Source organism: Embiotoca jacksoni, unplaced genomic scaffold (assembly GCF_022577435.1).
Source record: "Embiotoca jacksoni isolate LCO1_2020_lvr unplaced genomic scaffold, fEmbJac1.0.p SCAF_28, whole genome shotgun sequence".
Taxonomy (NCBI): domain Eukaryota; kingdom Metazoa; phylum Chordata; class Actinopteri; family Embiotocidae; genus Embiotoca; species Embiotoca jacksoni.
The window spans coordinates 1,790,258-1,861,800 of NW_027185379.1; the positions used below are offsets into that span (position 1 = coordinate 1,790,258).

The window sequence follows — 71,543 nt, forward strand, 5'->3', positions numbered from 1 at the left end:
ATGGTCAGTGATTAAAATTCCTCAGAGTAACTCTACTGCCATCTACTGTTGGCTCTTGTTTGCCACTATGGTATACACCGGTATATTTACTGAACTATGGATAAACGTTGAGTATATTTGAGAGCATACAGGCCCTCCAGGAAGGGTTTTCTTCCTTCCTCACTAATTCAACCGACTGTGATTTTCAATGATCCAACCACAAATTTCATAAACTATTGGAAATCCTTCTCATTTTTTTGATGAGGATGACCATAACCTTTATTGAAACTTGATGTTTGTATGGTTTATTTTGGTATATTCTTTGTTTTCCAATTCATTTATTAATCCTCTTCCACTAGGGGAGACAACATTTTATCTTTTTGTTATCTTGTTCAGATCAACACTGCTTTCAGTGTTCTAATCACTGAACTTGGACTACCCAACTAAACATTACCTTAATTCATCACCATCCTGGGCTGAATCCAAAACAACTTGGCCATCTACTCCAGAGAATTGGCCACAGGGGTACTCAGGTGTGCCAACAACCTTGATCATAACACAAACAAGACTGTGGAGAATAGATTGACTTCCACAGGAACCCAGATGCTCGTCTCCCCCTGGTAATCACCAATATCTTGTACACACAGGAGAGTCAATTATATATATCAAAACTGCCGATAGGACGAGAACAGTCTGACGTGCAGGAAGATCTTACTGTCCCAAAATAGACAGCTCAACATGTCACCATTTCCAGTCTGAATTCCTGTCAGTAAAAACTTGCCCATCATTGCTTGGTTTTGCTGGGCAGCCAGTCATTTCTGTTTCTGCTGGCTGCCCTCCACCAAAGAGCTGCAGGATTTTAAAGTAAGTAAGGGTGCGATGAAAACAGGGTGTTGCTGACTTTGCCCATCTGGGAATCCACCTATTTGAGATACTTGTACTGTGCATGTGTGGCTGCGCCAGCTACCAATGTCACCAATTTAACCCAATTACAATTACACTTTCAATAAAATACACGCAAGACTGTCTGACCGCAAGACTGAACACACATTAATCTGTGCAGGGCTGCTGATTATTAGGTTAATAATGCTATTAGTCAATGCCAGCTACATATTGCCACTTTTTTTCGTGCTTCACTGCATTCTCAAGTTGACCCTTTTCTGTTTGAGACATTTAGGATTACAATAACATCTGGACATGGATGTCAAGACTGCTCAACTTTAATTTGTTGTCATGCACCTGCTTTGTCCATTTTTTGCTGTCTTACTTTCTTGTATGTTACATAACAGTCATTGTGTGCAACAGAAAATCTCATTATTTGTGGGTGAAGTTCAGCATTAAAATGTATTATTTCGACATGCACCTTTTGCACAAACACATTTATGGCATAAAGAATAGTTTGATTTCATTTTTTTGAATATGAGAAACAACTTTCATACAGTGTGTGCTTGTACAAATACGCACACACACACACACACTCACACACGTAAGGGCTCTTTCTGTTGAATACATGTTGCTTTCTGATGGACTCTCTTTCCACTCTGAAAGCGGTGGTTGAGATGGTTGGTGAGGGACTTGACTTTCCATTGTATCAAACACAATGGCATGGGTAGTGTTTGTCACCACGGAAACCATCAGTTTCTTGGCAACATCCACATCAGCTTGACTGTAAGATAGATACTAACGATGGGATTCCAGCAGTCGACTGAAATAAGAATTTTATGTCAGCTGGCGAAGGCTGTGGCGTTGTTGAAAAACCACGCAGGTAAGAAGGGAAATAATGAGGTACGGAAAGCTTTTTCTTTTAAGGTCTCAAACCGAAGAGTGTGCACAGACGAGCAGCTGCTGACAGGTGTTTTGTGAAGACAGAAACCAGACATTTAGGAATGAGTCCTGCCGTCTGTAATGTTCTCAAATGATAAACGTGAATCACCATCATCATAAATGTCAACCTGCTCAAGTAAAATAACGTTCCTGGCACGCAGCAGGAGTCGAGCCACAAGTTGTTTATCCGTAAGAGTAATTCACCCACTCGGACTGACCTCCGCACCTCCCTGCCTTTTTTAATTAGTCATTTATGAGTGTTCAGCCTAAAGACATGCAGAGTGAGCGTCCCAACTACTAGATGTTTGGAGGCAAACCTTTACAGTTAAAGATTCATATTGACTTCATTGTTACGATTATTTTTGTTTCAAATCCCTGTTTTTATATATCGTGTTACAGAAAGGTCTCCTCAGATACATTTGCCTGCTTATTTTTCTCTGTAGCGCCATCACATTCCCTAAGGGTAAACCAATTTACATTCTTGTTTTGCTCTTCAGATCCATGCCAGTTTCCATGACAACATAGTTTCACTTTCCCATCCTCTCTGTCTCACTCTCTCTGCCCCCACCCCACTTTCTCCTGTTCTCTCATTTCCCACTGCTCCTTTATGTGCTCTTGACCTTCCTCAAATGTTTCATTTTTCTTTCTGTCCAAATTCCTTTTTTCATTTGACACCTAATTGAGCTAATTTATCCGCTTGTTGCATACCTGCAAGAAATAATGGACCCGAACGCAGTACTCTCTGTCTGCAGGCTGTTTTATTCACTCTTAAATACCTCCAGGCTGGTCCGTTGGGCAGACCTTGATGTCCGGTGCTCAAAAATATTGAATCAAAAACTATGTGCAGCAGGGTATTCTTTCCCTTGATTAAAAAAAAAACATACACTTGTTTGGCAATTAGTGTGTCTACACAGCAGCATAGAGCACTTAAAAAGAACAAAGAGCAAGGAGAACAAGATGAAGAAACATATTGCCTCGTCTCTGGGCGTATTTCTATTCCAATTTGGTACTGAATATCAGAATGATGTGGAGGTACACATCTCTACCAAATGGTCATAATTTAAAAAAAACTCAAGCTTTTTAATCATCCGCAGTGATTTAAAATGTCTGCAGCCAACAGGTGTGATGGTGCTTCTTCAGCTCATAAATGCCAGCCCTCTTTATTTTGTCTGGAAGAAGAAGGTCAAGCAGAATGGCGGCTGGTCAGGCAGTCGCCGCAACTCATGTTTTTTTTTTTTTTTAGTATGAGATTATTTTCACAGCTCTACCTTGACCCTGATCCACTGCAGGTTTGTGTTTTATCGCTCTCCTCTCTAGAATAAATCACTGCTACGTCTTCCTCAAGGATTACATTGCATGTTTCCTTCTTTAATATTCAACTCGTTGTCCCATTAAAAAAAACACAAAAAAAAAAACATGGTAGTTTCATTCTTCTTCAAAACACAGTCAGTGGACCAAGAAACCAACAACCTGGTGAGAGGCAATTCCTGCAGGTGCATGTAGGCTAAGTATGAATCATGTATTTGCTTTTGATAGCAGCAGTTACTTTGAGTGGTTTTAGCAGCAGCCAGCACCAGGGAGGTGTCCCGTAAATGTCTTCCGCTGCTCCGAGGTATTGCGAGGGCTTTCTCCCGACACCAGGAATTGACAGTATTGTGCCATATCTGGCTTTCCAAGGTAAAACTTCATGTAGAGTCTTTGTTCATTTTAAAATACCTATAAGGCAATAAATGCCTTCACTTGAGGGGATGTCACCGAGGCTTATTTCTGCTACCCACACCACTAGAGGGAGCATTCATCTTAAAAACAAAAGCAGGTTTAACGAGTGCAACAACTGGATCCTCACTGAGGAACTTTGTAATGGTTCCCCTTCAGCATAAAGTGCCCGAGCCGAGTTCTCATGTGCTTCTACTGTCGATGATTGATTGAAATCATTCGTTTACTGCAAGATTGAGTCAATTAGAAACGCGATCTGGGATGGAAATGATGACTTGATAAATAGAAATAAAAAAATAAAAAAATAAATAAAAAAAATGGATTGATTGGTTGACTGATTCTCCAAGTTAAAGGGGAGGCAGGGTGCATTTTAGGTCTGCAAAGCGAAATTTAATTTCCGAGCGCTGACATCACTATCATCTGAATATAATGAATCATTTTAAGGGTTGTGGAAACTATCCGACCCTCAGACAGCTCAGAAGTCCAGTAGTCCGGTATGACATATCAGCACAGTGACATACGGATGCCCGTGTGGCCACTCTAATTATTGTCAGCGGCTGGGAGTGATATGGACTCGCAGAGAAATGCAACGTCCTGCCCTTCTCCATCTCGAATAGTGGGAGTCATGAACCGCTGCAAGGTGACGCGTCCTCTGATTTCAGCCGAAACTTCAACCTAAGACAAGCCGTGTTATTTATTTATTTTTTAATTTTTTTTTTTTTTATTATTATTCTCATCACCTGGACCTTCCGTCAAAGCTGCACCAGCTCTTTCCCCCTCCTGCTTTATCAAACAACGGCATCGGGACCGTCTTGCGCAGTGCTACGAGGGACGGAGCAAGCGGTGGCGGCGACGGCGGCGGCGGCGGCGGCCACTCCGGGGAATGTCGACCGGCCGTCAGCGCTGACATCGGCCCTCTTCTGGTCTCAGACAGCCGAGCGGGGGTAGAGTATCTCCGCGCACCGTCCCCCCCCCCCTCCAAGCCAGCCGAAAGCCTGCTAGCTGTTCGCACGTTTCCGAGCTCGTCTTCTTTTACGCGCGGACCCCCTCTCCTTCCTTCCTTCCTTCCTTCCTTCCCTCCCTCCCTCCTTCCTTCTCTTCCTTCCCACCGCTTTAACTTTTCTTTTTTAATGGGGAAGTCTTTTTCGGGGTCGTAACAAAAGTTCAAACCCCGGTGAATCCAGCGGCGTCGGTTTCGCCCGCAGATGTTCGCTGCGCTGCGGCGACGTCAGCTCGCCAGCGAGTAGCCTAGCGGAGACATGAATTAGCATGCTAAGTTAGCCCGTGGAGCTGGCTGGCGCAGCAAGTCTCTCCACTCGTGGAGCACCGGGGTTCACGCCGGGGGGGGGCACGCCGTCCTCCAGCTCTCCTCACGGGAACGCGGCGCTCGCTCAAAACTTCAGGCTCAACCGCACCTCGGGCTGTCGATCAAACCTTTTTTAGTCCAGATGTGTAAATTACCAATATTAGCTCGTCGGCTAGCTCATCTGGAAAGCCCCAAAAGCAGCTTTGGGATGATTTTTTTTTTTAATTTTTTTTTTAATTTGGGTGCTAAAACAGCTAAACGGTGTTCAGTGGGTGACACACACACACACACACACACACACACACTGCGTGGGCATGTGGAGACCTCCACCCCGTTAATAGTTAACTATCACCGTCTGCCACTTCCCCACATTGACGTGGAGAAAACCGGATCTGTGTTCTTTGAGAAGACTTTATTTTTGACAGCCTGCCCTGCTGCCACTCACTTTCACACGTGAAAGATGAATTGACATGTCGGCCCACCACTTTTACAGTCCTAGTTATTGTAATTTTAGAGTTAATTGCTGCCACGCAGCTTGTAAAAAAAAAAGTGGTGTATCATAATTGTTAAGAGCACAAACACGCGTTTTCCTGCCTAGTGTGTGTGTGTGTGTGTGTGTGTGTGTGTGAGTGTGTGTGTGTGTGTGTGTGTGTGTGTGTGTTGTGTGAGCCTAGTAAACTTAAGACATCCCATGACCGTGCCACTTCAGCCTGTTGAATATGGTTAAACAACGCTGCACTTTAACTGATTCACACACACAGAGAGAGAGCTACTACAGCTATTCTCTTATGGTAAACAACCTCTGTGTGTGTGTGTGTGTGCACTCTCTCTCTGCTGGCTGTGTGTGTGTGTGTGTGTGTCTACAATATCCTGGTGAGCTATATATAGCGCCTAACAGAGTTTGCAACTTGATCCGAATTGTCTTTCAGGGCTACAGTGCGCCGTGTGTTTCTTTCCACTGGAAGTGAATTATCTCTCTTGGCTCGGATCGTCTTTTTCTGTTTTAAGAAGGACCCTCCTCTCCTACCTGTAGGCTTTCGTTCGAACCCGTTTTGTGCCGTGCCGTTTGTTTTTAAATGTGTTTTGTCCCGAGGGGGCCCTGTAAATAAGGCTGCAGTGCGTAGTGACGGAAAGTTGTGCAGGACAATTAATCCGGTAGGTCAGGGATTAACAGACCAAATGTTGTTATTATTATTGTTATTATTTTCCATTTAATGCTCAGTCCCCGACAAACTAAAGTAACTAAAACAAGTTGAGAAGGCCCATGTATCCACGATTGTATAGCACAGGAAATTGTAAGCATGCATGTTTGGTTGACATATTCGAGGCATAAATAAAGAAAGGAGGTTTTGTCCAGAGTTGATTTGCATGAGCCGCTGCATGTCCACACAAACTGCTTCTGTGCAAGCGGACAGATTTGGTGAGCTGCTGACAAAGTGTTTCTTATCTGGTTAGGTGATCTGAGAACTTTGGGGTGAGTTACAGGGTGCACCTTTAAGGTGAGCTATGAAAGAATAATGTGATATTGAGAACGTTTCCACACGACATAATCTACTCCTATGCCTTAGCGCTGGACTCTGTAGGCCTCGGCCTAATCCCTAAAGAGAGAGCATTTGGGTTAAGCTTCTTTTTTTTATTATTTTTTATGACACTTGGTGATGCCCCAGCACTGTTGTGTATCTCTGCCTATCTGCGTGCTAATCTTTTTGCATGTTTTGCATGGAGTCCTGACGGTGCAAAGTAGTCTTGTCTGCCGGCTCTCAAAACTCTCAAATGACCTCAATGCGTTCAGTCACAGCAGCTGTACTGAGAGCCGTGTATTCAGGCTCTTAAACTGTACTTAATGATGCCATTTGAACTCTGCACCACATAACCACAGGGAGCTCTGTGACACGGGGAGCGTGCAGGTCTATGTCCAAGCACTACAGGTAGTCACTATTGTGAAACATCAGTTGACGATAAAATGGCATACAACTGATTGCAATTCATGATTTAACTGTCTTTTTCTCTTCATTTTATGCGACCGTTAAAGCAAGCCTGATAATTTAATAATACATATACACGCAATGAAGAAGATGAACCATTTATGGTACTGAACATGGGAACATATAAACAGCACCTCTGACCGCCACCTTTTTCGTTCAATACTTAGATTCTGTACACAGTATCATAGGTGCACAAAAAAGGGGATGTAAACATCAAATGTTTGCATAGTTTTTTGTTGTTGTTGTTGTTGTTGTTGTTTCAGCTACAGTTTTAGATCATGTAACAAGCTCATTGGATGCTTGTATTAAGATATTTCACAATGTCTTACCAAATGATGTGAAACCAAGAACATGTGAAATCTAATGAGCACAATCAGGTGTCACAGGAAGATAATTTTGATATTTTTGTATGTAATTTTAGTACAATTCAATAAGTTATCATCTGTTGGACTTTTGTTTGCAGGAAATTTGCCCGTGTTAAACCAGCTGACTCAAAGAGGAAAATAGATCAAAGTAAAGTTTCCAGACACAAAACCAACTGTTGGTGTGATCACAGGCTCAATGATTAGTGAACACACGTTCCTCCTTTACCACCAGCTCTGAACTCCAGTCCCATCTAACAAATTATTATAAATTAGCCGGCAAAGGTCAAACATGTACAAACACTCGGCCGACCGACAGGTAATTTCACACCTTGATTCCAGTAATTCCAAGTATACTAGTTTAATCCAGGTGAATTCTCCTCCTGGCTTTCTTTCATCTCTCTTTCATCCTGGGTTCCTGTCACCTTGCATCACTGCTTCATCCCAGCTGTAAATCCCAAGTAATGTCATTCTGGACGTTTCTCTCATTGTAGTCCTGCTGTACCCCAGTTTGCTTGTGTTTAGCTCAGGGTGTGTTTACACTACAGTTGGGGATACTGTTTATAGTTGGTTTAATGTTATTTTGGGAAGAAGAGGCTGTGTACATCCCTTAATATTCCCCAGAGGGACAACAGTTTGTTTTAGATCAAAAAGTCACGCAATCTGAAAAACAGTCACATGCAAAAAAACATTTGTGGAGTCTAATGCATTCTCCAACTCAGTTTTAATGGTGATGACCTTTGACCTGCAGGAAAACATTGTGCCTGGTTGCGTAGACTGGGAGATGGGTGTTCAGCGTGACACTGAATGGCTTCTGTCCATCAGTCTTCTGTTTTCCGGCTGCTTCTGTGCCCTAATGCTTTCCTTCTGTCAGTACTGATGCTGCAGTTCAGTCCTTTTTTTTTTTTTTTTTTGCTCCAGTTGGCTTCTTCTCAGAATGTGCTGGAAAGGATACAACCCTTGACCCTCTGTACAAAATGAGCCCAGTTACTTGACCGTTTCCCCAAGCTGAGGAAAACCTCAGCCAGCAGGCTTCTTACCACTTCATTTCCAATCTAAGGGGTCTTTATCACGGTTTGTTTGGAATAACCAACAGATCACTGCTCACATGTCCATGCTCAGATAGAAATCCGCCTGTCCAGCCAGTTCAGGCCATCAATTTAACGACTCAAGCAGGTGCAACATCCACCCCGACTATGGCACGTACAAACCAGAGGTGGTCGTAGCTTCACTCAATCAGTTAAACGGTTAGAAAAAAACAAAAAAAAACACATAATGGTCACATGATATTTGTATTTACTCTGAAAGTACTCACCAAAAAAACCTCGTGTGTAAAGACCTTTATTATGAAAGCATTCCTTTATCTCTGCAGTCAAATCTGAGGGAGAATAAATATTGAATTCTCCTTGAGAAATTAACTAATAACAAATGGGCAGGACTGATGTGAATTATTGGTACGTATTTCTTTTTATAAATTTTTGTTTGTATGTATATGAAAAAAAGCGGGGGGAAGATTATTATTTTGAATTTTTTTTTTAAAGGTCTTCAAAAAGGTATTTTTCTCTCTGTGGCCTCTCCTCGGTTGCAGACACTTTTCTCCTACTGATTAGCCTATATTTACTCATACCTGTGACATGGGGTGTTGCCATAGCAACGTGGCTGTCACCTGTATGTCCCACAGTGCACTGCAGTTTACCTCCAACTTGTACTATGAACAGACTAAGGATTGTCAGGCAGCTATGCAGATCACAGACCACGGAGTCAGTGGATTCCATTTTCCCAAATGTAAATGTACTATATCTTTTTTTAATTTATTTTTTTTATCTAAGTTTAAACATGATACTGTAGTGCTCTGGATTAATTTAATACTTTCTCATTTGGTTTGTTACCTGCTAGAAAGCCTTGCTGTGCCCATAGACCAATGGCCATACGTTATGTATGGAACTGTATTACTGTACAGTTGAATGTGGTCAATAATCCATGAACAGGGTTTTCCCGCCCGTTACAAATATAGTCTTCTCTCCACTTCAAAGACGAGGTTTGAATCTACTGCCCGTGTGCAAAGAGCATTCACATTGGCTGCATCCAAACTAAATAATTTCTCCAACATCAGTTGCTTTATTATCAGATGTGGGTGGTTAGTACTTTCCAATTAGATGACCTTAGTTGTCTATGGGGGAATTATATATGCATATATTTTAGTTTGTTTTGCAGGATTGCAACAGAAGCACTCAAATGTTGAATCTCCTCTGGAGCAAGTCTAAAGACTAATTTAGTGGATGCTGACACCAATAATCACTGAATATGTCCTGATGGCTGTCACTTGGAAGCAGTTTCACATTACTGGTCTCGCTTTGTTTTCCCTGAGTGAAAGTTGGCAGCGACTTGATGGCTGATTCAACAGCTTTAACCCTAGCAGAGCTCGCTTGTCATCATCCTTGTAGATTTTTCCAAAGTTGCATCGCTCGCAAATCAATCCCACTCCTACAATCGAATGGTCGCTGACGGGGCCATTTTGTGTTCGCCTTAAACTTTTAACTTTGCATTTTGTCTCTATAAAAACGCAGTGCAGGGATTTTAAGCCAGTGAAGAACGGCTCTCTGGAGATTTCAAATCTGGAGGATCAGTCAGGTTGTATTAGTATATTTGTTCAGGCTATTCTCACTGTGTTGTTGTTTTTTTTTCAAGTAGTGGAGTTTTTGTGTCAGAAGTAGTGGGATTTGAACCACAGGAGAGAGCGTGGCAGGACTCTCCTGTATTCTCTGCCCACAGGCCCTAAACTCAACTTCTCACACCACCAACTGGCCAGTTTTAGCCTTGTTATCTGTGTTGCTGCAGAAAAACCGAGAGTCCTCTCCTAAATTTAAGTTGTGTTCTTGAGCTGGCAATTGTCTGAGGGGGTTGTTAGCTGTATATGATCCGTGACTGTGGGTTCAGATGTTGTTATGTGTTCAGATGCACTAAAATTGCAGTTCTAGTCGTTTCGAAAGTAAGACACCGCCAGCCAAAACCAATGACTTAGAACTTTCTTCTATGTTGAACAGTTTGGAGAGATTGGACCATACATTGCTTTTTTTTTTCTCCTCTGATCATTTCCTCTATATTTTACATAAACCCAGTGCATCTCAATCAAACGATCAAATTTGTCCGAACCCCACAGATGGACTCGCCAGCAGAAACTCAAGTAAATATACTGCATCTCTAACAAGTGGAAAGCAGTCAGTGGTGATAAGGGTGACAATGTTGGTCTTGTCTGAAACCTTTCTTGTGTGTGCATGAAAGGAGTCGTTACACCAGCCACATAACCCATATCTGTAACATGGGTTTAACATAGAAGCAGGCCAGCAAGACCCCATCAGAGGTGTGTGAGAGGTTTTTGTTTTTCATTTCTTTTATATATATATATATATATATATATATATATATATATATATATATTCCTCATTTGAACTGGTTATGAGCTGTATGTTTGTGTTTTACATGTTCAGGAGCAAAGGTGTAGCGTGGTAACAGTTAGGAGTAGATGTCATTGGACTCATTTAGAAATCATTTAGGTCAGGTTACTGGAAAGGAGCTAGAAGATAAAGAAAGACAAGTGTGTGTATATGCTAATTGTCTCTCGTTTGTCATTACCTCGCCTGCCCTACACAGAAATCCCTGTGATATTCGTCCAGTAGTTCCCACAGTGTCATTAACATCATCCAATATCCACAGTCTGCAGCCTTCCAGCTGACAACCTCCACTGACATCGACGTTCGACATCCTGTTTTTCAGAATCAAAGTTAAACATCAAACAGCCTGAACCACCAGCTGAGACCTAATAAATGAGCCCGACATGGATGTTTGATGTGGCTGAGCCAATCGATCTACATTATTGGGGGGGACATTATTTTTTTTAAGAATAACCAGGTATACCATGCAAGGAAAGGTTTTGACTTGGTCCTTTAGAGGATTTGTTTTGTTAATGGTCATACATGTTGTATTAGCCATATTGGCCAAGTCCATTTTACAAATTTTCCTTCCCTCAGGCTAGATTTCGACTGGCGCCAAGTGCAAATCAAGTTTGTGAACCAGCTGATGTCAAAAACATCTTGACTTTGTATCAGTGTGGAACTATATGTGCTCCTGCGGCACTTGAATTCTTCATTCGTTAGTACAGTTAAAGACTTTGGCCTCTGTTTACTCGTGTTCATCCACAGCGCAGCACTGTGGCAGCTGGGTCTCCGACTTGGCTTCATATTTTGTTCTCTCCGTTGGCCCTGACTTCCCAGGGCCCTCTGCATCTATTAATACCAGCTCTGTGTGACCCACTGGGACTAAATAGGAGCTCAACCTCTCCTCTCGCACACACGCACAGAGCAGTTATAAAATACCGACCTGTAGTTGCCGTATTGTTGCCAGTAGGGGTTTCACACTAAAACCCTTGACAATCCAATCACTCAAAAGTTTTTCGCAAAATACACCAAACGACAACCCTGTAATACCAGCTGGAAAAAAAAACCAAATATAACATCAGTATTTTCCGTGCTCAAAAGCAAATTAATTTAAATCTTCTATTAGACCACGTCTTTACAGTACTGTTTGTTTCCGTTGATGCTGAAGGAATGTGGGGGCACATGCTTGTGTGTGTTGGCCTCCGTCATGTGTACTCATCATCATGGCCATAAATGAACAGGCTTTATACGTCAAGATCGTGTTGTGGACTCATTGAATTATTACCATAATTTGTTTGGAACAGTGACTGGATCCAAATGTTAAATTGAATTTGTTTCGCAGAGAACTGCAAATGTCAAAGCAGGAGTGGGAAATGAAGAACATTTTCTTCCATCCTACATCTGTTGACGAGGATAAGACCTATATAAATGTGTGACGCGCTGACATCTGCTTCGAGAGCAGCAGCAACCTCTTTCATCAAACTTGTGTCAATAAGACAGTGAAACAATGAATATGCAGACATGACCACAGCAATGTCAGCCCTCTTTTTCTTTTCTTTTTTTTGGCTTTCCTGAATTTACTTTACTGATTTGTTTGTGAGTGCATGAAAATAAATGGTAGCGAAACCAACAATTAGAACTATTTACAAAAGCTTTTGTAACTCAGACTCTGCAGAGAGCAATGCCAGTCATGGACAACATGTTGATTTGTCCACAAGACAGACAAACCTTTATGAGCAGCAACATTCTGTCGAGCAGATTTCGCAAATTGGGCATGACTGAGCATCTGCTGGGTCAATGGAGAGCTTAGAGAGCCAACAGTGTGTTGTTGGATGTGCCCATACTCCAAAAGCATTCAAACACATGTAGAGTGACTGGAGACCTGAAGATTTTGGATTATTGTGTTACTCACTATCAAAGTGTTAATGACCATAATCAACATCTGGATTATCTTAAATAGATCATTTATGTATATTTTAATGATTTCAGTGGGTACCATGAATCATTGAAAGTTATACATTTTCATAGGTTTTGGCTGGCATGCATGACTGTTAACTGTACACGCCTTCATTTACATTGTGTAACACAATAACTTTTTTTTGTTGCAGCCAAAGGCACCACCCTATAAGATATGTCTTGGTCCAGTCAAGCAGTGATGATCTCTTCTGTCTCAGTTGGAGACATCTTAGTTCAGAATTGGCTCCACTTTGATGCCCCCCCCCCCCCCCCCCCCCCCCACACACACACACACACACACACACACACAGACACACCTATAGAGTTAGTTACAACGAAGTCAGCAGGCTTCAATGGAGTGTTGGGGTCTGGTAATACCTGGGTACTCAAACATGGGAGCTGTTTAGAATATTTTATCCACCCTATTTACTTCGGTGAAAATATTAGAAACACCCCATTATGCGGCATAATTCAACAGCAATATAAATCACAGCCTACAAAATGACCTTCAACTTGAATCAACTTGCTCCTTAAAACAGTTTTAACAAAACCGGACATATTAACCTTCATGAAGGATTCATTCATTCTAAGCAGATCTAAATCACCTGGATAATTTGGCATTACGTATTAAACCTAACATTTTTGATTGTATGTACAAAATAGCACCTCGCCCTTGAGTTACTGTAATAATTTGTGCCATCGTTAAATGTATTTTCATTATCTGAGATGAATACAATTACGTTTGCCAGCATGGACTCCTGGGTAAACGTGTCCCTGTGTACATTGCAGCTGAAAAACCATAAACACGGTTGATCGTGGGCCGTCTGAACAGGTTTTACAGTTTTATGTGAATTTGGACCAAGATACAAAGACATTCATTGATTGCAAGCCGTACAATCAACTTACGCCATTTTTAACATCTTTTTATCGTGCATTATACATGACAGCAGATTGTTTCTGGTAATTAATGCACACAAGTTATTGATATGACAGTGCAGATTACGAAGACTTTCTTACAAATTTTACCCCCATTGGGCTCCATGTTGCTCCAATAAAAACCAAGAGCAGCTCTATTTTCTGTAGTTTATGTGCCAAATTTGATGGGATCTGGGTTTTACTAGGTCCTCCAGACAGCTCTGTGTAATGTATCTCTGTGCTGTATTGTTTTTTTTCTTGGCATCTGCACGTGCAGACCATCACTACAATGGACTGATAATCGGCTCTGGAGTCCTCTGTGACATTAAGCAGGCTTTCACCACACGTTTCTTCTGTTCTGATTTTATTTCGTCCCTGGAGGACTGTGGAGTTGGTTCAGCATCATTTAGCATCTCATCCACAAATTTGTCTGAGATCAAATACAGATTTTTACATCTTGTATCCGCCAGTGTTATTAGCTATAAGTTGCAGGACTCTTTAAGAGGCTGAACGTTTATAACCTTCATAGAGAAGTGTTGATAAATGCAGTTTTAATTTGGGTATTTATTAGCGCAGCAAACCTTCCAAAAATGACTTTCAATGGTATATCTATCAATTGTGATCGCTTAATCTGACGATAAAAAAAAAAAAATCGAATTATTTTCTCACTTATTGCAATGAGCCACTGATGTATTCTAGTCCTGCACTGATGTGGCCACACCTTGTCATAAATTATGTTCATTTTCTTTATCACCTGTGCACCTGCAGTTTAGAATCTCATCATTTAGAAAGCAGTGCATGTTTGAATAAATGGAAAAGTCAAAACACCACAGTAATTTAGCTGCAATTATTTTCCAGGCGTTTCAGAAATTATTCATACTCGTTCTTGATTATGTGTTTTCTGAGTAATTGGTCGGCTGCTCCTCAGTATGGGGGGGCCTTAATAAGTCAATGTCTGTATAAAGCAGAAATGTGTTACTAGTAGTTGCGAGTTAGGAGAATAACCAGCTAAACCAGCAAGCTGAAAAGTGCTTTTGTCCTGTAATGCCTTCAAAGACACTGATATTAATATTTAATTTACTCCATTTGTCTCCATCCCCTTGACACCCCTGTTGTTCTGTTCAGCTCTAAATGTTCAGTCATGATTTGGCAGCGTAGACTTCTGGGTGAGTGCATCCATTTGTGTATTGCAGCTCAGAAACAGTAAGTATTGTCAAGTCATGGACAGTCTCAACAACTCCCGGTCTCTGCATCCTTTTTTGCGCAGTTAAGCTCGGATCTTACGTTTCATTGTACTTTCCATTATCTGTTCTCACTTGCGGGAGGTTGAAGTTTATCCCAGTTTCTTTGAAAACGTTCACCTCTCGTGTCAGATGTCATTTTACTTCTATTCCTATCTATGTTATTGGTGAAAGAGCTTAAATGTAATTAGCATTTTCAACTTGCAGACACAAAAATACGAGAGCAACATCTTTTCTTGCCACTGAGAAAGTAGTTTAATCTGCCAGAAGAGAACTGCAGGAGACCCTGTTTGATAAGGAAAGCTGCAGTCTATGAGGCCAGATGGAGATTGCCAACCATAGCAACATGGACAGAAAAGCTAGACTGAAAATGAGTGTACAAACCTGCTTTGGCAGCAACTGGATAAGACATGAAGGAAAGGGAGATCGCCACCCTTAAGGGATATTAACTTTGATTTTACAGCCGTGATTTTATTAATTGGATAGCGGCCAGGTTGATTTGATTTAATGCATCATTCAAATGTCACCATAATTAGGTACTAATAATTTTTCAAGCATAGCTGCTAAATGTCTTGTTATGTTCGTGCGTTGGGGTCAGGATGTAATGAATGCAGATGACACCAATTAAGTTTCTGCCGGTACTCCAGGTGTGTCTAATTAGATGATGCCATGAACAAAAATCAGAGGTGATACAGATTCAGAATTGTCTTTCTCTTTTCTGTCTTACTGTGGAATATGCACCAATAAAAATGCTTTGCAGCATTGAATCATAGTGGATGTATTTTAGCTTTTCTCCTTAGTGCTGATCAAGAGAGGACATTTTATTGTAAAAGTGAGCAAATAATTACAAATTGATCTACATTTAGTACAAATATAGAGTCTACAGTAAAATACATGTGCTGACTGACCAAAGTCATCGGTGCATAATAAGTTAGAAACCAAAAATCTGTGTAATCAAGCTCTGACAGGTGAATTTAGGATTATTATTGGCTACCCTTTACCTTTTTAAATTACTTTGTTTGTACACTACATATTTTATACTCTTAAATGATAATTGATAACCAGGTTTTCTAAGTCACAGCACACATTATTGTTTATAGTTTTTGGTTGGGTTCTCTTGTCTGTAACGCAGTGAAGCACTTTGCAGTTGAGACTCTTTCAAAATCAAAAAAGCCAAATTGAGACTTGCTTTTTTTGGACTTGTGGCCGTAGAACAGTTCAGTTAAACATTAATGTGCCATCTAAAAATTGTTTAGTCATACCAGCGTTTTGTCTAAGTGTTATTCCAGAAGGTTAAGGACTAACATTTTGACGTACTTCAATTATTATATGAAGGGCAAACAGTTGTAAATTTCATCTACTGATATTTTGCTATTTAACAGAACCTAAAATCCACACAAATAAAAGCTCATCCACTCTAAGAAAGCTTAACTCGCTGTAAAGCTCCTTGTGACTTGATTGTTTAAATATAGACTCCATGCATTTGGCAAGGAGTGGAGATAATGGTTGCTGAGGCCAAACTCCATGTTTACAAAATGTTCAAGTGAGACACAAGATTCGCTTCAATGGCCATAGACTTTTTTTGGTGCCTGCTGCAACAAACCCCTTTTTCCATCTAAACTGGACCTGCTTATGACTTGTTATCTTGATTCCCTTGTCATCATGTCAGCTGTAGTAGAAATGGCTGTGTCTCCTTGACGTGCACTGGACTGGTATTCATTTCAGATAGGCCTATTTTTTTCATGAGAGAGAACTCAAAGGTCAGCGGTTCTCCATATGATTAGTTTCTCTCCCCTTTGTGTGGCACGAAGTAAGTGAGTCACACTTTGTCAACAGGAGCGACGTCTGACTGTCCCTGTTTGAGTTAATGAGTGATAAAGTCCTCAGCCGGTGAACAAAGCGGCTCTCTGTGCAGACTTTAGCTGGTGTTAGTTAATGACTAATTACAGCGGTGTGTTTACCAATACCTGTTAAGGTGAGCGAGTTGTACAGATGGTTCTTTTAGAGTGCAACAGCTGACCTCACTACGCCGTGTGCAGCGGTGGGATTGTGTCATCGTCCAAAAATGGAAAGTCAGGGAAATGTCTCCACAAGATCTGCTCTGTGTCAGCCAAATATCTGGGCTGGATGCTTATTTTAAACAGGCTCTGATGACTGTTTTGACCAACTATTGTGCACCAGCAACAGATGTGGAAGGGTCTTGTTGAGACTTGCAAACAGAAGAACTGTTTAATGCTTTGTGCAGCAGCAGCTTTTATGGATCGATTCCAAGAAAACTTGTGTACAGCTGGTTTGTGGACTCCTTGTAGACTTGTAGAAACACACCACAGTGGACACAGGCAGTTGGTGGTGTCAAAAGGACCTCAGTGTGCAACTATAGATTTTACCTCAGAATAAAGCTCCCTATATTGGAAAGTGTCACCCATTCATAATGCTGAGCTGGAATCCTGGTCAGTATAATTTTTGTTTTATTATTAACTTTTCTGGTAAAGCTGGGGGGGGGGTGGTGATGAGTTTTGGCCTGTTTTGTGCATCGAAACAGAGAATAAGTCTCTCTGAGTGAGGGAGAGGGAGACAGGCTTCGCTACAGACAAGTGTTGTGGAGTTTTTGCGGTTTGCAAAGTGTTTGGTAGGGGAGGGACCTTCGACACTGCTGATCTACTTCTGAGTTTCAGCTCCCTCCCCCAGCTCAAACTCAGTTTTGCTGGCGTTCCCTTAAAGGGACAGTTACCTCACAGTGTGTCTTCGGCCTTTCTCACTTATCAATCTTTTGGCTGCTTCTCTGTTTTTTCCATCTTTGCTCATGAAGTCATGTTGACCCACATACACTGAGATGGCACTGACTGTATAGAGTTGCTATCTGCCTCTGCTGATGACATTACTTTCATATTGTCCACCAGGTCATGTGTGGTCAGTGAAGCATCCTGGAAAGCAGCATGGCAGTGTTTCAACTGAGCATCTAGGTGAGATGAGGTGAGTGAACAGACAAAAAGATTGTTTTTAAAGAACTATTGCTGAAGCAGAGTGTGTTGCCGCTGCATGTGCATTGGTAAGATCTGTGTTGCTCACAGATCTTCTCTCGTTGGGAAATTGAATAAGCTTTTTTCAACATTAGGGCCCAAAGTAGAATTTTCCCCTGATAATCATTATTTTACTTTTCTCCATCAGTGTCGCCTGTAAGCAATGTGAGCCAACCTGACTTACAGGCACAGCAATCCTCCATATCAGACCTTCACCTCAATCACCAGCCATTCAAATGCACACTGACAATAAACTGGCCAATCATGGCAAGCAGATCACCAGTGACAGCCGATCCCAAATACCCAGTGTGAACCAGCAGGCTCAGCAGCAGCAGCAGGGAGCTGCTGCCCACCTGGGTTCAAAGGGCATTGGTGCCAGCAGCTATGGAGTCAAAACCAACCAGATTTCCCTCAGCAACCCTGGACTGAAGGCTGTCAGCCAATCGATGAGCAGCGTCGGAGGGATGCTGAAAACCAAATCCAAGCGGGAGCGGAGCGTCTCCATCGACTCTGGTGAATCAAGAAATGCCATTCCTCCAGTCCTGGAGACAGATGCCAAAGGAGGTAAGGCATTAATGTACAAATCAGTTCCCTCGGCATCTGGGACATATAAACAGTGTGAGTCTGTTCTAATTATGCAGAAGTTCACTTCCTTTATCTTTCTATCAGTCAAATCTTCACCCGAAATACCAGATTACGCGCATTCACCTCCTCCACAGCAGGAAGTGACTGTAAGGACTGAGAGGACAGAAGAACTTGTTTTCTCTCTTGCTGAAATGCCCTGACCTTTCACTGACATATGCTGTTGGATAGTTTGACGTGTTTTAGATTCAAAAAACATGTTGGTTTTCTGTAATGTTCAGAGGGAAAGACAGGTCACGAGGTTGTGAAAATTTAGTAACCTGAGCGAGGTTGTTATTAAAGCAGGATGTAATGAGCTTTTGTCAGCATCTCTGTAAATATTTGTGGTTCAGTATAGAGGGCTTGATTTCCATTCGTTGCTTATTTAAGTGTTCAGCTGCAGATGACAATATGTTTTGTGAAACTCATCTGGGCTTCCTGTACATGCCTTGAACCTCGTCTTTAAGCACCCATACACGCACTTGTGTTTCTATCACTTCTGGGGACATTACATTGACTTTTATGCATTACCTGGACGCTTACCCAAACCATCATTATTACTTGCCAAGCCCTAACCTTAGTCTATAACCTCATAACAAAGGTTCACCTTAACAGTTAATGATTAACATTGTGGGGACTTGCTTTTAGTTCCCAAATGGGAGGCACGTCCCCACAATGTGATTGTGTTAACATTTATGTCCTCACAACATGTTTGAAACACAAACACACAGAGTAAAACACTTACATGGAGAGGTGTGGTTTCAACACAAAGAGCAACCCGCTGGAAGAGGTAGAGAACGAAAGATAGGCTGGATCATTTGAAAGGAAAGCTCTTCTTGCTCCATTTAACCTCCCCCGTACACACACACACACACACACACACACACACACACACACACACACACACACACACACACACACACACACACACACACACACAACATGCTCCCTCCTGTCTGTCTCTTTTTCTCTGTAATTCCCCGTGATTATTTCTGTGCTGAAAAACAAAATTCCTCCTCTTTATTGGAAATCATTCCACCACCAAACCTTTACACCCCTGAAGAGAGTTGGTGAAAACTGGTCGTTGACATGGCTCAATTGCTGGCTTTCTTTCATAAACCTGTAACTACTGCTCACAAAAACAAGAGGTCAGCTCTTTCACACTGCCTCTCTGTGACAAGGCTGCTGTCCTCTCTCTGTGTTTTCATAGCAACTTTCTTCCTTACTGTACATTCACACACAGGCTTTGAGGTCTGTGGTTACTCAAGCTCATCTGATGTGTTAACTCACAAAGTCAGTTGATTAATAAACCTGAGAAAGCATTACTGATTTGTGATGTTGTCAGTGTACTCTTCTTTGCGGTCACCATTTACACTTTAAATCCATTAAGAAGTTAGAAGTCTGCTGTCATCATCTAGTTACCTTGTGGAAATGTGAAGGCCGCCACATATTTCTTGCAGCTGTTTAAACTCACTGAAACACAGCAGCAGTAGGCACACGCAAAATCATAATTGTGCCTTATGAGATAACAAAACATTTATTATGCAATGGGATTCCTATGCATGGCTATTTGTTACATACAGTACACTATAGCAGTACCTAGATGAGCAGAACAGCAAGTGATTTATTTTTTTTATATGAAGCCATTGTATCATTTTCCACCACCACTTATCCAGAACTGGCTCGTGCAGGCCCAGGTGCCCCAATCTCTTGCCACTTCCTCCCACTCTTCCAGGGGGATCTCGAGGCGTCCGTAGGCCAGAGGAGATACCTAATCCCTCTAGTATAGTGTTGGGTCTGCCCTGTGGTCTCCTCTGAGTTGGACCTGCCTGGTATACCTCCCTTGGGAGGTGTCCAGGTGGCATTCTGGTCAGACCCCCCAACTGCCTCAGCGGGCTCCATTATTAAAGTCCATTCATGGTGTTTATTTGAGTGTTTACTCATGTTTTGTTTTCTGCCCAGGCAAAGAGATACCCTCACTCCTCATTTAGAGGCTTCTATGACCATTTTTCCATATCGGTATAAGAATGAGTGCACAAACTACATGTGTACTTTCTGATCACAACAGCAAGAGCATTTCTGCGGAGATGATTCAAGCATGTGTGCGTGAACCCGTGTTTCACCTTTAAAGGCTTGCAGTGTTTAATAAAAAAAATGGTGTGTGGAAGTTGTTATCCAAACGTTTATGTGTGTGTGTGTGTGTGTGTGTGTGTGTGTGTGTGTGTGTGTGTGTGTATTCTTCTCTAGAGGGTGCTATGCGCAGTAAGCGGCGCTGTGTTCTGGAGAAGAAACAGCCATATAGTGGAGATGAATGGTGCTCCGGACCTGACACGGAGGAAGATGAAGACAAGCCGCACACTGCAGCCCACAGTGAGTCGTTCCTCCTGGACTCTCGAAGTAGGCCGATCCTCACTCACAATAGTGTTATTGTGACCACAACAGTGAAGGCAACATGAATTCTACATAAAGATCCCCTGCAGTGTCTCAGTCTTTCTCTGAATGCGACAGGTTAAAGCAGTAAATTATCAATTGCTGTGTCTGATCCTTCTCGCACACACTGAAAGGTAGATGTCATCCTGGAATGCCATCCCTTCTCACTGATATGACTTTACATGTGTTTTAGCTCCATCTAGTGTTTAGATGTCGGAGCCAAATGGATGCATTGCTATAACAAATTAATCAACGCTTCTACTTTGGAGAAATAAACCACCGTGCTGCTGATTGTTCTCAGGAGAGCGAGGGCTGGCAGGTCCTATCCAGGGACTGTCTGAACGCCTGTCTGCAGGACCCATGTCTGAACCTGGGGGTCCAGTAATGGGGTGTGGAGTGGGACCAGGGCTGAAAGCAGAACCACCTCCGCCTTCACAGCAAGTGGTATATGTTTTCACAACCAGCCTAGCCAACAGGTGAGAAATAATTACCAGCTCGACACGCAGGTGACAACTCACATCAGAAGTAGAGATGATATACATTATGAACAAGTTGATTTCTTTTTAGATTAGCTTCTTGGCTTGTCACTGCAGTGACCCATGAATCTGTATCTGTGCTCTATTTTTTTGACAGTGCTGCAGAGGCAGTCATGAAAGGGCAGACCGATTCCATCCTTCTCTTTCACCAGCAAAATGTTCCACACTCCAAGTTGGACCAGGTCAGACATTAAAATGAAAGAAAATGTCAGATTTTTGTTAAACCTGTGAAAACCACAGGGGAGTGAAAGTGTTTTTCCACAGTAAAGACCACAGGTGCAAACTACGTGGAAGGGATGATTTGTTTCGCTATTTTTGATCTCGCATACCTCTTTGTTCCTGTTTCTATTTGTCACATGTTAAGACCTCTATATATAGTATTGAAAAAGTGAAGTTCAGTATATGTTGTTTGGCAATTAGACATACTATATAATATGAGAACAAATACAAACAACTTATCCTACTAAAAATAATGATGAAGTGAATGACCCGTTGTCTAGTTGTGGTAGTAATAGCATTTTTAATAGCTTTTTCTCCTTTTGTCTGCCACAGGCCCACCCATCAGGAAAGCTTCCTAACCTGTCCGACAAGGTGAACTCCAGCAGCTCTCCACCCAGAGGCACCCCCAAATCCCAAAGTGGAACTCCACGGCCAGCTTCTGCAGGAGTTGGAGGTCCATTGCATTCTGCAGGGACGCCGTCATCAGCAGGACACTCTGACAATGAATCCTCTCAGACCAGACCTGTCAGATCTTCCAGCAGTAACTGCATTGTCACCCATCGGTCAGAGGGAGGCGGCACAGCCACACCTGCAGGCCCAGACAATGGAACTGGAGATGGGGATGTCACAGGGGGTATGGCTCTTCCTGTTGCTACGGTCTCTCCATCAGGAAGTCCCTCCATTTTATCTGCCCACCTACAGGGTGACACAGTCCAGAGGAGTGGCCCAGGGAAAACAGATGGTCTTTCCAAAGAGCAGCTGGAACACAGGGAGCGCTCTCTGCAGACACTGAGAGACATAGAGAGGCTGCTTCTACGCAGTGCAGCAGGGGGAGGCTCTGGAGACCCGGGAGGTTCCAACAACAATGCTCCTAATAACTCATCCAACCTGAACAATAACAACAATACTGACAGGAGTGGTATTCTCGAGGACAGTGACAATAGTACTAACAACTCTGGAAACTGCAGTACTGGTAATATGTTGTCGTCAGCCTTGGCTCCAATGGGAGGGATGAAGAAATATGAAGAACCCCTCCAGTCCATAATTTCTCAAACACAGTCTCTCGGTGGACCTGCTCTTGACAGTCCTCAAATGGACTCGCACCATAACCTACCACAACATCACCATCACCAGCTGTCTTCACCTGGGGATGACATGGGTCCATTACTTGGACCAGATGGGCTGACCCCAGAGCAAATGGCCTGGAGAAAACTTCAAGAAGAATACTACCAAGAGAAGAGACGACAACAGGACATACAACCTCCCACACATCCCCAGCACTTTAGAATGATGACTGAGATGGGCATGCAAGGTGGTCCTATGATGATGAGAGGACCTCCTCCTCCCTACCACAGCAAGCCTGGAGACCAGCAGTGGGGTCCTGCCAATATGATGGGAGGAGGAATGGGTGGAAATGAACGAATTATAGACATGCACCAAGAGGGGCCCCGTGGCCCACGGTTTCTCGGACAGATGCAGAGAAGGCCGCCGGGAGGAGGGGGTTTCCCTGGAAGTCCAGGGGGGGTTTTATCAATGGAGGGTCAAGGACCCCAAAGGCCCACCCGCCCGGGGATGATTTGGCTAGAAGATATGCCCAACAACATCAGTGGTGGAGGTCCCTTTCATGGCTGCTACCCTGGTGGGCCTCCTCAACACTTTCAAGGTGACCCAGAGCATCTGTTAACACGTGAGGAAATGTTTCGCATCATGGAGAAGCGGCATATGCAGGGTATTTCCAGGTTTGAACTTGAAAGATTAGCTAAACAACAGCAACAGGGCAACCTGGGCTCAAGAATTATGGATAATCTTGGGGGCCCAGACTTTCCCAATTTGGGAATGGGCCGGGGTCCACCCTCCGGTCGAGGTGATCCTATGGACTTTCCTGGTTCTCGGGAGATTATGGGTTCACCTGGAGGGGGTCCTCAGATGAGAGACTTGGTGGATTCTCCTATGGGGAGCAACCTCGCAATGAACATGAACCCACAAATGAATATTCAGCCACAACAGCAGATGATGCTATCTCAGAAGCTCAGAGGAGGTAATGTAGGAGGGGGGCCTTTAGGGGAGATGTTTTGCACTGGAGAGATTTCACGAATCAGGCCTTCACAGAATGGAAGAGGAGGAAATAAGGTAATGATCCCTGGACCTGATGGCCCCTTCCAGTTTCCCAATCAAGGTCCCTTCTCTGGAGGACAGGTGGAAGGACCCTATCATCAACAACTTGGCCCGGAGATGTTTGGGCCTGACCACCAAGGTCCTAATCAAATGGGAGGTACATCGCGGCTTAGTCATATGCCAATGACTGCAGGCCTCAGGGGGGCAGACCTTGGTCCTAGGCACGCTACTGACCTGTCAATCAATGTTCACCCCCTGAGCTCTCCTTCAGTGCCTCCTCCTCATCAGCTCAAATCTCCATCCTTGAACCAGGCGACATCTCCTCTTCTCCCCTCCCCTTCTGCTCCAGGACTGAAGTCACCATCACAGATATCCTCTGCTGGGCATCACCCCACTCTTCCCCCTGCATCTGGTGCTGGGACTCCTTCCTCTTCTTCTATGAAGTCACCCCAAATAATGGGGTCTTCCAACCTTGGGTTACACTCTCCATCTGCCTCTCCTGGAAGACTCAAGTCCCCAGCCATGGCTGTGGGCTCGCCAGGGTGGACGTCTCCTAAAACAGCAAATCCAAGTCCAGGTGGTCCAAACGGTGGGAAAGTAGTGGGCAATGGAGGAAGTAGTTCTACTGACACAGGTACACTCCAATCCAATATCAAAACAGACATCAGAGACCCCAGAATTGACACTTGATGATCAATAATTCTGTTTTCTGTATTGCTGTGACATTAATGATGTTTTATTGTTCTTTGCAGGCCAATCTCTTCCTCCTCGGAGTTCCAACTCTACCCCCCTTAGCCAGCCAGGATCCATGAATCCTAGTATGCCATTTACTTCCTCTCCTGATGCCCAACAATCTCAGAATCCCATATCTCTTATCATGTCTCAGATGTCCAAGTATGCCATGCCCAGTTCTACTCCCCTCTACCATGACGCAATCAAAACAATCGCCACCTCTGACGATGAGATGCTACCAGATCGACCTCTTCTATCTGGTGTCAGCATGGGAGGTATGAAAACAAGCACATATTGTGACACAGACAGAAAACACTGACACTACAGTTGTTCAGTATATAAAGAGAAAGCAGTTGAATGACATTGGTTCAGCGTGTCTTTTACAGATATTGCCATGCCTTCAGAGAAAGAATAATAGATGAAGTGTATTTCAACCCTGTCTATAAAAACTCTGCGTCAGCCTAAACCTTTTTATTGCAATAGTGTTTTTGAAAATATGATTAGAACCCCAATTAATATTTCCTGAATTGAGAAAAAAGTCATTTTATTTTTTCCAAATGTTCATAGTATGATTTTTCACTTGTCCTTGTTTTATCACCAGGAAACATGGGGAATCCCCAGGCATCACAGATACTGGTCTCCCAGGGCTCCATTGGTCCCCACAGTGATCCACAAAGCCCAATGGGTATTGTAAGCCAAGGTCAGCACCTGTCTCACGACGCCTCAGGACCTGTGCTTTCTTCCACAAACCAAATGGGCATGCCTGCCATGAATTCTGCCATGATGGGAGGGGCACCTGATGGAATGGGGCCCTGCAATGTTTCACCTATGTCTCAGAACCAGATGGCAGGTTTTCCTCGGATGCAGCCACCATCACATGGGCCCATGCACTCACCAATTGAAGGAATGTCACAGAATTTCTCTCAGTCTAATGAGGATATTCTGCCACATCAGCAATTACACTTGCTTAGCAAAGGTCTTCCTCACCAACGCCCCTCTCACCCATCGAACTCATTTCCCTCTCATCCCATGGTGGATGGGCCGGATCTAAGTGAAGTCATAAGACCCAGTCACACGGGGATCCCGGAGTTTGATCTCTCCCGCATCATTCCTTCTGATAAACCCAGTAGCACTCTGCAGTATTTCCCCAAGAGTGAGCTACATCAGAATCCACATCAGGGGCCACCACCTCAGCAACATACTCCACAGCAGCTTATTAAGCAGCTGTCTTCTTCTGGCCCTCCACATGGCAGTGGCCCTTCATCTAATCCCCATTTAGCAAGCCTACAGAATATGATGGCTGAACAGCAGCTGCCACTTCACCCCTCCCATGTGGGAATACGCCAAAGCATGGGCATTCCTCATGGGGGCTCTAGGGGTATGGTTTCTGGTGGGGGCATGGGCCCCATGATTCCCCCTGGACATATGATGGGAAGGACAGGCCTGGTGCCTCAGCAGCAACTCCAGCAACAGCAAGCCATGATGGCCAACAGCCTTCTCCACCATCCTTCTAATCCATACTCTGGCATAATGCCCTCTCAGCAGCACCCACATAATCTGATGGCACAGCAAAATATTATGATGATGCAGGCTAAACAGCGAAGCATGTCAATTCCAGGGGAACCCTTTGGACCCCAGGGCCCTCTAATGTCCCCTCAGGGTCCTATGATGGCCCCTCCCCACCCGCAGTCTGGTATGATGGGCCCACAGTCTCTCAGACAGCGGGGAATACCTCTGGACAGTCCTATTGGCTATGGCCCTGGAGGTATGGCTAATATGCCATTCTGATCCAGCTCAATGAACTGTAAAAAGAAGAAAAAAAAAAAGTGTGTTCACTAGGTTACCTTCCCATTGTGTCCAATTTTTTTCATTAATGTTATTCTTGTAGTTGTTTGAAAAAACGAGTTGTAAAAAAACAACAACCAATAAATCAGTGATAATCCTCAAATTTTGGATTAGTACTGATTTAAAAAATGGAATATTTACAAGCACTGTAACACTGTTCAATAACAAATTTGAAGCCATTTTCTAAAATACTGTAAAATGTGTATATTTCAAAGATGTGTGTATTTGTTGTGGGAACAGAGTGGCGGTCAGGAGAGGAGTGCCTCAAATTTCTATTTGTTTTAATATCTGATTTATTTTCTCCAACTACCAAACTGTTGTGCAAATGAATTATATATATATATACTTTTATATATGTATATATATATATGTATATATGTGTATATATATATATATATGTGTGTATATATATATATGTAGATATATATACTTATATATATATATATATATATATATATATATATATATATACTTATATATATAGATCTATATATATAGATCTATATATAGATAGATATATGCATATAGATACTTGCTGTATATAAGATGCAATTTGTGATTGTTTGCAGTTGTTCTGTATAACTGTGTTTTAATAGGGGTCTAAAAATAGAATAACAATCTAACATGGTTTTAGTTTTGGTTATTGTGTTGTCAATTATTGTGATTGATAACACTGACAAGCAGATGCTGTATAATATATGACATTTTTATTGAATTCAATAAGCAGTAGCTATAATAGAAGCAAAACAGATTTTGGCCAACAGTTACATTTTCTTCTTGACTGGGTAAATAAAACATTTTAAATGCAGTCAAAGTAGCAATGGGTACTATATTATCTGGATAAAGTTAAAGTATGTTTTATCATTACAATGAAATACTGTACAACAGAAGAGTTTATTAATTGAAGACGGTGCTGTTGGTCGTGGTTTCATTCGAGGTGGATGGTCGACTGTGACCCTGAGCTCTGATGAAAGGAAGACAAATACGGCCGCAGCCCAGACGATACAGCAGCTGCAGTAGCTCGATGCGAAAACGCACCCCAACAAAGGCATACAAGAAAGGATTCAGGCAACAGTGTGACATACCCAGGCTCTGTGTCGCATCAAAGACTGGTTGCAGTAACATAAAATTTTGGCAGTTTGCATATGCCGTAATTTCCAGGTCTGCCATAGTTTGAATCACTAAGGTGATGTTATATGGTAGCCAACAGAAGCAAAAGACGAGAGTGACAAGCGAAGCCAGTCGAATAGCTCCTTTCTTTGATTGGCTTTTCTGACTTTTGAACAAAGTAATTATGAGTGCTGTGTAGCAGTAGATCATGACAGCCTGAGGTAAGAAAAAGCACACATGATGTAAGAATCTGTTGGTCAAAACCCAGTTGTGTGCTTCCTTACCATAACGACAGTAGCAACAGGAGAGCCTGGATGAGTTTGTGTCCTCCGTTTTCACAGAAAGGAACACAGCATTGGGCACTGACAACACAAAACAGATGAGCCACAGTACAAAGCACGTCAGGTGCACTATTCTCGGACGTCGACTTTGCATGCTAGGGATTGCGTGCACGATAGCCAAATACCGATCAAATCCGATGCAAGCTAGAAGGAAACTCCCACAAAGGACGTTCAGATTTTTCAACAGGCCCTTCAGCTGGCAGAGAAACTCCCCGAATACCCAGCCGGTGGCACTGTCAACCACATCGAAAGGAAATGTAAATAGGAGCATGAGGTCAGCCAGGGCAAGATGCAGTAGGTAGATCTCAGTGATGCGCAGCTGTCGGCGTCGTGTCAGAAGGACTGTTATCATCAGGCCATTTCCTGCCACACCAAGGAGAAAGATGATGCTGTAAAGCACGGGCTGGAAGATGGCATAAAAGTTCTTCTGGCCTGGGATGTCCTCACAATAGGTGTCTGGGTCGTCGTCGTCATAAATGTATGTCCCATTCTCAGGTTCTCCGATCACTGTCTGCTTTAAAATACACAGAGAATTTTTATTTAAATGACCTTTTTACAATTGGAGAGTCACTGTGCTGTGGAATGAGACTCTGTGGACATGATTACTTTTGGCTTAACGCCAATAGTTTATTACATAATGAAGGGGAAATACAAATCCTTACATGGGTTCAAATCACTTTAAAATCACACCTATGTAATGTTCTTTGATCTGTGAAGTTTTCTCAGTCAAACTTATGGGACAGGAAACACCGAATAGACCAGACTGTTTTCACTTCCCCTTTACAGAAGCTAGGAGATATTTTAGGGGCAAATATGGCTAAACATTACGTTTTGGAGAATAAATAGTGATTACTTTTTCACACTCAACAACCAAGTTGATATATCTGGTGGATAAGTCACAGCTATTAAAATGTAAATTGTCTTATTAAATGCGGACAAGCTGAAACTAAAATTAACTTTAAGTAAATGAAAGTCTTGTAAAAAAAATAAATAAAAAAAAAAGGCCATTTCTCCACTTCTAATTATGCTGTTTAGTCAGTCGCCTAGATAAACAAAAACTAGGAACCAGATGTTCATATTATTTAATAAAATATGGGTGAAATCGGATATTGTACTGTAATATTCGTAATCTCATAAAACTGAATGCATCATCTCATTTCAATATTACAATGTACTCTGTGCTTCTGTTACTTCAGTATGCAATGTCTAGACAAAAATAACAACACAGGCGTAAATATTTTTCATTTAAAAGAAAGTGGGAGAAATTGTATTCTGGGAAACAAAACTTCAGAGTTTAAAACTAATTAAAATGAAATCTTTGCTGTTCTTGTATCACAATGTTTTAATGACACAATAATCAAGTTTACACTTTGGATTTCTTTTACAAGACATGCTGATCAACATACTGATAATATTATTGTAATTTTAGATATCTTCATGGACATAATTGCATTAGTGTCTCAAAAGATATTTTTTTCTTCTACATTAGTTTGATCATAAATACCTATCATTAGAAAAAATAATCTCCCACCCTCCTCTTATTTCAGAGGTATTAAAGTAAATATCTTGCTTGCTTGTTTCCTAGGTGAGTCAACTGGAACGAAGCAGTATACATCCGATCTAGCTCATCCACATCTGTTCAGGTGCATTTTACAGTTCAGTAATTCAAGATACCATCTTTAAATTACTTCTGACACTTTTTTAAGAATATCAAAATCCTGTGGTTGAGTCTTGATTATAGGAAGCAGCGAGTAGCTGCTCAGTACCTTAAAATCTCTTGATTTAACATGCAGCTGAGGTTTGGAAAATGTTAAAGTGTTTTGCTACAGTTTTAAGCACTGCGGTCTTAGGCAGTAGATCGTAGCAATGGACGGTAAGGCCTGTCCTATTGCTTAATATGACACTTATTATTTTATGGTCATAGAAATAACAAATTGAACACACTCAAGTTCTACATTTGAATATCTAAAATTAAATTTTGAACAGTGTTTCCCAGTATAAAGCGTATTAAAAACAAACCCCTTTTAGGAAACAATAGTTCTCTGTAACATCAATAATATATCACTCACTTCATTAATTCTTAATAATGTCTTACCTCAAACCCTGTAAAGATCTGTGTTACAGCCATGTGGGTAAATCTTGAGCTCTTGAACGTATGTCTCTGCTCTGGTGAAATGTGCTTGTACTTCCTCTTAGTGCAAGCTCTTCTATAGGTTACTCGCTTTGCTGATTGCTTTGCTAGGTGGCGCCTTTGGTGTAAATAACACGACACAACAGACACAAGCTTTATACCATGTGTTTTATAGTATTCACGCAAGAGCAGTAATACAGGCCTAAGTAACTGCACCCAGCTGTACATTCTCGCTTTTGACACACGAGACAATTATGCTGAAGTGGTCCGATTTATTTGGGTATTTCTGGAAACAACTGCACACCCCGACGAATCTCAGAATATAACATCCAGCCATCCTGCATTCAAAAAATATGTTGGTGTGAGATTATCATAAATATCATCCAGTTCAGTCACTAGCATCGGATCTGTGTTTTTGATGGCGACATTTATCACACAGATGTCATTAAGGTAAAATAGTCAAATTATGAATTATGTATTTAATTTTGGGGATGTTTGAGGAAGTGGGCTTTTGACCACAAAAGCAAATTTGTTGCTACCTATATCTACATATATATTTGGGTGGCGAAAACACGGAGGAGCTACCGAGGAGCCGACAGTAGCCCACCAAGACCTGGGCCTTGGTCAAGGATGGCATGCACAGGACATGTGAACGTGCAAATACACTGCTTAGACACAAGCTGATGGCAGCATGCTTCTCTGCACAAGTGATCAAAGTCAGGGTGGCTATTTAAAGTCATCAGCAGTGGTGCGTTCACTCAACAAAGCAGAAGAGCCTTTTTACTCACTTTACTGTTGTTTGTACTCCACTACATTTATTTGACAGCTTTAGTCACTTTTAAGATGGAAATGTAGTATATTATAAAAAGGCCATTACAGTACAACACATTTTTAAATATTAAAACAGTGCTTTCCAACCTATTTGATTTATGACATGAAGATTTCACTTCAATTCACATTCAAATGATCTATATATAACCAAAAATCAAAGACGAGAGAAAACGACCAAAAATTTAAAACAGATTTATGTATCAGAACTTTGTTTTTTTTTTTCTCTTTCCTCTCTCAGTAATCACCTCAAGACCCCTTTAGATTTAACTGCCACATAAACCTGGATATAGCCTAAATTAGTTCAAAACAGCACCACCTCCAACAGCTACAACAGTAACATGCTGCTTACACACTGATGGTAGGCAGGTAGGTAGGTAGTTACTTTATTAAGCCCTGAGGGGAAATTTTTTTCGCTACAGCAGCATACAGAAGCAATAGATAGTAATAGAGCAATAGAAAAGCAATAAAATAGCAGTAAAAACTATAAAATATAAAATGCACAGTATATATCTATATATTATATATGCTTTAGTATTTGTATTCTAATGATATCATGTATATTAATATATTAGTCAGAGGGATCAAACCGGTACTTTTACTGAAATTCTTATTTTACTTAAGCAACATTTTTCATGCAGGACTTTTTGTTGTAATGAAATATTTTAACATTAAAATTTAAAGTAACTCAGCTATAATTAAAACTAAAAAAATCACTGTGACATCCAACTGAAATGACTGACAGGCTTCACAGCTTCTGATCTCATGACATTCATTTACCGACCCTCGGTAAATCTCAGGAACCTGAGCCGAGCTCCTCCGGGTATATTTGATTTGTAATTTTTTTTTTTTATTTAATGATTTAACTAATTAAAAAAAAACAACAACCCTGATTTGAAATGGAATCAGCTGATGAGCTGGTCTGGGGGCGTGGTCAAACACGAGCGGAAGCCATCTTGAACGGTTGTTTGACGAGACTCGTCGTCGCTGGTCGGTTTAAACGTTGGACGCAGCTCACAAACACAGCACACAGAACCGGTTATTTCACTTACCCGAGGTAAGTTCACACATATCCGTAACGGTTCAGGTGTACGGGGGGGAGAGGTGTCGTGTCATTCTCGTGTTTCTCGGCTGGGTGAAAGTGTTTAACGTTATTTCGCCATCGTTAGCCGGTTAGCAGACGTAGCACGGCAAATCTGCACTCGGCTGGTTGACGACGGAATATCTTCAACTCGTAACTCGCGTATTGACGGAATTGAGTACGATTTTTTATTATTTTTTTTTTTTACCTCCACTGACTTTGTAACATCGAGACCGGGTTATTTATTAACGTCGATTATCAAAAAGCGCAAATGGTTAGCACGGATGAGCTTTAGCTTCGTGTCGGTGGCTAGCGGGGGGGGGGAAGCTAACCAGTCCGGTTCTCCTTCGAGGCCGGTTGAGTTGGCGTTCACCGAGCAGAAGGCGATCTTAGTCGGATGTAATGGTTTGATATGAACCCTTTTATAGAGTGACTGGACGTCAAAGTCGGAGGTAACCGTGTGATGAATCTGCTGATTTGAAGTGTGGCGACGTTAGTTTTCTCGCTTTGGACGTTTAGGCCAGCCGCCTGCGAAATGTTGACTTCACACGGATCACTTGACTCCAAACCTGTCCACTTTGTGCGTGTCTTTATTTGTTTGTGTCTTAGCTCTTGTCTCGTCTGTTTTCAGGGTTGGACAGACCTGAGAAAGGACGCAGCGGCTCGGTGAAGCTTCAACAAGATGGCCAGCTGAACAGTCAGCTCAGCCTTCCTGGTGTTTTGATTTCAGACAACATTGGTGGATTAAATCCAATGCTGAGCCCCCCCTCCCCCCCCCAAAACAAAATTTAATTTCAATGCTTTGAAGTCTTTGTAAAAGTTTAAAAGAAGACATTTCTTTCATGGCACTCGACGTCCCAACAGCACGGTTGAGGATTAAAAAGATTTAGAATTTACGTTTCGGTAATTGTTAAAGGTTTCGAGGAGGCGAGCGCAAATCTTTTGAGTTTTGAGCGGTAACCCGGCAGAGTGGACTCGCTTCGTTGGGAGACTATTAAAAGGTTTCACTGGAACAGAAAGGTGAAGCTTAATAAAGATGAGCACGGTCAGGACGGAGAACCCGGTGATCTTGGGCTTGTCCAACCAGAACGGTCAGCTCAGAGGCTCGGTGAAGCCGGCCGGAGCGCCGGGTGGAGGTGGCCCTCAGCAGCAGCAGTTTAACCAGATGAAAGGCACAATCAACAATGGGAACGCCCAGCCGGCCCCCACAACGAATGCTGTCATCAAGTAAGTTGTTGGATGCTAGATTTGCAAGAATTTAGACATATTTTTTTTTCTTCTGTATGATCACACAATTATTACCGTCAATTCTTGATGCCCACGTCCTCTGCAAACTTTTACCCTTTACAGACCTGGAGATGACTGGAAGAAAAATTTGAAATTGCCGCCAAAGGACACGAGGATGAAAACTTCGGTTGGTACAGGACAGCCTTAGAAAGTAGAAATTGTTGTGCTTTTGAAGTTTGCCCCCAATGAAATGAAAACTGTGCAGGTCTTCCTTCAGAGTATCTTCTTTGCAGTTTTTATTTTTTTTTAATAGCTTTCTGCCATTGTAAAGGTCACAGTCCCTTTACATGTAATGATCCAAATAATAATAGATCTACCCTCATTCTATGATGATTACAGGATGTGACTGCAACTAAAGGCAATGAGTTTGAAGATTATTGCCTAAAGAGGGAGCTGCTCATGGGAATCTTTGAGATGGGCTGGGAAAAGCCATCTCCAATCCAGGTATGCTCCAACACTGCTTTGTGCTCAAGGAAGTGTGTATTTTGATAATTTTAGAGTTGGGTGTAATAAAAAGCACTGGTGGTGGTTCCAGTTTTGTGACTTTGACAATTACCAAAACAAAACAATGCTAAAACTCTTGTCATTAAGTGACTGTAAAATGTGTTATTAAAATATACAAGACTGTGTGGTCATGTCAAAGGATTGCAGTCCCCATGTCTTTGTCCAATGCCTAGTTCAAGTTCAACGCCCAACAGTGGGGATTTGTTTAAAGACAGAGGTTCAGGGTTAAGAATTGGACCGGGTAGGTAGAGTATAAAATAAATTCAACCTTTGCACTTGAAGGTAAACTATTTTTAGCCGTGCTAGCAGCACGGTGGTGGTGTGTGTCTGCGGTGCCACCACTATGGAAATATCTCCACAACTACGCGTCATGAAATTTTGTAGGGACGTTCGTAATCCATAGAGGAATTCTAATACCTTTTTTTTTTTTTTTTTAATCCCCTGACTTTTCTTGAGCGCTAACTGCACATAGTAAAGGTTTCACTTATTCCATGAAATATCTCATGATCCAGCGGTTAGATAGGCAAACACTCGTGTATGGTCATTTATGGTTCCCTTCATTTTCACTTTGATCTGCTCTGTTTTCATGGCATCATTATGATGTTGACATTTTTTGTCTTTATGGAAGTATCTCAACAATTATTGGATTTAAAGACATTTGGTACAGACACTAGTGATGGTACTAGACATTAAGTAGTTTTTACTGTGAGGACACCTGACCTTGCTTTTCCTGATGCAAGTTCAAAATCTCATTTTTGTCTAATGCCAACACTTGCAAAACTCAGTTGACAAATGTTGAAATAACTTGGTCACCACGGTGAATGGTAAGCATTCCTGCCAAAAATCCAATTCGTAGCATTGCGTTCTGATCATGTTGGCATGCTAACGAGCAGCAAAGCACCACTTCAATATCTGCCAGTCTTGTGGAACATATCAGTTACTTGTCATCATTGGACTGTCCTGATAACTTTGACCATTCCTAAAACAACTTTCACCCTGCTTGTCACGAATAGTAGAGAATTCAGTTGGTGTTAGTTTCATTTGTCAGGTAGACCTGAGGGTGGCTCTAGATTACATTGAAAAACAATGTAATGAAAGTTTCACTTTCACTTCACTGTCAATCTGCACATCTTCTGTCTTCCTTTTGAAGGAAAGATGCAAAGGACGGTTATTTCGTGTGCATTGACCTCTGCCCTAATTTGTTACTGAGCAGCCTGAATGACCTAATAGTGGACAAATAAACCATGACTTTCAAATTAATAATTTACTTTCCACTCTCTAAATTATTTGCTAACAAACCATAGTATTGAAAGCCAGAAATGTGATGACTTCACCGAGCTGTAATCATGTCTTCATCCTTGTTTTGTGCGCAGGAGGAAAGCATTCCCATTGCACTGTCAGGACGGGATATCTTGGCCAGAGCCAAGAATGGCACGGGAAAGAGTGGAGCCTACCTCATTCCCTTACTTGAACGCATTGACCTGAAGAGGGACTTCATACAAGGTGAGAAAGCTAGTTTTCTACCACAGTTTACTCGCAAGTTGCCATTCACCAGCGCTTCTATGATCGGCGATGACATATTTCAGAGAATTGATTGGTTAGTAGGCTGTACTTTTGTACGTTTTGATCTGAAATCTGGAACATAACCTGCTCCGGAGCAGGTTAGCTCTGCAGCACAAGTTACCGTGGCGATGTATCCCGGTAAGAGCTGAACCAGCTTTGTGATACTGAAAACCCAGAGTTTAATGTGACGTTACCTCGATAACCGCAACCGCTGCTTCGTAGTACAGACCTCTGGTCTCAAAAGTCATTCATCAGAATTGTGGTGGGGAAAGAACAGATGGAGAGAGAAAAAATGCAAATAAACCCAGTAAACCTACCACTGAAAAAAAAAAATCACACTTTATGAACACGGTCACACAAAACTGTTTTTGTTGCATGTAGAGCTAATGGTAAATCTAAATTTATCACTAAGCCAGGCTGTTGGTCAAATTCAACATTACATTAAGGAGGACAGGCTGTTTACAGAATCAGAAATTATTCTCCAGGAGAAAAACAGGGCTACTAATAATACCTTCATCATTAATGTGCATTTTAATTTTGCCCCGGGGTAGATTTCCTCATCTTGGCAGTCTATGATCCAAACTTTATAATGTGTTCCACACCAAATAACTTCTAAGTCTGTACTAACTTAATTATTAATGCACTCATGTTTCATGGTAGAAGAATTAAAAACATTTGTAGGATGCTTCAAATAATTCCCTCTATTATGTCACCAAAGTGGAATTTAAGTCTGGAGCTGTTTTGGAAGTGACGTTCTGTTGGCACTGAATGTAATGTCTAAATAAATGCACAATGCCAATAATGTCTTTGTAACATTGTATGAGAAGCTAAACCTGTAATTGGTGTTGTTGTGACTTGATTGTTTTAATAGTTTGGGACTTTTTTTTATTTTTTTATTTTTTTTATGTCTTTAAATAAAAATAAAATGATGACTTGGGTTCAGTCAATATTTTAATCACAAGATATTGGTTTGAATGGGTGTTCTTGTTTTTTCCAGCTGTGGTCATAGTGCCCACCAGAGAACTGGCTCTGCAAGTAAGCCAAATATGTATCCAGGTCAGCAAACACATGGGTGGAGTGAAGGTAATGGCAACCACAGGTGGAACCAACCTCCGTGATGACATCATGAGACTCGATGAAACTGGTATGATGTTGACATGTTATTGCTTTGCCTGGCTTCATACTGTGTTGATATGTACCCGAAGTGACTTATTTATGGGCTCAAACGAGGGCTCTCACTATCAGATTCAGACAACTTTATTATTGTAGCCAAAAGAATTCACAATAACAATGTTATCGCGATACCTTCAAAAGTTGAACTTGATTATAACAAAACTATTAGGAGTGGTTTTCTGATGTTATACTGGTATTGGTGATAGGCTGGGATCTTGCTCCTCGGTGCTGGTTACTACTTTATGATGAGTTGGTAACTAGACATTAACTTCTGAAATTGAGTATGAATTTTGAATCCCGTCTTAACACCTGGATCTGATTGGACACTGATAATCCAATGACAAACCACAGTCAAGTTATCCTGTCGGACAGCAGATGATTCCTTCATCTTCTGCAGGTCCTGAAAGGTGTAGTAATTTTATAGACTGATGAAGATGCAGGCTTATCCATGACCCATGCTGTAATAAATAATGGTATACATATCTTGTGCTGTGTGTGGATGCGGCGTACATTTACTTTGCTGGTATTTCAAGATAGCGCAAGAGTCCAAATGTATATTTTTGATCTGAGAAATGCTACAAATGTCTACCTTAAAGGAAGAAGAGTATAAAGTTGGGGTCAAAGTCACATGCAGGTTAACATGCAGTTTTCTGCTTCGTATGTGTAGCAGATGTTCACAGATGCACGTCTTTTTCTACACGTACACATTTAACTAATAACTAAGTTTTAACTTTATTTAAAACAATTCTTTTCTGCACAAACTTGCATTTTTCAAGCAGATTTCTTTGAGTTACTCAGCTTGAGGCCTTAAAACTTTAACTATCTGTGAACATCACTTTACAAGCTGGAAATCTAACTGACCCCAATCTGAGTTTACATTTATACATGATCAAAGCACGTCTCTGTGCCTGAGTGAATACTGAGAAATATTCAGCTCTCTACACTGCACAGTCCTTGTTGGCAAAATGTCACCGTTCTTGAGGGGACATTTTTGTAATAGTGCTTTAATTTATTTTTACAGTACACGTGATCATTGCCACTCCTGGGAGGATTTTAGACCTCATCAAGAAAGGAGTGGCCAAAGTCAATCAAGTGCAGATGACTGTTCTGGATGAAGTGAGTAAAACAAATGTTTTTCATCTTTTTTGTGATCCTTACTGCTTTTTCTCAATAAATAAATGACTTTGCAATTTAAGCAGCTGCTTGAGATCACTAAACGTGCCTCTTCTCTCAAAAGGCTGACAAACTCCTGTCGCAGGACTTCGTGGCCATGATGGAGGAGATGCTGGGCTTCCTGCCCAAACAGAGGCAGATTTTGCTTTATTCTGCAACCTTCCCTCTCAGTGTGCAGAAGTTTATGGTAAAACATTTTTTTCTCATTAAGTACTTGTCTCATTATTTCCTGTAAGCTTAAACAGATCAATCTTTATAACCTATAGAACATCCTGAACATAACAATTTTTATTTTTTTTAATTTTTTTTATACATACTTTGTAGAACGCACACTTGCAGAAGCCCTATGAGATCAACCTAATGGAGGAGCTTACACTGAAGGGTGTGACTCAGTATTATGCTTATGTAACTGAAAGGCAAAAAGTCCATTGCCTCAACACCTTGTTTTCCAGGGTAAGTGTTGATTTTTTTTTTTTTTTTTTTTTTACTCTTCATTATCTTATTTAACTATATCATGAAAAGTGCTGTAAAAAGTCAACTTTGTTTCAGGCTATTATTGCAAATGGCTGATTTTGTTATAATATACTTTTCCTCATCCGTTCATTTAAATATGTTGGTGTTGTGCAGGAGCTCTTGATGGTTTTTTTGTTTGTTTTTTTTGCAGCTCCAGATCAACCAGTCTATAATCTTCTGCAACTCCTCTCAGAGAGTGGAACTCCTCGCCAAGAAGATCTCCCAGCTTGGTTATTCGTGTTTCTACATTCATGCCAAGATGAGACAGGTCAGCTGAAGTACAGCCTCATAAGAACTTGTTTACTATGCTTAAGACCAAAATACACCTGTGGTGATAGATGCAGGAAAGAACAGGTGCTACTTTTACTTTTGGTGTGCATTAAAGTGCTGCATTAGTCCTGCTTAACTGCAGAATATGTAAAAACAGCAGCTTTTTGGACCGCGTCTTGTCATTTGCTTTTACAAGTTGTCTTGAATACGTGAAAAGATTCTCCCCAGTCAACCTTTTTAAGACTGAGATTTTATATTATAAAGTAAACTTTACAGGTGATAAGAAGAGGGCTACATACTCGTGTCATACACCTCCTCTGAAGTTCACATGACAGCAGCGGAAAGTGCCTCATGAGGTTTACAGCAGATGTGAATTGGCTTGGTTATAATCTGGTATGGTGCATTAAATGGTGACATTTAGGGATCAACTTTTCTCTTCTCTGCTCTTCAGGAGCATCGCAACCGTGTGTTCCACGACTTCAGAAATGGACTGTGCCGGAATCTAGTCTGCACTGGTAAGCGACGAGGCTTTGCCAATTGACCAGTGATGGGGGAAAAAAACAAACTCTAGAAGCTGTCGTGTAACTGTCTCCACATGGGAAGTAGTGGCTCAAGCTGATGCAGAAAAAGTTGGATGGTGATGTTGTAACGTGACGATGAACTCTGGTTGGAACTTGAAATGCCACCTGAAGGCTCGAATGATTTGTAATTAGCCTCGTTTGATTGGCCACAAGATGGTGATAAAAAAACAACAACAGTGACTTCATGTTGCCTGGAGGAGAACACTAAACTTTTTAGTTGGGAGTCTTGTGTTGCTCTTGGTTTTGGTGGTGGGAGGTTTTGCTACCGTTGTGAGTGAAATGAAAGCGAGAGCTCATACTTCGCTCAACTTCACTCACTCAACAGGTGTGTTTACTTTTTTTTTTTTTTTTTAACAGTCATGGTGGTGACAAACTATTTTATTGTTTACGTCTTTCTATTTCAAGTATGTTGTAGGTTGTTTTCTTTAGTAATTTCTATGATGATGATGATATATTTGTTTCCTCTAGACCTCTTCACAAGAGGAATTGACATTCAAGCTGTGAATGTTGTGATCAACTTTGATTTCCCCAAGCTGGGAGAAACATACCTTCATCGCATCGGTCGATCTGGTAAGGGCCCACATGATGTCGTCTGTGCACGCTTTTGCCTCTTCTCTTGTACAAAGATTTATTTAAGCCAAAATGTTAATTTTTTTAAAATTTCCAGGCCGATTTGGACACCTGGGTTTAGCCATCAACCTCATTACATACGACGATCGCTTCAACCTGAAAGGGATTGAGGAGCAGCTTGGAACGGAGATCAAGCCCATCCCTGGCATCATTGACAAGAGCCTATATGTGGCAGAGTACCACAGTGAGAGTGGCGAAGAAGGCAAGCCATGAGCCAGTGAGTACATCCACACAAAGTATGAATCCTTTTAGGATAGTGGACACTTATGACAAGCCTGAGAAATACATTTCATAAATAACCTGATAAGCAGCTGGCAGTAAATCTTGCCGAGCTGGCTCTCTGCTACTTGGCATGCCGAGTCCTTTGTATAGCTTAATTGCACATCTAAATATAATTCATCCATTATTACTACAGTTGTGTAGGCTGAGCTTTTTTTTGTTTGTTTCTGTGCCAGGTAAAAATGTCCCTGTGACATTTTTCTTTTTCTTAAACATGACAAAAACAATTTAGAGTGAAGTAAGATAGAAATGGAGGAAAATGAGCAGTAACTATTCAAAAACAGTAATACATGTGGTGGTGTGCTTTACAAGGCTGATTTTGACATCGGGACCCAGAAAAGACATCGCATTTCTAATCCTGAATGTTAAAGCCATATCTTGTTATTTATTTATTTATTTATTTATTTTTAAGTGTTATATCATGTTTGACTGAGGTAACATGGTTGAAAAGCACTGTGGTCAAGTCATGGTTTGTTTGTGCCTTAACGCTCGTCAACTGCGCCGAGTTCTGTGTGAATATTCAGCCCAAAATTTGCCTCCACGTGGACTTTCATCACAATGCCCAAGTACCAGTAGAGTAAAGGTTTTATCTGGCAAATAGCGATCCTCTAAAATAAGCTCAGGTCATTTTTCTGGTACACTTCTAGTAAAGTCTACATTGTAGGTGCAGTAATTTAACACGATATACAAATTATGTGTAGCTTCAGTTTTTTTTTTTTTTTTTTTTAATTTATTTTTTAAACTTGGATACAATCTGGTTTAACTGGTTTCCCTCTTCTTTCTTTTTTTTTTTTCCCCCCTCTACAGATCAGTCCATCCTTCACTCCCCTTATCCATTTTCATCCCCCACAGTCTTGGATTTTTTTTTTTTTTTTTTTTTTTTTTAATGTACAGTTTCTGTCTGTCTGCCTTTTTTGGATGCCGCCATTAGGAATGTGTATTTTGATGGACGCGTTTTGGAAGAACTCATATGCCTTTTAATAAGGCCCTGTGCTGCACCATTACACCCTGAAGACATAAGCACCAAGAGGAAAACATGGGACCAAGTCAAAAATGATATCAAGGCACATTGTGATGATCCATATCCACCAATGAAGCCAGCACCAACAGACCCAGACATGACACCCTCCATCCTACACCTTTTTATTTTGGAAGATTTAACCAATTTGTATCAAGTGCCTTAACAAGCAGTTCAACTCGTTCTAAAGTAATAACCCGTCATTATCCGCCATCTCGCTCACTTCATATACCTGTTCACCTAATTGAAAATTTGTTGCGCTAATTTAATGTCTGACCAAATAGGTGAATTCATAACTGTTTTTTGGTTGGCTCATCCGTTTGCATGGAACAGAGATAACATGGAGGAGGCTGGTCTGAATTATCTTTTTGCTGGCGTAGCTGAACTGAAGCCTTGCTCATAAATGAGGACAGACTTGGATCTTCCATTGACAGAGATGCTGGACTTTTTTCCAAGAGACAGCCAGACTGTCCAGTTACTTGTGAAGAAGCTTGTGCTTCTGAGAGACCCAAACCTTTTCCTCTGTCTTCAGCATCAGAACACTAAAAATTGATTTGCAGCCTCGCAACACCATGAGTCAAGAGGATTTCTGTTTTGGTGCAATTTATTTGGAGAGAACGCTTTTTTTTTTCTTTCTTTTTTCTCCCCCCCCCCCCCCCCCCCCCCCGTCCTGTGTTTTACCTTCCTATGGATGGCCATACTTAATTCTGTGAGATGTGCAGCCGACATGTGGGGCGCACCTCACATCTTGTGTATATACCTTCATTTTAAGATTGTTTTAAACAAGTTCAAAAGGCTGGCTGACAAATGGAAAAGCCGCTCGCCCTTTCTCTCTTGCTAGCACTGGAGACTGTTTCCTTAAATGCCAGTTTGTCTGATCTGCAATATTGGCCTGTGAATTTATTTATAATTTTAGAAATTGCAGAATTTATTAGAACCTAAAACGTTTAAATGACCATTCTCATGAAAATATCTTTGGAGACGGTCATCGCTGAATCTTTTAGCCCCTCCAAATTTGATGGCGAGTGCAGTTCTCCAAAGATGCACTTAAAGTGAGATTGTTTAAATTCTTGCCCTTATTCTCTTGCAACCAGTGTTAACAAGTGTTGAGTCTAGACAGATGCCTTCTTAAGCATCTACTTTGAGTAACGAATTCTTAGTCACCAGCCTTGACTTGTGAAACTGACTCTTGAGATGCTCTCAGATCTCCAATTATAGCGAGTGCTGGTGTTGGAAGAGAAAAATAATAATCTATCACGTAGTAGTACTACTTGCTGCAGTGCAGCTGAATTGGCAGATCATTTGTTTTTTTTTTGGAGGGGGGGGGGGGGGTGGTATTAGCTGTTACGTTGATTTATGCCCTGTTTAAGCACAGCTACATTGAGGGGAGGGGGGGGGGGTATATATTTTCTCAATTTGTGAAGAATGTCAGCCGAATGCATCAAAACGAACCATCTGACCTAAAATGTAGCAGGAATTCATTCTCTGTGCATTGCGAGTTAGCTGGCTTCCCAAAACCCAGCTAACAAGATACTTCACTAAAAGCAACCTGAGCAGGTTGGGCTGCACTTAACGGAGAAATATAAAACAAATAGGTCCAGGAAACGACTAACTGCACTGCGGACTCGACCCTCGTGATACCCAAACGGGGGAGACGTGTATGGTGGTGCAGAATATTGAAAAATTGTCCCCGGGGGAAGGGCCATCAAGGATTACAAAATACTATTAGTCAGACTACTTGTTTAAATGAATAACTTGAGCACCTCAGCTTGCTGAGTTTATGGCTCATTTCTCTTCCTTTTATTGCTTTATGTTTTGGGTTACAGTTTTTTTTGGATTTATATGCAACATGACAACCTTTTAATTTGCATTTGGCTCCTCTGACATTTGTTTGTTCAGCCAGGACCTTTTTGCAAAAGAGGTTCCCTTTATTGTGGTGAGATGCTTTCTTGACTGTTCTAATCAATGAGAGGTATTATTGCACATTTAGTTCAAGTTCATTTCAAAAGAATGGTGATTAATTTAATATTACCCATGTATTTCTCATTGGTTAGGACTCCAATCCCTGTTCTCAAATTTCCATTGTCCCAGAAATACTTGCACATCTAATTTGATAATTAGGCTGTTTATGCTACGTTTTGGGTGGGAGGGCTGTATTTATTAAAAACATAAATTAAATTAAGGATTTGTTGAGTAAACAGGGATTGAATTTACAGGCACTTGGCAGCTGTCTGTTTCTTGTCAGCCGCTGGCAGTAATCGCCACAGCGAATGCATTCAATGCTAAAATCGGAGGACTTTCACGAGTCGGTGTGTTGCTACCTTTTGAAGGGTCGTAGCTTTACTGCCAGTGGCTGTCTTGGATAACCTTAAAGACTGAGACAAAAGCATCTTACCCCAGATTGGATGACGAATTGGGTACTTTTTTCTAACTAAATTGTCTCATTCTTTAAGGTCTTTTTTCAAATTTGTGGGGTGGTGAAATTAGAGCATTTGCTGCCCTGATGCAACGCGTTCATCCTCTTTGATAGTTGTGACACTTTGATGAAAACGTGCACAATTCGACCGCCACATCACTTGTCTGTCAAGAGAATGCGAGAGGAATCCTTTTTAGGGTTTCTTTCTAAACGGATGCATCAGTAAAAGAACTTGGGGAGGGGCCTGTGGGCACTTAAAAAAAATCAGGATAATATGATCTGAAGATCCAAAGTTTTGGTAATGGGTATAAAAAGGTTTGAAGAAGTCGCCCTTAGATTTGTTTTCGTAATGACATGTTCAAGTCGAGTACACCTTCCTTAAAAAGTCTCCAAATTTAAATAAGGAAAGCCTGAGTTCATTTTGTTTTTTTTAATTTAAAATTTGGTCATTTAATTGGAAGATTTTTCAGTGATGCTAATTTTACAATGGAGTTACGATGTTATGAATATTATTGGATACTGGATTGGATCAAAAGTTTTGTTGAAAATAAAGCTCACTGAAATTTATGGTGTCTGTTGTTGTACTTGATCCCCGCTGCAGTTGCCTGTTAAACAAAGCTGCTGCTCTTCTGTTCAAACTCCGTCTCTATAAACTGACCTGGATGCTGTTCCCAGATCACATTCTCCCTTTACAGCTCAAGATGTTTAACCTGATGGTATTTTGCTTCTCAACAGTGACTCTTTTTACCCGTGTAGAGAGTGTCTCTCGTCCTCCATGACAAAGGTACGAAATGGCTCCGTGTTCTTGCTCAAGTTTTAATGTACGAGCGTTTTGTTTAAAGACTGTTAATTCCATGAACCTCATGTTTGAACTGCTGTAATGTTTGCAATCTAAAATAGTTCAACGCTGTTGTTGGTGATTTATTATTTCTCTGCAGGACTCTGTAACAACATTTGGGTGTATTGCACTAATAACTGATATGACCTTTTATGATATCTGTTAATAATTGACAAGTCTTCATTTCAGTGAAATATACTGCTCTGGGTCCATCTTGCATCAGGTGCAGAAAGCTGAAGTGTTTAAGTAGTTTGTTGACATGAAGCTGCGGGCCGCCCCTGGTAAGTCAAATTCGGTCAGTGATAGTTTTCATCACGTCCGTTACGTGCCTGCATCTGTTCCTCCCTTTTGTCTCTTTTCCTGCAGATGTTGTTTTGTCGGCTTTTCCGAAGCTTTCAAATGAATCTCAGAACATGACCGGTACCGCCTGCCGAGCTGCAGGAGTTCCTCAGTCGATACTTTGAGAAACCAGGGACAGAATTTGAGTCCTGGATGCCACCAGACTGGCATGATGGGTGCGGGCCAGCTGTTCGGTCTGCTGCTCAGATTGTACTTGTGTTTTTGATTGCGCCTGATTATCATGAGATCATTTTTCATATGCAGGCCAAAGTTCCTGTGTGGAGTACCGGACTATAAACTGCGTAACTGTGCTGGAAAGATGCACAATCTGTGGAAGTCTCTGGGCAGGAAGGTGACGAGTTGTTGATCACTGCAAAATTATTGGATTAAATAACCCCCCCCCCCAAAAAAAAAAAAAAGTTTTAAGCAATTTGCAAAAAATTTAACTGTCTAATGTGGATCTTTGTTTCCTTAATCAGATTAATTTTAAGAATTTTGTATGCACATATTGCCAATTTTTCTTGCCAGACCGAGTTGACAAAATATTCCGAAATAATTTTAATAATTGTTACTGACATCTCTAATAACGATGTTTTTCCTTTCTGATCGGCGCCAGTGTTAAAGATCACCCAGAGCTCTACTCTCAGATATACATCCCACATCCTGTTGTCGTGCCAGGCGGCCGGTTTGGGGAACTCTCCTGTCGGTGAGTGAACAACGAAACCTCTCACTCAGCTGTCAGTTTGACGGCCTCAGTAGACCGTCAACGGGTCAGAGAGAGGCCGGATCACAGTTGGAGCCGGCCAGGGGTTCTTTGAGCCCACCAGGGTGCCGTGTGCGGACGGTGACGAGATCCGCCCTGCGCCTAGCAGGGACTCCTACTGGGTTATCAACGGGCACCTGCTGTCAGAGATGACAGACACGGCCTATGGAATGATTCAAAACTTCCTCTACCTTGTCAACAGGTAAGCCTTAAAGCTCCTTTCATCTGTCATAGCACTTAAAAAAAAAATGAAAGAAAAGAAGTCCATTTCTCTGCAGGTAGTTTAGCATACTTATTTTGAGTAATGAGTCACTTAGAAACCCCAGTTATACACTTTGAAAATGGTTCTCATGGAATACAATTTTTTATAATTTCTTTCTCGCCCTGTCACAGGCTTTGTTCCAAATGGTGTGCGGATTTATTATGAAAGGTGCAGTCGGCCTCCATTCCTCACTCTGACGGTGGAGAGCTACTATCAAGCAACCAAGGATGAAGAGTTCCTCAGGTGATATTTTAGGCCTGAGCTGATGTCCTGCCAGGCACATTATTATTCCTCAGCTGCTTCCTGTCTCTTTCAGAATAGGACAAAAAAAGGCAAATAAAAAAAAAAAACCATCAAACCCTGAGTGCTCATTCCTCTCAGCAAATTGTGTTGTTGTTGTTTTTTTTTTTTTAACCCTGCTTAATTAAAGTGTGTGTGTGTGAAATTATGTTGAGGACTGTGAAAAGTAGTCTGAATTAAAACACTACCTCCCGCTGTCCCTACAAATGTGCATGGTTTAGGTCAGCTTTACCAGTTGTGGAGAAGGAGTACTGGTTTTGGATGCAGAACCGTTCTGTGTCTCTAAGTTAATGGGGCGGAGCATTTACTGAACCGGTACCATGTGGAGGTGGACTCCCCTCGGTACGTCTGGGATAACCAAACAAAAATGACAGAAAAATGTGGTTGTTGTTGTTGTTGTAGAGCGTTTCTTCCCCCGACACTAAACATATGTCTTTCCAGGCCTGAATCCTACACAGATGATCTGGAATTAGCTGAAGGCCTTACTGATGGTAATTAGTGTTAATATTCCTCCTCATGAACATGAGACGTATTGCCCTGCTATGGTCGTTTTTTTTTTCCTACGAGAGAAAGAGAATATTAAAACGCTGTGGGGTGTCTGTCCTGGAATTAATGCACTGTATTTTATAATTGCTCCTCGGCAGAGAAATGGAATATATTCCCATGGATTCAAGGATCATCTGCGCAAACCAAATTTGCTCTGAAAATACCTCAGTATCACGTAGTAATGAATATTTAATGCTAAAACGCATTCATTCTCTGAACAATTTCACCACAATTAAAATCTGTTTAAAGGAAAAATACTCTCCTAAAATGTTCATTCTTTCTGCCACCAAAATGTGTCTGCTCTCATTAATGAAGCCATTTCCTTTTTGTTTTGTTTTTTGAAGGTCATAAAGTTATTTCCTCCTCCTTGGAAGAGTTTTTTTTTTTTTTGTCTCTAAGGCTTTGAAAGGCTTCATATCCTAATTTATTTCCGCATCCAGTTGAGAAACAAGGCATACATAATTAGGAACTAGATTTTAGTTGGCTTGTTGTGGCTCTACTAGTGATGTGGTGTCTTGCCCTCAGACCACAAACAGCAGCTGTGGATGGATCTGAAAGCGGGTGCAGAGTCGAGTTGGGACTTCACGTCCCGCTGGTACATAGACGCCGACGGCCGCAACAACGGCACCCTCGGAGACACCCGCACCAGTCAGATCCTGCCCGCTGACCTCGACGCTCCGCTGTGCCGCAATGAGAAAACTCGCTTCGTTTTGCCGGGTGAGAACACAGGCGGCCTCTGACCTTGAAATGAACTTTCATCCGCACACGCAGCTAAGAGTCGGTGTTACATAACTGTGATGTGCTGTTTGCTGACAGGTGATGGTGACTCAGCTGCACTGTACGACCAGGCTGCAGCCCGCAGACTGGAGGCGGTAGAGGCTGTGCTGTGGGATGCTGAGAAGGGAGCCTGGTTTGACTTCATCCTGGTGACGCACTCCGAACACTTGAGTTTTACCCGTCCAACCTGGCACCTGTTTGGGCCCGGTGCTATTCTCGGCCTGAGATGGGAGAGAAGGCAGTACAGTATCTGAAGGTTGGTGGATGTTAAGCTCCACTGTGGTCTCGGTTCTGTTAAATCTGGAAAAATTTATCATTTTGTCTATTGGATAATTCAAATGACAAAAAAAATACCTATTTTTCCTACTTATCTCAAACGGTATATATTCACATACTAAAAGGTTTGTTTTTATGAGTAGTTTGTTTTATATTTTTGTTCTGAAATTGAATGAAATAACTCAGAACACAATATGAATAGTTTTCATGGACTATTTCTTTTACTAACGTTTCCAGAGTAGGCCTACTTCATTTTTGTGTTTTTATTTTTTCTAACTTGACCATCATTTCCTGCTCATGTATAACCTTTTGGGTTGTTTTGGTTTAATATTGTTTTTACTATAATTTTCTTTGACTGCTTATTTTGTCTTTCATGGCTCAAATGTTTCAAGTCTGATTGTTTTGATTCCGTTTGATGTTGGTCCACTCGTGTTGTTTTTAAATGTGCTACATTAATCAAATTGACTTGACTGTTTCCCCAGTGGAAAGTTGTTCAAGTGTAAAAAGCCAGATACCGTTAAGGGATCAGAGAAGATTTGTATTCATGACTTTTGTTTTAAACACCCCTTTTAACATGCACTTATTCTGATAAGGTTGAATGAGCGTGGTTGATGGACATTTTCACGCATGTCTACACATCTGCCCACATCTGCCCAGCATGACGGTCTCTGTTGGTCACTGCTGCTCCACTCCAACAGTTAATCCCGCTCCGTTCAGAGGCCCACCGACAGAGAGATGTAGCGTGTGCGTTAAGAAAGATGCTCAGTTGCTCCAGCAGATGGCACACACACACTACAAAGGTCTCATCCATGGTTGCTCTTGCTTTTCATGTCTGTACAGGGCAGCGCTGCTCTCCACTTCCCCAATGGAGTGCCGACGTCACTGCGAGAGTCTCGGCAGCAGTGGGACTATCCCAACGCATGGCCTCCTTTGCAGCACATGCTCATTGATGGTAGGCACCAATAACTTGATCTGCTACCATGAGAATACCCATAGTGATGATTCAGCATTTCCAACACGCTACTCTATTGTTTTTGCATTGGAATTTGTGAAAATGTACCACAGTCAAAATGGTGGACTCCTGCTATATTATTTGTTCTGGCAGTGTATTTGAAATGACCAGGACTGACTAATGATTAGGCAGAAGTCCTGATCTTCAGCTGACTGAACTGCTGCCCTTCAGTTCTGCCGTTTGTTCTCGTCTGGTTCTTCCTTGGTGATGCTCTGATTGGCCTGCACAGCAGCCATCTTCATTTTCTTCTTGCTTCAGGGGCTTTTGGCCTTCAGTTTCTTCAAGTGTAATTCATGCTCAGCTGTGTTGAAACCAGGTGACTGACTGGACCAGTCAAGAAAATTAACTTTGCCGCACTGTCTTAAAATCAGGGAACTTTGTATAAACGTTCATGAAAAAAGGAAAGAACTGTGACTTCAGTCATTTTTTAATTTTTTTTATTTCATCAACAACTGTGCTGGAGTGCAGAGCGAACATGAGGACAAACCTTATGTTTTCTCTTTGAGCATCTTCATGTGGGTTTGTTTTCTGACAGAACTCTTCTTGAATTTCCAGGTTTATCCAAACTGCCGTCAGAAGATGCTAAACGGCTTGCGTTCGATTTGGCCCAACGTTGGATCAAGACGAACTGGTTAGCCTACGTGAAGTACGAAGCCATGTTTGAGAAGGCGAGTCTATTTAAGGATCTTGTACTTCTGAGCTCATGTTGCGCTGTGATAACACAGCTGGCTCTGAATGTGTGCTTTTCATCCCCCTGACAGTACGATGTGAACGGAGATGGCAAACCTGGTGGTGGAGGAGAATGAAGTTCAGGTATTTTCCTTTCAAGTGTTGATGGTGTAAAACTAATGTGCTTATAGTCACACAAGTGTTTCTAATTTCATGCAAAGCCCTGTCAATTTTTTCCTCCTCACCTCTGCTTCTTAACTTAAACACATTTGCATGCTCCTGTACACACACTCTATACCGCCCCATCTGTTATTTGTGATTTTCTTTTTTGATGGAAGGTTTTTGCTGTCATGTACTCTTTTAATTTGAATAATTTGTTCTGTCTGAAATAGTAAGAAAACCATTTGTGTTTGTTGTCAAATTTATTACTAGATTTTATCTCTGTAATTTGCTGCCCGAACGAATGTGCGTGTTCCTTCTGTTTTAATGTGCTGCCCTTTCTCTAGCTGGGTTTCGGTTGGACCGATGGCGTGGCCCTGCAGCTTCTGGACCAGTATGGGGCGACCCTCAGCTCAGGAGGCGGACGTGTGTCTTCCTACCTCCTGCTGCCTCTGGTCATCTCAGCTGCTCTCATGCTCCAGTGAATCAGAGGTGTCAAAAGAGCCCAATTGAAGGTTGGATTATATTTTCCCTAGTTTCACACCACAACATCAGACAGACTTTGAACAAAACCCGAATTGACACTGTCAATGAGACCAGCGTGTGCATATTATAACTTCTAAATCATATATGATCAGCATCACTTTTATTTGCAGGAGTAACAGGATAGGATTTATTATAACCAAGGACTACTTTGATGAATATTTTAGTATTTATCCTCAGAGGGAAGTGATCCTTGGCGTTATAAGAAGAGTCAGAGCATTTAGGCACTTCTGAACTGTCTTTGCTAATTCAGGCTGTTGGTGCTCCTTAGATCACAAGATGAACTCGTCCCAGATATCAAACTGACATTACCAACAGTTGATAACTAAATTCGGGTACAAATTGCATTGCTACACTGCAGCTTAACTCCCATGGAGCCCTTCTATTTGTTTGAAGTTGCAATGTAAATGAACTTGTTTGAGCAATAAAATGTGAAGTGATTCTGTTCAATATGTTTAAACTTTAGAGGTTTTATCATACGTGACTTCTCTTTATGGATTTATTACATTTTTACAAGTCAACCGAAGAGCATTAAATGACAGTGGTGACATTATTGTATGTTAAACATGGTCTTAAAATACATGGAAAAATGCAACATCTGATGGTGTATGACTGAAATGTTACTATTGATAAATGCGGTACTAAACGGGTGTTTCCCACACACCTCTTTGGTAGATGTGCATTAGACAACAGTGTGTTAGAATGACCTTTTTTCCTTTTCAAAAATACATTGTACAAGTGGATATGCTAACGGTTTGATTAAGAACAAAACAGAAAATGCAATAAATTACACCGGATTGCATGCATGCACTCTTTGCACAGAGAATCCCGTAGGTGTAGGTGGGTGGGTGTGTAAAAGCTGTTTAAATCCAGTTTGGGAATAGCAGACTCCACCACTTAATGTGAACTAATGCACAGAGAGGTGCATGTAAAACACAGTGGCTTATGGAGAAAACAAAATTACAATTAATAGCACCAAACTGAGTTTAACAGGAAAATCTAAATCAATGGGAAGTGTCCTGTTCCCTGTTTTGTGGAATGTTTTTTTTTTTTTTATTTTTATTTATTATTTTTTTTTTTTATATCAAATGAAAAATTTTGCTAAAATAACAAACCCCCATAGTCTGGCTGGCCTTTTGGCATTAAGAGCTGAGTTTGACATTATGGGTTTTGATGTTTAAATGACTGTTTGAATTCAGGCCCAGTTTACCGAGACTGACAGACAAATGTGTCTGTAATTTAAAAAGTAACAAAGACGAGATATTTTTTTTTTTTGCCACCTCTGATTGTTCCAAGGAAGTCATTGTCTGCCAATTCTGCGTACATCTGTGGTGACACGCTGGTCAGGCATGAAATTAAGCCTATATAGATATTCAAATGGTTGTAAAAAAAAAAAAAAAAAAGTAATGAGAAATTTTCCTTTTTTGAAGAGGAAATTGCATCCTTCTTGGCAGTAAAGATACGAGGCCCAAGCAGTGACTTCACTGCATCTTTCCTTAGCATGAGTGAGCACAACAGATTGACTGTACAATTTAAATAGGCAAAAGGTGCAGCAGTCCGTGCAACCCCAAAGATCACGCTCTGCTAATATGCTCCTGTGAGTCTCCATCTACAAGGCATATCGCTGGCATACATTTTTTTTTTTTTTACTGTGACACCCGTAATGTAGCAGCCATGTGTATCATACTGTGTTGAGAGGTTCAAGCAGCAGGCAGCAGTCTTTGTGTTTTCAGCCCTCCCTGACATTAGTAGCTCAAGTAGAACCTGCTTCGTTTGATAACCCCCACATTACCGTGCTGTTTTAGCAGAAATGTGTTTTGCTCAGTTAATGAGATCGAGCTGTAAAATGTGGAGGAACTCAGCCGCTAGTTAAGTGGTGATGAGGTGACACTGCAATGTGTTTGTGTGTGCGTGTGCATTTAATTACACAAATCTGGGGACATTGTTCTATGAAGCACATTCAATGGGCGGTCCATGAATTGTAAAGCAGCGCTGACAACTGCATTACATGTTGTTGTAGAAGTAAAGGTCACCGTGTCTTGTCCTCACCAGTCATCCAGTAACTACCTCTGCATACAAATCAGCATCCACATACAAACTTGTTTTTTTGTGTTTAGAAAGTTCATATTTGTATGAATCATCCAAATATTTTCTTTTCGGAATATTTTACTGTATGGTTTAAAAAAAAAAAAAAAAAATATGCATTTCAAGTCCTATAAATAAGATCAGAGGTCTCGGAAATGATCCGTGTAGTTACATGACTCTTCTCTCCTGTATCTACCGCTGCCCTTTGATCTGTTAAGAAATCCTAATAACGTCAAGGCAGTCGTTGATTTCCATAATGAGAATAAGACGCAGGATGATTTGCAGAAATGTGTGAAATCGGTGGATGTGAAAAGAGGAGTTGTATGGAAGGGAACGGAGGTGGAGTCGTATCTCTTGAGTGTCTGTGTGGCTTCAGACGGAGGCCTGCGCTTCGTTACTGCTCCTTGGCTCAGCCCTCACTAGCCCCTGCAGCACACATCACAAAGACTGCTCATTATCCACTGAGCCCTCGTGGTCCCGCTCTGTGCTGCAGAACCCTGCTCTGCACTGCCAGGATAATCCCCACCCCTTCCTGCCCATAGCCCCGAGATCTGTGAAGACCCATTGTGGAGATGTGCACGGTGACTGTCGGTCTGTCTTCTCACGGTGAATCAGAGAGCCCCCCACGGCTCCTCAGCCACTGCTAACTTCCATTCAATACGCTCCAATCAATAACTCATTGAGGGACCATGCCTGTCTTTCTGTGTAATGTATTTTCCTAATTTATGACCGTGACCACCACAAATAGTTTGTCTCCGGCTTCATGGTTAAATGGTTTGGAGATGGAGGCAGCTCCTTGACCTCTACACTGGAAAGATTAGCTAACTGTAGGCATTATACATATAGATATGAAAAAGCTTGGTGATATTGATTCAGCACTGTCCAGAGATATCAGACTTTTTGTAATCAATAGCTCTTAAGGAACCTTTCCTGCTTAAACGATTTTAAAATCTAATCTAATGGAAGGATGGAGCTCCCAGTGAGGGAGTAGCTAATATTGTCTCGGCTGATCTGCAACCTTGAACTTAAAACTGGAAGAAATCTCTCAAAAGAGTGAACACCATAAAGGTGGATGAAAAGGGCTTTCAATCTCATGAAATTTAAGTAAAGTACGTCTTCTTTTATGAAAATTTAAATTGGAGCTATTTACTGAAAGATAATTATAAGGGCTCAACCAACCCTAACTGCAGCTCTCATGTTTGTGCACCAACTACTTCCCTTTTTCCTCAAATGTTTTATCAAATGTCCCTCCTCCCCTCCCAGTTACAGCTGTTGTCCAAATGTGCCACTATGCGGTGATGGAGCTCTTTGCTGTAATGAATATGCCTTGTGTGAGCTGCTATAGCATTTACTTCTGGTGGGTGTACAATCAATATGGACACTGTAAAAGCCTATCGGTGGTTTGCATGGTTAAAGGAAAACAACAAAAAACGAATCACGTAATCAGAGTTTGTCTTCAAGGACGGTTTTGCTGTGTTTGAACCATAAGCTAAGAGTATCTTTTTCCATCATCCCTATTTTTTCCATCCTCCAACTGAGTGGGCTATCGCTGTGATTACTGGCTCAGATCAATAGTCTGCTGTCGGGGAGGGCTTGAATTGGTAGATCTTGGCTGCACTTTGAGAGAGAGATGGTGACTTTTTGTGGGTGTAATGGAGTGATCACGCATTTTTCACGTGGCAGCGACGCGGCGCGCGTGATTCATGTTTGCTGCACGCGTTGTGCTGACGGGTTGCGTGATGGCAGAAACATTGTGACACAGCAGTTCGAGCTATTGCCTGAGTTTCACTCCGTGGTAGCTCCATTGTGGGACGCGAACAAGTCAAACAGCCGAGCTGGGGGAGGCCATGCCTGGGGGAGGGGGGGGGGGGCAGAATCAGGAGGGAAGAGAAAGCAAAGGAGTGAAAGAGAGCACGAGGAGTCCTGCTTATTACAGCTGCACAGATGGTGCGGCAGATGAGATGGGAGGGATAGATGGATAGATGTGGAGCGAGAGGAAGGAGAGAAATGGCAAGAGAGCACGTGTTTGACGGTGTACATAAGGAGCTCCCAATTTGGAGAACATCCAAGGGAAACACTTAAATATTTATTGTTCTTGTGGCTGGTTGGAAACTTTCTTTCCACCTCCAATTTATCAGCCTGGAAAAATGGCTGAGGAGCCACCTGTGAAATATTAATTTAGTTGCAGAGAAAATGCTAAAGGTTGGAGGGACAGAGCGGTGGGTGATCTCGAGGGACAGAACATCAGGTTAACAGGCGAGAAACGGTCGCAGTGGTGAGGACATGAGAAGTGGAGGAAGAAGGGGGAAGGAAATTAAATTATTGGGATGAGGGTTCAGTGAAGCTCATCAGTCCGCAACTGCAAGGGAGAAATATTTGAATGGCCCAGATTTGGTGCTTTGCCAGCTTTTATTCCAGGCAAAGTCAATATTCATTCCGGCGGTGATAAATGCAGAAATAATGAAAGGAAAATGACATTTCACACTTGTATTTAAAAAAGCAAAAGGGTAATAGCAGAGAAGCTTCACGGTGCTTCTCCATAGTTTCAAGACCTTTTTTTTTTAATTTTTTTTTTATTTGACATTGAGATTCAGATCCTGCAGTTTAAATAAATGATATTTGCAGCAGATTTTAGATTGAAAATTACATTTGAAAAGGTGTTAATATATATTCATGCGTGATTTCTGTTTTGATATTAATAGACAAATGTATAGCAAATATATGCTCTTAATTGATTAGACCCTTTTGAGAAGGGATGAGTGGATTATCTCCCCACTGGAATTTACACAGAGGGGAGTGTGCTGTCTCCTGAGAGACTCTCATACTCCCTTATATTTTTTTCGGACTGCACAAAAGCAGGCGAGTTTATGAATTTATTTATTTTATTATTATTTAATTTTATATATTTTTTTTTCTAAATCCAGTTTTGAATTAATTTATCTGAATCCTTTCTATCTACTTGATAAACCTATTCATGTTCAAAGTTTGTCACTGAAGTTATTCATGTCTTGAATAAGTACAACTCAAAATATCCAGTTTTGAAAGTTGAGGGCAGTTTTGTGTAGCAGCTTAATTAATGTTCAAACCCTTCAAGCTACAACCTGAAAATGAGATCAAATCAAACTTAATTAATCCTCAAGGAAAGCAGAAGAGATATCACATGTTGATTAAATGTGTATGTACACATGGAAATACCAGTCGACTGCTGAACTTGACCCTCCTTATTTTTCCAGTAGCTGCTTGCCATTAATACTGACTGACAACTAAAGGTTCAGACTTTTCTTTATTGACATGATGGGGATATAATTTAATACTTATTTAATAAGTGAGTCCAAACGATAACGAACGCTATGGCCAAATAAGAACATCTTGGCTGAATGAACAAGATTTACCTTTAACCATAACTTAACCATGTACTGTACATTGCAGAAATAATTATTTAATAACATGATCTCCGTTCTACGTTTTGACTACGTTTTCAGTTACAAATGTGTGACCGTATCTAAGTTTTGTCAGACTCGCCATGCACAGTCTGCGATTCTTTGATATTCTTAATAATTCGTATTATTATTCTTGTTTTATTAAATTGACAAAAGACGGTTCATTGTATCATGGTTTATTTGTTCATGTCTCTCAAGTAAATGGATAATTCCCGTGACACTCTTCATCTGAAAGCCTGGATAGACCTTCAGCAGGACTGCCTGACGGGCATGTTGAACAGCACCTGCAGCTCTCTTCCAATCTGGCACACGATGAACACACGATGAGGTGCTGCAGGTGAATCGCACAACTGTGGCCATGACGCCTAGATACAGCAGTGCAAAGATTCATCCTCGTAGATCAGACAGCAGAGTTGCTCGACAACAGATTTGACAAAACCTCGTTGATTTAGAGTGAACAGCAGGAACACCGAGAGACAACCGACTGGAGTAATTGTACAGAATGTTTAGGCAAAAAAATAAATAAATAAATGAAGCATGCATAACATAAGTGTCCGTCCTGTTTGAGTTCCCGCCATCTGATTTTACGTCTGAGCTTAGCATGTCGGTGTGCACGCATGGCCGATTCAATGTGCATTTTAAACCACATACCAGTCTAGGTCATCAATATACAATCCCTGTTTGAGTTCTTGCGTTCCCATTTCTGAACAAATTGGGTTTCTCTGCTCAAATGCAGGTCGTGTCATCTTGTAATTAATGCACGCCTTGGCAAAATCTGTGAGATGAGGAAACTAATTCGCTCCCTCTCTCCAGGAAGACAACCGAGGATGTGCTGAGGTGCTTTCTGTCCCTCTTCCTCTTTTTAATGCCCGTCATTAGGCGTGCACAACATCTGAATATCTGCCGAGGTCGGGTCAAGAGCCTCTTTGTCCACTGGAGAGCTGTTGTGTCACATTGGAAAAAGAACATAAAAAACCAATTTTCTTTTTTTGTGTGCAAAAGCTGTGTCAACGATGTAATCAGCCAATCCTGCCCAAAACACCCTTCAGGAGGGAATGAAAGGGGGATTTAATTTTAAGGAAATATTACAGCTTCACAGCTTTTGTGTTTGATTGTCATCTATTCTAAATTAAAATTTGCGAGGGCTTATAACGTAAAACCAAGCATACTATTCACTGCTGCGCCTCGGTGATTTTTGCGTTTGCCACAAGGAAATCGCCCTCGGTTCCTTTCATCTGCTTCAATATCGGATATCAAAACTCAGATTTACAAAAAGCCATTTTCTTATCGGATGTCACCTTTACTTTTTGCCTCTGATAGGCAGCGAAAAAGGAGGTACAGGAAAATTAATTTGAATGATTGCCAGCTTATGATGACGGGGGATCTTTATTAGTGTTGCAGGGCAAAAAAATGTCTCCCCCGGTGTGGGCTTGAGAATCAGTGAAAATGCCCTCCCAGGTGTTGCTCCACCAGATGGGCTCGGGATGCATGATAATGTATTCCCCAAGCGTTGGCTCCGCCTTTGAAAAATGCTGGTGCTGGGAGAAGATGGCCTTGCGCTGTTTGAAAGGCAAGCCGCAGGGGGTGGGGGGGCGGGGGGGCAGATGCTCTGATATTCCAGCAGGAGTGTATAGCTGCGGGGCCTATCGTTGTTCTCTGCCTGGTGGGGGGAACTTCGTTTGAGTCACGCCTACGCAGCTCAGCAGGAGAAGCTGGGAAAATGGCAGGCGACGAGCAGCAGCACGCTTCTCGGCTCACGTTGCTCGATCTGCCAATGTGGTCAAGAGGGGGGAGATCTTGATCACACATTGTTCTACGTAACTTAGTGTCGGTGAGTCTTTCTTTCTCACTGCTTTGTTGCTGTTCAAATACACAATAAAAACAAACTTTTTTTTATTTTTTTTTATGGCTTTTGATCCTTACAAAACAACAAAGCGATCAGTTTGATAAGAGGCCCATAGAGAGGGGAAATGGAAACGTCTTTCTTGAGCTTACCATTGATGACATGCAAATAAGCTGGTAAATCTCGAATTGATAAAAAAAAATATATATATATATATATGAATGGTATTATTTGAATAATTCTGACTTTGGTAGAGCACATAGTCCAACCCGGGTAAGGTTTTTCTCGCATCACATCATTACACAAAGATGAAAGGGATTTCAAAGTCTCTGTTCTTATAACAGTTTGTGGGTAATAGTTTCATCACATGGGTCCCAGTTCATCCCTCATCTCCTCTGAAGTATCACGTTACATTCCCATTATATCAGAATAGATGAGCAAAGTTTTGCAAAGTGTAAGAAAGCTGCTTGAATGTGATGATGACTAGCATCGGATCAGTGATCATAGTTTTGGTCCAATGAAGGATTTTCATAATCAGTTTTCACTAAACAAGTGGTATAGCACTTTGAGGCCTGTAAAGCTCTGTCTCAGAGAAATTAACCTAAAGACGTTGAGAACTGCAGGATACGAGGAGCCGAGAGAGGTGCAAAGTTTGAAATGAAACTGGCATCAAAGTGTGGAAAACGGGGTTGAATGCCAATTTCGCAGCATTTATTGGCTTCAGACCAGGTTCGGTAGTCATGACAGTGATGTGTGATTATTATTTTTATTTTTTTCAGAGCTTGGCCGTGAATGCATGCTGGGCAGACTGCATTGCAATCTGTTTCTGTGTAGCATTTGTTTTGTTGGATATTGGAGACAGTGCTGTTGATTTGGGTTCCCCAGAGGGTGGAAAGGTACCTCTGTTACCAAGCCACATGTGCTCTCAGCAATCAGCTGACCTGTTCTTCTATGTTTGAGTGTATGCTTGTGTTGGCTGTGTTATGTTAGCTGTCTAGTAAATATAATTAATACATGTTATTCAGAAATGTTGAGCTAGTCCTTATGACAACTTTGGACTGGGATTGTTTTAGTTTTAGTTTAGCAGGGTTTTTATAAGTTGCTGTGAATACAATTTTTACATTTGCTTGTGACTATAACCTCAGAGAATTATCAGATTGCTTTTCTGTTCCCCGCAGTCCTACATGAGCTGTAGTGTCTTTCAGCGTCTTGTTTTGGTTTTGCACATTCAGCAGGCAACTGTTTTTTTAGTGAAAATGCTCCAACAACCTACTTCGTACTACCTACAAAACATCAAACAGCAGACAGACACAATTGGAGACGAGCTGCTGAACAAAGTGGAGAATTCAGCAGCAATAAAAGGCAGGATTTGTTTTCTGTGTGCAGGATGTGCAAATAGTCTGCACACTAACAACCTTTCCATTTTAACCTGTTGCGTCACACGTAGTTTTACTGCCATAAAGTGAGCGAAAACGGGTTTTAAATTGTATCATATTATATATAATATGTTAACGTTTATTTCAGATGATCAGGTATAAATCTATAAATGTCAAGTACAAATTGAACATAAGGCTCCAAAGAGGCCAACATGTATCAGTATAGCAAAGGGAACACTCAAAACGCATGACAGGATGTGCCAAGTACAAACGACCACATCAAAGAATAGGAGTGTTGATGAGCTGAATTTGACAGATACACACAGTACGCAGGGGATTGACTAATATAACTGGCATCCGACCAATCCAACCACCCAATATCCCCCTATTAATAGCAGTGTTTCTTATGGTGATTTAGTTGCTGCACATTTAGTGCTTAAATTATTCATTCTACCCTTTGAAAATTGTGACTGGAAGCAAAACATGATCCAAAAACATCCACCCTGTATCGTAAGCCCTCCTGAAACGTAGCGGGGTGGTTTTGTTCCACTCGGTTTAAGGTCAAAGCCAGGCGATGATGACTACACTCATTTGGTTTCCAGGAGCAAATAGTCGCCGTTCTTACAGAAGTCATGTCCCTGCTCTGTTCCTTTATGGCCTCGCTGAATTGAAGAGAGGCCTTGGATGCATCGACTGAGTTTATCACTCTTAATGAGAGACTCTGCAGTAGGCCACACTCCATTACGCATCCGCCAGATGATAAATGATGTTGCCTTCCGTGACTCCCTGACCCCCAAGGGATGTTTAATTAATCAGAGGCTGGACATGGTCACCATTAGTCGAAGGAACAGCGGCCAGAGCTGCCCTGCACACATTCTGACTCCCACACATCATTATTTGGCTATCGTTTCAGCCTTCTCACCTTGAAGCCAGGTGTGAATGTACAGGATCATAGCAGAGACCGAGAGAGGGATGGACGTCATCACGACCTCCTGGGGGCCGTTAACATATCTAACTGGGATTTTTAATGTGAAACAACTTCAGATCGTATTAAGAGAAGAATATGAATAACTGAGTGGAGCTGGTGGTTTATCATTTTAAACTGTCAGTTTTATATGTATGAACAGATACAAGGCAGATGAGGATTGGATGAAGACTCAATGTTCACTGGGACAGATTGTACAACTCGAGAGTCAACTGTTGATTTTCAACCCGTGTGGAAATGAATGTAATACTACGAAATATATTTATATTTGAAAAGGCATGGTTGGCAGTGATATCAAGTTCAGTATTAAATGGGTAAACATTTACAAAATCACTGGTTTGATTCCACTAGAGTCTTTGTGACACTTCACCGAGGACCATGATTTTCACCACTGCAGCAACATTTCTTAAAACGCTTCTGCTTGTCATTTAAACTGGAGAAGTAAAGCTTGTTCAGCCTTCCCTCTCTTTCTGAGTGTAGTTTAGAGCTCCTGAGTGCTTAAAGATACCGAGTAGGTTTAGAATAAAGTCATCCTTAGCTCGGGCAATGATTGAAACGACTGGAACATCACAGCTGTCTAGCGGTTGAAGATCTTTCTTTGTTCATTGTTGGATGCGATTCTGGTGGCATATACACTGGATACAGAACGCAGAGCTTTGGCACAAAAAAATATTCCTTGGAATAATTGTCAAGATTTTTCTCCACACTTTCTTTTCTCGGAAATGAAAGCATCATTTTCTCTTGCATGTAGAGTCTGATGAATTTTTAGTGCTGTGCTGAGGCTTCGGCAGATGACTGAACAACTCCAGGGACATGGTTTCCTCTCAGCCCACAGACCCTTAGCTTTTCCTCCTGCTGTTGTTTGAGCTTGCCTCTCTCTATTCTTCTCCCTGTGCTATACATTTGTCTGTACTAAGCACCCGCTAGTATTCCTGTATATCAGGAATATTCTTCTGTCATTGACACTGATGAGGGCAAATGGCTGCATGCACATTCCTCCATCCCATTTATAGTGCACATTTGTGGACAAAGCGCAGAGAGTTGGGCATAGATTTGGGCCTTTTGAATTTCACTTTGAATGTTTGAACTTGACTGTTATTGAAATTTAAATGTAAATTCTGATTTGGAAGGTCACAAGAAATGACTGAAGTATGTGAGCTGCAGGCTGACAATTGGTGCCGCATTTCAAATGGTGCCTCATTTAAAGCTAAGTTCCACACTTATTGCCTTTGATATCAGATGAAGGTGACAAGGACCTTTCCAGAGCTAAAAAGATTTTTTTTTTTTTTTTTATCCTGGATGTGTGGCGATCCTTTCAGCTATTTAATTATAAGGTATCTGGTTTCTAAGTAAAATTGAAATGAACTAAAAATGGTTGTGACCACAGAATGTAGCTGCAGGTTGTGGCTGAGGTGTAAGTTGTAGCCTCTGTGTGTGTGTGCTCACAGTGCTTCTCTCAGAAATATCAAGTTTAGCCAGTTTTGCACAGACAGCCCTCCTGGCTCCTCTGGTTGTCTCATCCGCTCTCTGCATGCCGAGCATCTTTCAACATGGCCGCAAGCGATGAAGAGTCTGGTGCTCTCGGTGTCAGCTGTCCTCAGGATTGTCAGAAGTCCTCTGTCAAATCCCCCTTCTGGCTTGCCCCTTGGGCTCCAAGGAAATTAACCAGGAGGTGAGACTGGTGAGGGGTGACACTCTTTATGTTGCAATACCATTACTCTTTCACAGCAAACATACTGTGATCTCTGCCAGTGGTCTTTTCATTTGGGGAGTGTAAGGGGGGTATGTGGGAGCACAACAAATTAAATGTAGTTCTCTGTGTGGCTCTCTGGCAATTTACCAGCTTTACTTCTTAGTCTTATTTCTCGGTGCATTTTCCTCAGAGTAACTGAACTTGAACCTTACATGACTCATTCTGTACAAATACATAAACATTTGCACGAGGCCAGAAATTTACATTTTGTTTGCTAAGAGGCCAAAACAGCTTTTACATGCCGAAATATAACAGCAAAGTTTGACCTTTTAGATTAAAAATAACCTCCAAACCAGCGTTGGATACCTGCCAAAGTGGCCATGAGCTAAATAAAGGTCTTGGTGGTTGTTTATCCCACACTCTAAAATAGCAGAAAATACCTGCTGACAAACATTTCAAATAGATCAGCTAAGAGAAAGAAAATAGACTTTTTAAATTTGGCTCTGATATTTAATCTGTCCCTGAGTACTACACCACGACTGCTTTGTGTATTCCAGAGTATTAATGATAGCCAAGAATTTGGATTGTCCGATGGAGTCATATTTCTAGAACTGACTATATTTTGTCACTATTGCACTTTACTATCATTTACCGAAGTTTGAGAAGTATGGCATTTACAGTTGAAGGCTAAACGCCCTATGTCGCAATAGATAAAGTAAAAAGTAATAATTGGTTTTCCTTGGTCCACACCACTTCCTTCCACCGAGTTCCATTAAAATAAAGCCTTCAGTTTTTCCATAATGCTGCTGACAAATCAACAAACTGCACTGAAAACATAACGTCCTTGGCAGAGTTCTTTAAGATTTCACACGGGGTAATGCTGATGGCAAGACTGTTCTCCTTATTTGGTATTGGACAGTAATATACAAATATATATATATATATATATATATATATATATATTTTTTTTTTTTTTTTACCCGGAACTACTGCTAAGTTGCAATTCATCTCGAGAAGGAGAAAATTCATATCTGTACCAAACGTCATGGCAAAGCATCCAAGCAGGTGTCGAGACATTTCACTCTGACTTCTCCCACAGCACCATCATGATGTTGACATTTCTGGTTCAGAGAATCACCAAAGTCATTAAAATCAATTCTATGGGCACCATGAATGTTAAATGCCATGACAGTCCTGCTCATAATTGTTGAAATATTACAGTCTGGACCAGAGTGGTTGCCTGACAAACGGATAGACAGACCAACATCACCATTAATATAAACATGGCTTGAAATAGCACCAAGGATCCACATATTTTTGCCCCATGTAGTGTAACTTTGGTATTGCATATGTGAAGATATACACTATGCAGAATCACAATGATTATGAGGTCTTGGTTAGATGAGATGGATTAAATGAGAGGCAATGACTGAATACATCAGAATCATGTTTTGGTGCATTCTTGCCGTGCTGGATCTGTTATCCGATGTGACTGCACAGGGGGTAAAAAGCCTTTGACAGTTTCTCTTAAAAATAATTACAGTATCAGTGCAAGGTCTAAGATAATAAACCATTTTACCAGACCCCAAAAGCAGTTACAAATGCATTTGTTTCAGACATTCTCTTGCTGGAACATAGAGGGGATTTTATACTGTGCGGATAAGATTGAGTCATTGCCTTCTAGTGTGTGTTGCAATGTCCTCCCCCTGTGACTTCAAGATGAATTCTGAATGCAAGTTTGTCCATATGCTTCCTAAAGCGTAAATCTCATTTCCAGCTGTTAAGAGGTTCTTTTTTGGCAATTATGATGAGGAGGAATTTCAATAAAGAAGATGAGGGGAGGCGAGAGAGATGGAGGAGAAATGGATTTGATCTTGAAGCAGGGAAGGGGCGAAGGCCCCCTCAGGGCCTCTGCTTCTTAAAAGGTTCCTGTAGCCTCCAGGGGAGATGCTCGCTCTCTGCCTCTCGTCTTTGTGTTGCTCTCTGCATGTCTTCATCTTCATCGCCCACCACCCCCACTGCTCAAGATCAATTATGATTGACAAGTGCTCTGGTTCAGAACTTGTAGAAGTAGCTTGATCTAGATATCAGCCCACCCACCTCTCAACCCCCACCCGCCCTGCAGTACACCTCTTCTCCCCTCCTCCGCCTTTATTATTCCCGTGTCCGATCTGGAATCATGCGGACTACGTGATTTTCACTGAAGTCCTTAAAGCAATTTATGCACTCTAACCTCAAGAGCACTTTCAGTAACATATTCACTGTTTGTGAGTTCGAGTAAAGGGGCCATTTTAGCTTCAAGAAGGAAATGATGTTTTTCAAACTGCAGTTTGAGTTTCCGAGGTGTGCTGTGCAGAGCTGTAAACAGCCGTCAGCGCCTGGTCTTTGCTCAACCAAATGAGCACGACGATGCGGTCTGTGCACAAAGTTCTCCGGTCTAAAGCCGATTTTCCCAACATGGCACCGCTCCCACTCGACTCGAGTCTAGATAAGATAACACTTTATTAATCCCTCGGCAGGGAAATATGGGTGTTATAGCAGCAAAAAGACAGGCGAGGAAAAATATAGATACACATTTTTAATTCCAGAGTCTACTTTACCAAATCCTTGATATTCTAAAAAATGTCAAAGGTATTAGGTAAAGTAAGTTAGTAAGTAAAGTCAACAGTGTTGTTCTTCTGACTTTCAGCTGCGGTTCGTAGACCAGCTTTTAGGCCTGTTATCGCCACCTATTGGACCAGAGTCTAGCACAGTAGATTTGACCAGTGTATGCATCCTACACCATATATGGTAACAGGCACGGACTTTGTCGTTGGCTCACTCGGATTTAATTTGCGCCCCGGTCCCTGCGGTGTAAACGCAGTTAGAGGAGTTCCTCAAAGGTTTCCTCGTCCCTGGGGAAAGTTTCCACAGTTGAAATGCGGCCAGAGTTCAAGACTGGTTTAGCTCACAAATATGTATGGTCAAAGTCTTTAGCCAGGCATAAAGTGTTTTTAAGCCACGCAAAAATTATGGTCTATCACCTTGGTTCAGATTAAAAAGTTTTGTACAGATAATCATGGTCCCCAGAGGATTAATACTAGTAACGACGGGTGATCCTCCACTGTCACCAGAGAGAATAATCAGGAAAGTTTGACATTTCTTGTTTAAAGTAAAATGAATTGACAGCTTTAAGATCGTTTGGTACTGCTCCTTACGGTCCCCAAAGGATACATTGAGATTTTTTTTTTTTTTTTTTATCCTGCACCAATAACTGTGCTTTCTGTGTCAAGTCCAAAAAAGGAAATGTTATCATGGTCACAAGCTAAAGCTTTAATAAAAATAGTAAAAACAAATTAAGCAGCATTTTAGCATCACCACTACATGCACAATTAGCATTACAGCATGCCTAAAACACAAAATTTAGGTTTAGCCATAAAAGCTGTTTCTGATACATTTTTGCAGACTGTGTCGGGACTATCCTGTTTATAAACTCCCCTCGATAAATATATTACTAATTTAAATGAAATCTAAATAAATGCCAATTCCTTTCAGTCTGTAAATGCTAATTGCTGAGTCTCCCTAACTGTGATTGTTTTTCAATTTAAAATAATTCCAAATTACCTTTTGTAAAATAGGCTGTTGATTGCCAACTAACACGTCATGCCTTGTCTGTAAACAAACATTCGGTCCTCTAACTATTGAACCACATATTGACCATCACACGATTAAAGGCATTAAAAATTCTCTGTGAACTGATCACTGTGAAATTAACACTGCAAAAACTACTTTCTGAAGCTCCTGAGACTGGCCTTCTGTCCATACACGTCATTATTCCAACGTCCCACCGCTTTGAATGTGTTTTCGTGTTAATGGAAGGGATTTCATGCAGAAATAAGCCAGAGAACCCCCCCCCCTCCCCCCAAATTAGGCCAAACAAAAGTACAAAGCTCTCCATTGGGGATACAGTTAAAAAAGCTGACAGTTTTGTTCTTTCTGAAATGAGACCCATCATGACCGTTTCAAAGAGAAAATCCCACCCAAAGCTTTGCAATTAGGGTATTTCTTGGTTTGCAGAGGATCTGGTTACTTTCAATGTGATAGAAGTTGGTGCAGGAATTTCTATTTATACAGATTCACAATACCCATCATCCTATTCAGGCATGGTTAATAGCCATATTTTTAAAAGAAAAAAAAAGAAGCCATGAATCCATCAAATTTAAACTGTTTTGTCAATGAGAAAGAAAAATCTTATCAGTACAGTTTCAAGTGGACTCAGAGTCAGACTCAAAAAGGACAGTGCATTTGTTAAGACTAATATCAATATTCCCCATAATCTTTGTGGCGCTATGTGTGAATTGAGGGCTGGCTGATTGGTTTTCATTTTTTAAAAAGGGTTGTGGAGAGGCAATTTAATTTCTTCTCCTCCCTGCCTCCTGGGAAACTATGTATTTTTTTTTGTGCTATCCTCTCCAAAAATGTCAACATGACTTTGTCAGCACTAAACACATTCTCTGCTGTGACAGATATCACCTGACCCCAATTTATGAAAGCCACAGAAGAGACACATTCCAGCAGCACAACAAGAATATATTATCATCCCGAAACTCCCCGGTATTCAGCATATCAGAATTATATTGAAGGATGTGGTGGAAATTCAAACTACCTTCATTTAAATACCACAAGTATTTGGATGCAAAAGGAGGACAAACAGTTGTTTGACAGTTGCATCCAAAACAAATTCCTCGCGGAAAAAACCCCACTTATTTCCAGACCACTCAACAGCAAGACCATGTCTCTTCGTGGTCACACCGGACATCTGTCTGGAGTTTCTGTCTCTCCGTTTCAATACAAGTCAGCCTCGACTTCAAATGCAGCCCATCTTCCCGATATAACGTCGCTAAAGTGTTGTATAAATGCATTTCTGCCTTTCTCTGCTAACCAAGGCAAATAGCAGTTACAGAGCAATATTTATTCCCCCTCTAATGGTGTGTTCTGCCACTCAGGACAAGCGCCTGGATAATGTGTATTGACTACTTTTCTCAACAAAAGCCATGAAAGCAGACAACATTGGTTGTGGACTGAAACCTCGACCTGGCAAATCTGCCCGTGCGCACACACGAAGACGTACACACACAAAACATCTGCGAGATGGCCGCAAAAGTTGGACTGCACGTGCATGTGCACATACTGTACACTGTATATGCACACACGCGCACACACACACACAAATTGCATTCAAAAGACATCTGCCATCATGTGACCATGAGGCATTCAGATGCTACCCTCCAATGAATATAAAGTATAAACACTCCTCCAAATTCTCCACCCCTGGCCTCTATTTCATGCCATTATCTTGGCATAATAAACACATTAGTTTCTCCCTACCCAATTCCTGCTCCTAAGACGAATCTTTCCCCACTATATAAAATAATTTGCCAACATTATATGTGCTGATGAATAATTCATGAGGGTTCATGGAGAGTTTTAGACCCATCTGAGTCCTGGAGGGGAAGAGCTGACAGACACTCGGGTTCTACAGATGGACCACCTTTCATGAAAGAAAGTGGAAGATTTACTGAAAAATTCTTCCTTTGAGAATGATACTCAGGTATATTCAGTCTGAAGGCCACTTATTCAGCCAGGCATGAGAGCTGTTCAAATGAAGATGCAGTATCATCTGATCTATTGAATTGTCATAATTGGTTCAAGTGAAATGATGTAAGCTGCTCTCTCTGGACTTTTGTTTCTCTTTTTTTCACGAATATTGTACCAGCTAAGCCTGACAACCTTTTGTAGCATTGAATCAGTGCAAGCTGAGACTGTGCCCCACAAGTTTCCAAGTACTTTGTCATTACTTTCCAGTACAATCGAATAAATGATCCCTGAAACGCTCCTAAACAGGTTCTTATCTGCATCATTATGTTTCAGAAAATAAATCACTTGGTCGGGGATCGGGAGAGACTGCCTTCATTGTTAAAGCTCTCGTGTAGGAGAAGATATCTAGTGTTAGGACAACTACCACATATTAAATACAACCCTAAGAAATGAGTGATGACTTAATCGCGGCCTTTCTTTTTGCCTGTAAAGTGTAGTCAAGGCATAACTGTGATAATATGCTCTGAGGAGTCAACATATGGAAATAAATGGCCTGAATGATAGAAATGCCAGTCTACCATGTGTCAGCTTTGTTTGACACTGCCTTGTCCAATATTTTGGACCATTACGACAACTCATTGTGTATAATTAATTAATTGAGGTATTGTAATTAATTTTATTGTCTGTTTTGTTTTTACATTTCTGCTTAAATCAGTGATTTATAACTTTGAAAACATTTACCAGCAAAGATAACTTAAACATGTTAAGTGTATCACATTTTAGTTGTTCTTAAATATCTTCCTCTCTATATATTTGCCCACATTATGCCAGGACTAATGTTATTTGTGTTTAAAAAAACAAAACAAAAATTCTTTGTGTTTAAAGGTAGATTTTTATTGTCTGAGATGAGCTCCCACAAGGTGCCATCAAAAGATTTGGTGATGGTTCCTGTTGCACATGAATGAAGCACAGCACAGTAAAGTAGTAACAGTAACGTTCTGCCCCTCTGGAAGTGTGAATGTCACTCAAAACATCTCGACTGGCTCATTGTTTAATTGCTGTAGATTTTCAGAAGCATTTCAAGGGTCTCTGTTGCCTAATTCCAAAGTTTGACAGAAAACTTCATGTGCGCTCTCTGTTCAAGCCGATGGTGGTCACAGAAACGCACGTCACACAGGTGACGTTGATCGAGCAACTTCACATGGAATACATACATCCACTTAAGTGTCTCTGTAACTTTGACAAATGTATGCTGCAGCTTTCATGTCAAATACGGTAATTAACAGTCTACAGGGACTCTTGTCATCTTGGGCCGCTTTGTTCATTATTTCCATAATGTTGCGGCTCTTTTTGACATTCAGAGGACTGCATTTAAGCCAAAGAAAGGCTGTAATGTTTTCACAGTGTGAACCCATTTCTGCACATTTTCTGCTTGTTCATTTACTGAATCACAGGGAAAGCAACAGAATGACAGATTTCAGCTTTCCTTTGAAAATGAAAATGTACTTTATTATTGTCTATTTGTTCTACAGTGCTTTAAAAGGTGAATCTTAAGTAAAAAGCCCGGCACTGTGGCCACCTATTACTACAAATCTATATAATTCAGCTTGCACTGCTGGAAGTAATGACGTCCTTTTGCCATTCATTGTATTTTAACATCATATTTGAAGCTCTTCATTATAATGCTGTAACAAAGCTTGTACTTTCAACTAAGTAGCAACATGGCCATACAAGAAGGTTGACTTTTATCTTTAATGGATTGCCATGAGTTTTTGGAATCCATTTATTTTCTGCTGCTTATGCAGTTAGTTTCCAAGAGCAACAGTTTGAGCAAGTTAGTCCAGATGTTCCTTTCTCCTGCAACATTTTGAAACTTCTCGTGGTGGCTCTCTTAGGCGTTCCCAGGTCAGACGAGATATAAGATTCCTCGAGTGTGTTCAGGGTCTGACCTGGCTTCTTTTTTGGGTTGGATGTGCCCGGAAAACCTCCAGTGGAAGTCACCCAGGAGGCATCTTAATCAGATGCCAGAACCACCTTGACTGGCTCAAAGGAGCAGCAGCTCTACTCCGAGCGCCCTCCGGATGTCGGAGCTCCTTACCCTATCGCTATGGCAGAGCCTGGCACCCTGTGGAGGAAACTCATTTCAGCTGCTGATATCTGCGGCCACGACCCCCCCCCCCCCCCCAAAAAAAAAAAAAAAAACCCGAAAGCTTTACAACTATGCACCTCTACTACGCCTGCTTTAGTGATGATGCATCACCAATCCGCCTGTCAATCTCACGCTTCATCCTGCCCTCACTCGTGAACAAGACCCCGAGATATAAACTCTTTCACTTGGGGCAGACACCCCGTCCCAACCTGGAGGGAGCTATCCACCGTTCTCCAACAGACAACCATGCTGACTCTCATCCCAGCCACTTCACACTCGGCAGCACACCACCCTTGCACATGCTGGAGGTCACAGTCTAATGAAGTCAACAGAACCACATCATCAGCAAATAGAGAAGCGATACCCCAAACCAGACATGACACCCACCCCCCTCCCCCCCTCCACACACACACACGGTTTCGGTACGAGCTTGTGTTGGCACCCAAACACGCACTCACACTAAAGCACCACTCTGCACTAACGTAACCTTTATTAAGACATTTGCATTAACACAAATCATAAAACTATATAAATATATAAAGAAATGAGACTAATAAATACCAAAAATAAGTTTTTAAAGACAAATTCTAATATATAATATATTTTTTTTAAATTTTAAGAATCAAATTACTACATTATTACCCAATTGCAAACAAAAAACACACACAACTCCAAATTGTAAAGGTATCTTATACACGAACAGGTGGGATAGTCCTCCCAAACAGAACGGAGTGGCATTGCATGTTGTTTATCTTTAATGCTCTACTGCAAAAACTGTCTAGTTACCTTTGCTGTCTGCTTGAACTCTCTTGAAGTCTGGGAAAAACAAGCAAGAGTTCTTTTGATTTTTTTTTTTTTGCGGTGACCAAACAGAGGACTGCAGTTTGTAGCTAAAAAGGAAGGTGGTCATCTAGCATTCCTTTTCAAAGTGCACATCAATCTAAACAATCCCACTGTGTTTATCTTGGGACCGACACTATCATGCACCCAATACGATGTGCTCTGTTAACCACGAGTTTGTTTGCCTCACAAGAGACTCCATATTTTTTTTACCCATTATCATCAGTAGGAGATTTTTGTATTTTTCAACAGGGGGAAACCCCAGTGGGAGCATTTATTAATACAATGTGATTTTATCAAGACTCTCCACAGTGCTGCTGATATCAGAGCCGTGGTGTTGGACAAAGATTCTTACTTGCACAAGCATCTGTCAGACAAAGAATAAATGAATCAGGCCGACTGGACGAACAGATTCTACTAAATGACCCCACTGCCTCTGCACTCTATCTGCTACTAGGGCATGGAGATGGGGGTCGGCAGGTTAACAAGCTCGATGCCTTTTGGTCATTTTGCTAACAAGGTGGATGGCATCCCCCTCAAATCACCCACAGATTAGCATGAAAAAAAAAAAAAAAAAAAAAGGGACATATGTACCACATTTCCTAAAAATGTGTTCGAGCCAAAATATTTTCAAACTGGGGGAGAAAATATGCATATGACCCCAAGGACATGTTTGCCTATTAAATAACCAGAGGACATGACATCACAGTGGCAAAAAAGAGTGTAATATATGAACATTGTACTACCTTCGTTACAAGTACAACAACAAATGAGGTTATACTGTTATCATGAATGGGTGAACACTCATTTATTATGTTATTACAGGCTATAAACATGAAGTGAGTCATCTCCAACATCTTAGATCGTATAGGAGACACACACACACACACACACACACACACACACACATATATAGACCAAGACAGAAGAGCAACAACAAAACTGGCTGAAGATTTGGATTTAAATCGCTCACTTTACTCTGAATGAAGGTTGCCCTTCGAAGGTTTGCCCAATGATTTACTGTTTCTGTTTAGGTAGCAGTAACCTTCTGGTCTTCTTATGCCAGTGTGAAACTGTGCAATTTTCATCATAACAACCACAGAATTCAATACAGATTTTTTTTTTTTGTGGGGCAATGATGTAGGCTGCATTTATATAAAAGAGTTTGAAAAAAACACAATGCCATTCATGCTGCACTATAAATCCATATAACAACTGCAAGGAACAGAGAACTGACAGAGGAACTGTGGTAAAGAGGACATTGTCTGTGCATGTTTTGGTGGTAATGTGCGTTTAATACATTTAACATGTTTGATTTTGGTATAAGTTGAAATGACTCGAAAGGGTTACTAGTTACAAACGCACTGGAATCAACAGATAGCTCTTCAGCTCTTTGCTTTTTCACAGCACAGATTTGGACAGCAAGAAAAACACATATGATGTAACTGAACATGTTTTTATGTTGTGCTTTTTCACCTTTGACAAGACAAAATGTGTCCTTGTAAAAGGGTATACTGTTGGGTATTACAGGGCTCTGTTTATTATATTGTTGTTGTTTTTTTTTCTTTTTGCCCTCAAGTGGTCAGAAATTTTGGGTAAAATCGGTAAATACCTGCAAAAACTGAAAAGGACCAATCAGTATTCCGTGATCAACATTTGATATTTCCAGTGTTGGTTAGCAGCTCAGACAGACTGAACTAATTGACCACGGACAGGCTTACAGCACCAGCCTACATCCGGTGAGTCAGACTAGCTGCACTGTGTTGTTTACTGGGACTGTTTTCTTTTGAGCGTATCAATGATTTTAAGTTTGAAAATTAGCTGCTCGTGTGAAGTCTGTACTTGTACTAGTAGTAGTGCAAAGTGGTGGCCATGACAGATAGCTCTTTTGTATGGGAGCCCTTAGAAGTCACTATAAGAGTATGATCTAATTCTCT

The 71,543-nt window shown here is 41.3% G+C and overlaps 4 protein-coding genes across 7 annotated transcripts; 3 read left to right on the forward strand and 1 right to left on the reverse strand.

Moving 5' to 3' along the window:
* The first annotated feature begins 3,976 nt into the window (after positions 1-3,976).
* bcl9l (bcl9 like) lies at positions 3,977-27,044 on the forward strand. 3 transcript variants are annotated; one of them, XM_069161146.1, is made up of 10 exons: positions 3,977-4,159; positions 4,278-4,463; positions 17,619-17,691; positions 17,887-18,302; positions 20,607-20,729; positions 21,091-21,265; positions 21,423-21,507; positions 21,878-24,293; positions 24,412-24,666; positions 24,993-27,044. In XM_069161146.1, the coding sequence occupies exons 4-10, from the start codon at positions 17,975-17,977 to the stop codon at positions 26,177-26,179; spliced, it is 4,569 nt and encodes a 1,522-aa protein (XP_069017247.1). In that variant the 5' UTR covers positions 3,977-4,159; positions 4,278-4,463; positions 17,619-17,691; positions 17,887-17,974; the 3' UTR covers positions 26,180-27,044. The 3 variants fall into 3 exon arrangements, with proteins under 3 accessions (XP_069017247.1, XP_069017248.1, XP_069017249.1); XM_069161147.1 differs by lacking the exon at positions 4,278-4,463; XM_069161148.1 differs by lacking the exons at positions 3,977-4,159; positions 4,278-4,463; positions 17,619-17,691 and having other exon boundaries at positions 18,220-18,302; positions 20,609-20,729.
* Positions 27,045-27,116: 72 nt separating this feature from the next.
* On the reverse strand, positions 27,117-29,832 carry LOC138205278 (C-X-C chemokine receptor type 5). The gene is made up of 2 exons (XM_069161149.1): positions 29,783-29,832; positions 27,117-28,198 (listed from the first exon to the last, which is right to left on the reverse strand). Exons 1-2 carry the CDS (start codon positions 29,813-29,815, stop codon positions 27,134-27,136), a joined length of 1,098 nt encoding a protein of 365 aa, XP_069017250.1. The 5' UTR covers positions 29,816-29,832; the 3' UTR covers positions 27,117-27,133.
* Positions 29,833-31,596: 1,764 nt separating this feature from the next.
* Positions 31,597-43,701, forward strand: ddx6 (DEAD (Asp-Glu-Ala-Asp) box helicase 6). 2 transcript variants are annotated; one of them, XM_069161152.1, is made up of 14 exons: positions 31,597-31,703; positions 32,359-32,954; positions 33,078-33,141; positions 33,354-33,458; positions 34,892-35,021; positions 36,079-36,225; positions 37,276-37,370; positions 37,492-37,614; positions 37,752-37,880; positions 38,092-38,208; positions 38,662-38,725; positions 39,260-39,361; positions 39,459-39,638; positions 40,508-43,701. In XM_069161152.1, the coding sequence occupies exons 2-13, from the start codon at positions 32,764-32,766 to the stop codon at positions 39,632-39,634; spliced, it is 1,443 nt and encodes a 480-aa protein (XP_069017253.1). In that variant the 5' UTR covers positions 31,597-31,703; positions 32,359-32,763; the 3' UTR covers positions 39,635-39,638; positions 40,508-43,701. The 2 variants fall into 2 exon arrangements, with proteins under 2 accessions (XP_069017253.1, XP_069017254.1); XM_069161153.1 differs by having other exon boundaries at positions 31,604-31,703; positions 32,337-32,954.
* On the forward strand, positions 43,701-50,153 carry treh (trehalase (brush-border membrane glycoprotein)). The gene is given in 19 exon segments (XM_069161151.1): positions 43,701-43,918; positions 44,162-44,253; positions 44,339-44,391; positions 44,393-44,487; positions 44,576-44,670; positions 44,924-45,017; positions 45,184-45,277; positions 45,464-45,579; positions 45,858-45,920; positions 45,922-45,978; positions 46,078-46,127; positions 46,708-46,899; positions 46,999-47,124; positions 47,127-47,215; positions 48,076-48,187; positions 48,803-48,915; positions 49,009-49,049; positions 49,051-49,060; positions 49,423-50,153. Coding segments are annotated over 19 exon segments (1,848 nt in total). The 3' UTR covers positions 49,561-50,153.
* Positions 50,154-71,543: the final 21,390 nt, after the last annotated feature.

Coding starts and splice junctions, on each gene's coding strand:
- bcl9l (XM_069161146.1), top strand. CDS start 17,975: ATGCACACTGACAATAAACTGGCCAATCATGGCAAGCAGATCACCAGT. Junction 21,266..21,422: donor ACAACCAGCCTAGCCAACAG/GTGAGAAATAAT, acceptor TTTTTTTGACAG/TGCTGCAGAGGCAGTCATGA. Junction 24,294..24,411: donor AAGTAGTTCTACTGACACAG/GTACACTCCAAT, acceptor TGTTCTTTGCAG/GCCAATCTCTTCCTCCTCGG.
- LOC138205278 (XM_069161149.1), bottom strand. CDS start 29,815: ATGGCTGTAACACAGATCTTTACAGGGTTTGAG. Junction 28,199..29,782: donor AGATCTTTACAGGGTTTGAG/GTAAGACATTAT, acceptor ATTTTAAAGCAG/ACAGTGATCGGAGAACCTGA.
- ddx6 (XM_069161152.1), top strand. CDS start 32,764: ATGAGCACGGTCAGGACGGAGAACCCGGTGATCTTGGGCTTGTCCAAC. Junction 32,955..33,077: donor ACAACGAATGCTGTCATCAA/GTAAGTTGTTGG, acceptor TACCCTTTACAG/ACCTGGAGATGACTGGAAGA. Junction 37,881..38,091: donor TCAACACCTTGTTTTCCAGG/GTAAGTGTTGAT, acceptor TTTTTTTTGCAG/CTCCAGATCAACCAGTCTAT.